The 68,266-nt window shown below is 43.3% G+C and overlaps 11 protein-coding genes across 11 annotated transcripts; 6 read left to right on the top strand and 5 right to left on the bottom strand.

The window, feature by feature from the left end:
• Window positions 1–971: 971 nt before the first annotated feature.
• NEUTE1DRAFT_119334 (uncharacterized protein) lies at window positions 972–3,413 on the bottom strand (the record flags this gene model as incomplete). The annotated part of the gene is made up of 3 exons (XM_009859098.1): window positions 972–1,310; window positions 1,418–2,716; window positions 2,777–3,413. 2 exons carry the CDS (start codon window positions 3,346–3,348, stop codon window positions 2,230–2,232), a joined length of 1,059 nt encoding a protein of 352 aa, XP_009857400.1.
• A 1,901-nt stretch (window positions 3,414–5,314) lies between these two features.
• On the bottom strand, window positions 5,315–8,326 carry NEUTE1DRAFT_127034 (uncharacterized protein; the record flags this gene model as incomplete). Its single annotated transcript, XM_009859097.1, has 3 exons — window positions 5,315–6,884; window positions 6,933–8,007; window positions 8,215–8,326. The coding sequence occupies 3 exons, from the start codon at window positions 8,324–8,326 to the stop codon at window positions 5,315–5,317; spliced, it is 2,757 nt and encodes a 918-aa protein (XP_009857399.1).
• Window positions 8,327–9,279: 953 nt separating this feature from the next.
• On the top strand, window positions 9,280–9,539 carry NEUTE1DRAFT_55081 (uncharacterized protein; the record flags this gene model as incomplete). Its single annotated transcript, XM_009859096.1, has 2 exons — window positions 9,280–9,427; window positions 9,478–9,539. 2 exons carry the CDS (start codon window positions 9,280–9,282, stop codon window positions 9,537–9,539), a joined length of 210 nt encoding a protein of 69 aa, XP_009857398.1.
• Window positions 9,540–10,828: 1,289 nt separating this feature from the next.
• On the top strand, window positions 10,829–13,927 carry NEUTE1DRAFT_74763 (uncharacterized protein; the record flags this gene model as incomplete). The annotated part of the gene is made up of 1 exon (XM_009859095.1): window positions 10,829–13,927. One exon carries the CDS (start codon window positions 10,910–10,912, stop codon window positions 13,841–13,843), a length of 2,934 nt encoding a protein of 977 aa, XP_009857397.1.
• A 714-nt stretch (window positions 13,928–14,641) lies between these two features.
• NEUTE1DRAFT_74759 (uncharacterized protein) lies at window positions 14,642–17,093 on the bottom strand (the record flags this gene model as incomplete). Its single annotated transcript, XM_009859094.1, has 1 exon — window positions 14,642–17,093. One exon carries the CDS (start codon window positions 17,013–17,015, stop codon window positions 14,859–14,861), a length of 2,157 nt encoding a protein of 718 aa, XP_009857396.1.
• Window positions 17,094–18,867: 1,774 nt separating this feature from the next.
• On the top strand, window positions 18,868–20,038 carry NEUTE1DRAFT_115587 (uncharacterized protein; the record flags this gene model as incomplete). Its single annotated transcript, XM_009859093.1, has 2 exons — window positions 18,868–19,029; window positions 19,088–20,038. 2 exons carry the CDS (start codon window positions 18,868–18,870, stop codon window positions 20,036–20,038), a joined length of 1,113 nt encoding a protein of 370 aa, XP_009857395.1.
• A 1,738-nt stretch (window positions 20,039–21,776) lies between these two features.
• NEUTE1DRAFT_106692 (uncharacterized protein) lies at window positions 21,777–22,661 on the top strand (the record flags this gene model as incomplete). The annotated part of the gene is made up of 3 exons (XM_009859092.1): window positions 21,777–22,065; window positions 22,135–22,256; window positions 22,572–22,661. The coding sequence occupies 3 exons, from the start codon at window positions 21,777–21,779 to the stop codon at window positions 22,659–22,661; spliced, it is 501 nt and encodes a 166-aa protein (XP_009857394.1).
• Window positions 22,662–24,402: 1,741 nt separating this feature from the next.
• On the bottom strand, window positions 24,403–25,606 carry NEUTE1DRAFT_51860 (uncharacterized protein; the record flags this gene model as incomplete). The annotated part of the gene is made up of 6 exons (XM_009857203.1): window positions 24,403–24,546; window positions 24,628–24,693; window positions 24,939–25,026; window positions 25,083–25,137; window positions 25,188–25,208; window positions 25,393–25,606. The coding sequence occupies 6 exons, from the start codon at window positions 25,604–25,606 to the stop codon at window positions 24,403–24,405; spliced, it is 588 nt and encodes a 195-aa protein (XP_009855505.1).
• A 26,101-nt stretch (window positions 25,607–51,707) lies between these two features.
• Window positions 51,708–53,994, top strand: NEUTE1DRAFT_151034 (uncharacterized protein; the record flags this gene model as incomplete). Its single annotated transcript, XM_009859091.1, has 3 exons — window positions 51,708–51,839; window positions 51,984–52,044; window positions 52,317–53,994. 3 exons carry the CDS (start codon window positions 51,708–51,710, stop codon window positions 53,909–53,911), a joined length of 1,788 nt encoding a protein of 595 aa, XP_009857393.1.
• Window positions 53,995–58,908: 4,914 nt separating this feature from the next.
• NEUTE1DRAFT_55287 (uncharacterized protein) lies at window positions 58,909–59,624 on the top strand (the record flags this gene model as incomplete). Its single annotated transcript, XM_009859090.1, has 3 exons — window positions 58,909–59,022; window positions 59,106–59,293; window positions 59,528–59,624. Coding segments are annotated over 3 exons (399 nt in total), but the record flags the coding sequence as incomplete, so codon positions are not given.
• Window positions 59,625–62,917: 3,293 nt separating this feature from the next.
• NEUTE1DRAFT_143563 (uncharacterized protein) lies at window positions 62,918–63,166 on the bottom strand (the record flags this gene model as incomplete). The annotated part of the gene is made up of 2 exons (XM_009859089.1): window positions 62,918–63,023; window positions 63,099–63,166. 2 exons carry the CDS (start codon window positions 63,164–63,166, stop codon window positions 62,918–62,920), a joined length of 174 nt encoding a protein of 57 aa, XP_009857391.1.
• Window positions 63,167–68,266: the final 5,100 nt, after the last annotated feature.

The following is a 68,266-nucleotide window of genomic DNA, read 5'->3' as shown; positions in this document are numbered from 1 at the left end:
CCCTAACCCTAACCCTAACCCTAACCCTAACCCTAACCCTAACCCTAACCCTAACCCTAACCCTAACCCTAACCCTAACCCTAACCCTAACCCTAACCCTAACCCTAACCCTAACCCTAACCCTAACCCTAACCCTAACCCTAACCCTAACCCTAACCCTCAGCTACTAATGATAAAAGTAAACTATTTAATTATAATTAACAAATAGAATTGATTAGAAAGAGTGATGTAGAGTTAAAAATCTAGGATAGTATTATTATAAATATAATTAGCCTTTCTATATTATACGGTTAAACTAACTTTTAAAAATTAAGAGGTACTAATATAGTAATTTAATTTTATAAAAAAGAAAAAAAGAATAAAAAGATTAGTCTCGGTAGGATTCGAACCTATAACCTTTAGGGATATTATTTAAAAGTAATTTACTAACTATATTTTTAAATATATTTAAAAAATAGTAGGCGGATAATTAAGAATAATATTCTAATACTTTAATTACTAAATTATAAACTTAGTATTTTAATTATTAAAAAGGGTACTATTAACTTTCTCTATTAAAGGAATAAGGGAGTAGGTAATATCTTTAAAGGTAATTACTAGAAAAGGAATAAGAAGGGTATAGAATTTATAAATAGCTTTAAAGACAATAGCCTCCTTAGATTCCAATTTAACTAGGGGGATATATTAAATAAAAGAGGTAATTAGAGTAGTTAGCCAGACCTTGCGTAAGCGGGCTACGCTAGTATTACTTCGATATTAGATTTTCTATGTGAGGGATTTACCCAACACAGAGCTTTACACAATATACAGTCGGCACCCTCTACTGAATTAATACCCCTGCTCGTACCCGTATTCTATATAAACCGACGTACCTTAGGTAACATGCCTAAAAAGAGCGCATTCAAAATTTGCAAGCAACGCCATCTCCATTTCACCTTTCGTCATCCACCTTGGTCCACTTTCATATTACTCAGCCCTACGAAGCTTTATAAAGCCCCCGACCTCCATCCATTAGCTTCGCCAAGTCCCAGTCCGAACAACGTAACGCATGTCTTCGCTCCTCGGTCGCATCTTCCGTTCCCTCAACACCCAGACCTCCAAAATGTCCACTGCCGCCTTCCCTTCCAGCCCCGTCACCGTCCCCGAGGGTGCCGAGAAGGCCACCGTCGCCGCCGGCTGCTTCTGGGGCGTTGAGCACCTCTACCGCAAGCACTTTGCCGACAAGGGTCTTTACGATGCGCGTGTCGGCTACATTGGCGGAGACGCCTCCAACCCCTCCTACAAGCAAGTTTGCTCTGGCAACACTGGCCGTAAGTCTTTTACCTCTCTGGCGACGCCTTCTGCAGCTCCTTTCGGGGATGCCGGTCTCCCTCGCTTTAAGCTTCTTCACTCGATTGTGTCGCTGACAAGCCCAAAGACGCCGAAGCTACCCTCCTGATCTACGATCCCACCCGTCTCTCCTACACCCAAATCCTCGAGTTCTTCTACAAGATGCACGACCCCACGACGCACAACCAGCAGGGGCCCGATCGCGGCGCGCAGTATCGCAGCGGTATCTTCTATCACAATGATGAACAAAAGAAGGTTGCCGAGGAGATCACCAAGAAAGCCAACGAACAGTGGTGGGGTGGCAAGATCGTCACTGAGATCCTCCCAGCCAAGGAGTGGTGGGATGCCGAGCAGTATCACCAGCTGTACTTGGTGAACAACCCCGATGGGTACGAGTGCCCCAGTCACTTCTTGCGCAAGTTCCCTGAGCTCACGTAGGCTCTTGGGTTTTGAGCAACTGTGCCGCCCCGAGCGCGCACCAAACCGAGTCCTGGGCGTACTAGCAAGAGTGCGCCCAGCATAATCTGGGGATGACATTCGGGCAGGATCCGGACGAGACATGATGGGATGGTAATTCAACACAGCGGGATCCCGGACAACATACACGGCATGGGCGGATTTAACATACTAGCGACAACATTGCATCAGACGGCGTTTGGGACGGCAGAGAGATGTTGGGTTTTGCCGTTTTTTTTTGTTGGGGAGTTATCTTGGGATATCTACATAAATTTACAAGTAGAATACAAACAACTGCCTGAACCGAATCAGACCAACAGCTCCTTCTTGCGTGACTCCGTCAACAACCGACACTGAGCAGAGTGCTGACCATAAACTTCAAAAGCAAACGATCTGGTATCTTGTTCAACGCTTTCTTGGTTCAACTCATCCTTCGAACACCTCTTACTTCCTGCGGTTCTGCTGCATCATGAGAATCTGCACCATGCGAACAAAGATGTTGAGGAAGTCAAGCTCAAGCGAGATGGACTCGTTGACGGGATCCTCCTTGATGACGCCAGCCTGGGCGAGACGAGCATGGTAGAGAACCCTCTGGACATCATAGAGGGTAAAGCCACCGAAGACAGCAAGACCACCATAGAGCCAGAGGTTCTCGGTGAAGGCAAGGGTGCGGACGGCAGTGGCGGGGAGAACCAGAGGAGCGAAACCAGAAACGGCGACAATGGCAGCACCGGCGAGAAGAGGACCGCCAATGTAGAGGTACTTCTCCTGCTTAGCGGTGGCACCGACAAACGAGATGGCGCCCATCATGGCGATGGTGTAGAGACCGGCGCGAGCGAGGAGAGCGGGAGGGGCCATGGCGAGGAGGGGAGCGACAAAGGCGGCCTGGGTAGCGTTGAAGACGGCCCAGCAGGCATACTTGGGGATGTAGCTGTGAAGAACGGGTCAGCGAATGCGACAACACAGACACACAGAAACGCGAAAGACGTACTTGTCAGGATCAATAGCGCGAGTGGCAAGCATGGAACCGAAAGAGAGAGCGAGACCACCGATAGCGACAACCCAAGGGTTGGTAACCATCAGACGATAAGTGAAGCCGGTCTGGAGCATCTGGTAGGCCGTCAGACCGATGATGCCGATGCCGAGTCCAGTGTGCATAAAGGTCTTGTTGAGGTAGGAGCGCTCGTAAGGGGGCATGCCGCCGTCCGCGCGAGTCTCCCGGTTGAACATGAACTGCAGAGTAACCCAGGTGCCGCCGACCATGGCGCCGCCGTACAGGAGCTTGCGCATCAACAGGCCACTGTCCGGCTGGGGCTGAGTATGAGACTGGTACTGGTAACCGCGGCGGGCGCCCTGGAGACGAGCGAGGAGGCTGTTGGTGGCGGGCTTCTGGGCGATGAGCAAGGGAGTCGTCGTCCTCGAGGTGAAGAAGTTGGTGGTCTTGGGCGCAGACTTGTGGAAGGCCCGGATGGCGGCGGCAGGACCGCTCGAGGCCTTTGCGAACTCGGGGATCCGCGAAGCCAGGCGCGCAGGCCCAGCGCGGATGGTGAGCGTAAACGACATGATCGTGGGTGCGACTCGATGCTAAAGAAACGTGGCTGTCGATATCGAGTTGTGCAATGTGTAGATGTCGCTTGTGGGAGTAGGTGTTTCGGTGGTTAGAAGCGGAACCGATGCAGATCTATATCGGCGCCGAGGAAAGGCAAACGATGGATGACGTTCCGTTGGAGGCAGTGCCTGTGTTTAGGTAATGTGCGTCACAGCACAGTGGTCAGTGCTGGAGGAGAAGCTTCGAGCAGCCCCGCGCGTTCGCTCCTTGTCGGATTTAGGCGCCGGCTGTTCGGCTTTTGGAGACCCTAACCCTGGTAGAAGGAATGGCCCTTCTTTACTCTGCACATACGGTACCTGCCTTTGACAAGCGAGTGACAAGTGACAACGTCGTCCTTGACATGGTTGGAATATGATGCGTCCTAGGTCGGCTCTTCCTCACGACATTTCTCGATGTGGTACCGTAAAATTGTTCTGTGTTGATGACAAACGGATACCAAGCACTCTCATGTTTTGCCCTGTGCTTCCCAAGGCCAAAGAGAACCGAAGCAAAGGATGCGTGCCGACGCAGCCAGAGCAAGGCGCAAGAGACGCTTGACGCAAGATGAACTTGATGCACTTGATTGCTTGCTGCTGGCTGGCAATAGGTTCATCCAGAAATATCTAGTTGTTATCCCCCATTCTGTCGCTCCCTTACAATGATAGTGTCAGCTTCAATCCTTCTGCTTCCCAGTCAGGCATAGCAGCACCGAAGAAGCCACGATATGGATTACCTACCTGACCCTTTGCTCCTCCTCATCGTCACTCCCCACATTCTCCTGATGGCGAGAGTGTACTATTCCTTCATGTCTTTCCAGTTGGACAGGAAATCTTTGAGATCGTTCTCTCCCCCACCAATCGTGGTAGGACAAAAGGGCGTCACCGATCCGATTATTTCCAGGGTCATCTTCGCCCACACGGCTTGGAAGTGGATAGAAGCAATTCAACGGGCGAGACCTGGTCTCATTCCCAGGCTTATCGCCACTTGCTTGTAAGCCAGGGCACTCACTGCTACAAAATCTGATGGCATTTACAACTGACTCGTCAACCAGAGTTTTGGTCTCGTTGTATGTTTCATTCTCAACACGAGGCTGGGAGCACCGATTTTATTAGGATCACCTACATGAATCTGGGTTCATGGGCATCAATCTTGCAGCCGGGGTCCATCAGAGTCTCCCTTGCCCTGATGCGTTAAGACGCTGCAACCAATCTGTGGTGCTCATGGGTCCGAAGCGTCCAACATGAATGGAGCGAGGAGTTGGTCGATTAGAAGAAGTCTATGAATTAAAAACCCCAAGAAGAAACCACCTTAAATACCCAATTCCAGCCCAGGTCACCAATATGCACCTTCCAACGTCGTCAATGACCAATGTACTATGGAACGCCTGCCTGCCCAGTCCCTCCTGCATTTCCATTCATACCTCTAGGTTCCGCATCAAGCCATGTCATCAAAACCATCCTCTGCAAAATCGTCCCCGGCTTCAGATCTGGTCTTTGTCCCCCCTCCCCTTCCACACTGATCCCCTTCAACAAAACCCCAACCAATCCAGCAATTGTGATCACCTCCATTACCATTACTATTAATAACCCCGCAAGGTCCCCCGGCCACGTCGTGCTTCCATAGCTACTAGCGCTCACTTGCAGCGTCCCAAGAAAGAGAGCCCATATTTCCATAGAAGCGGTTCCAATCGATAGCCATACCAACGTGTAGCGGCCGGACTTGAATGCGGTGATGATGATGATGAGGGGAGGTGTTGTATTATATTCCTCCCTGTTTCGGTCTGTAGACCTGGGTGTACCGTTTGCTGAGCTTGCCCCTGCACTTGAAGCCCCTGCGGCTGGAGCAGCCGATGAGCATATAGGCTTTCGGGGAAGAAAAGGGCACACAGCACGGAAATCGCGGTCAACGCATTCGTAGACAGACTTGGGTTCTGGTTAGCAACTAGAAGCTGGGAAGAAATGAAGTCAGACTTGCCTTAACTAGCACACCGATGACTAGATATAGTTCCGGTGGTAAAGGAATAGTATCATCCTGGCTCTTGATCGCCATGAGATGTCTGCACAATATCCAAAGCGTTACAGCGAAGACCAGGAGGACTGCCGAAATGAGACATGTGAGCGGAATTAGGTTCAACATGAATGGTTTTCGCTGAACGTGTATGTCCCACTTTTGGTTCAGGAAATCCTGTATCGATTTCAACAGAGGCTTGAATGGCTTGGACCGAGTCTGAGCGGGCTCGTGCGCGCACTCAAACTTCAAACGCAGTCCACCCCCTTGAAATTCCGTCCAGCACAAGTGATTTCGTGCCCACTCATCCAGTCCGTCAGGATCATCGACAAAGCCTTGAAGTGCCCTTGGGGAGAGCAACTGGCACATTGGCTGCGCATCGTCTGGAAAAGACGTAGCGCCCATCAACTCGCCTTCCTCGGTCAACTCCTTCAACCACTTCATCCCCCTCGGGTCGCCATACAACCCGGACCCCTCTGTGCTTGTTCCCCTTTGCCAAAAAATGGCCATCAGAGCAACGGCACACAACATATTCACCCTAAACATAACTTCGAGAGCCCTCGCAAACGATCCATCCATCACTGCCACCCTCACACCATATCCCACACCATCCGCATCGTTTGCAAAATCCACCAAGTCCCCATATGTTCCACCATGTCTCTTTTCCAGGGAAAATAGGGAGTTCTGAAGGTTAGGAATCACGGCAAACGCAATGATATACGCCGTGCTAGACAAAAAACAAGTCCACTGCCTGTACTTCACGGCCTGCCACAACCTTAACGGAACCCAGAAAGTGTGGTAATCCACATTCAACGTCCTGTCAGCTGTCTGCTTCATGTTGTTATTGAACAAGTGATAGTAAGGTTCAATACGCTCAACCTCCGCATCGCACTGCTGCCAGAGCAGGCCATAAAGCACAACGACGATGGTTGGGAGGTAGTTCCAGACGACGTATCCCTCCAGTTTCAAGCGGCTGGAGGTGCCGCGCATGTTTTTGAAATCCGTGCTTTCCGAGTCCCAGTAGGTGTAGAGTCCGAGACGAGGACGGGAGGCGATGGTGGGGTAATAGCCTGGAGGTGAAGGTTCGGATCCATTTGTGTGCATGATGCGGTGGCCGGGTTCGAAGGCGGGATTGATGGAGTGTTGGTAGAGGAGTTCGACGACGACGAGAAGAGAGAGGGATGAAAGAGCGAGAAAAAGGAGGTACGGGTTACGAGTGAAGAAAGGACGCCAGGTCATCGATGTGGTCCCGGAGACAACCTGCATGTAACCTTGTCTTTTGAACTGGAGGAGGGAGTAGAGGTACAGCGCCATGTATATAAAGAAGGGAATCACAATAAGTAGGGCCGATGTGATCTTTGCTGCTGCGAGATAGTTTTTGGTCCGAAATGGATTGGGCCGCGTATGGTTCGAAGGGCTGAAGATGAGCTTCAACTCAGAATGACTCCATCCGGAGAATGGACGCTGAATATCGGCTGGTGACTCGTCTCCAAACTGCCGTGCTCTGTGACAGTTAGCTCAAGGCTTGAGGAAAGGGAACGATAATACACACGGATTACCGGCAACCCTTCTCAGACTTGACCCCAGATGATAGGCGGCAAAGCGCGGGTTGTACCTGAACCAGGGCTCCACTGCAGGATATCTCTGGCCGTCAGTCAAGTCCTGCCATGCCTCCACCCACCCATCCCACCATCCGTTGGATACTGTAGTGAGGTCCAATACACCCATATTGGACCCGAATTGCCGTTCGCCGCCGCTGAACATCATAAACCGTTCGTGTGTGACCTGGCAGGTTGCTCCGAACCGTCCGTACGGACCGTTGTAGACCTCCACCCAGACGAATTGTGGTATCAACAAAACCCAGACGTTGTCACTGCCATTTCCATCAGGGCCAACCATGCCTCCCCACGCGTAGACAGCATGGACTGTCTCATCATACGACGGGACAGTTACCATGCAAAAGTCTGCACGTGCTTCAGGCCACACCCACCCTTTTGTCGTTGGATCTCCGTTTCCCGTAGTGGTTTCCTGCGAGTAGATCCTCTCAGACGCCAGATCGTAGACCGACACCTGGGTGAGTGGGTGATAACTGGGAACCGGGTGACAGTCCTCGCTTGTACACATAGATCCGCCCATGGCGATCAACACTCCCTTTTTCCCGTATGGGAGATAGACCAGTCCGCCACCGGTTCTTTGGACGCCGAACCCGCCCGGAACATCGTAATAGGAGAAGTTGTGGGTTTTCATGTCGAATTCGATGAGTTGTCGTTGGTAGATTCTGTCATGCATTCCAAAAGTGGTAGAGTTGTCTGCCCAACCGCCCATCCAGTATGCTTTTCTTGTTTCTGGAACGCTCACGCTTGCGCCGCGGGCCAGGCGGAAGGCTGGAGGATTTTGGACGGAGATTTTCTCCCAGGATCCAGTGCTCTCGGTGTATGACCATACCGTTTCTACCGCAGATGGAGCACTGGCGGAGGAGTTGGAGTACTGACCGCCGAAGAGGAAGAGTCGATCTGTGTTGTCGCTCCATAAAGCGCCCATAGCAACTTGGGGAACATCGTCGGGTACACTTTGGATGTGGAGGATCCTGTTCTCGTCAGACAGATTCACATATCGTAGGCCTTGGTCTGTTGAACAACCACGTTAGTTGAGCTCATTGTCATCGGATATGGGGTACAGGGGAAAGCAATCACATGGAAGCCATGTCGGCACGCCACCGGTGCAGTTATACAAAGCCAGTCCGCCGTAAAAGTATAACCTGTTCTTCAAGACTGCGCCTACGCCTTGGAGTCAGCAACAATATATCATCTGTTCTTTAGGCCAAAGAAGCTCACTCTGCTCAAATTTGCTCTTCACAAAACCATCGGGATTGCATTTTTGGGCTCTGGCTAGGCACAACGTCAATAGTTGATTCAGAAGCAACCACAACAGAGTTGTAATCTTCATGGTAAGAGAGCTTCACTCGACTGACCGTTAAGAGAACGCCGAGCAAGACATAAGTCTTGCGATGGGAAGGCATCTTATACACGAGGAAACTTGTGCACAGTCGTTCAGTTTCTGCCTATGATGATGTATGTTATGCTCTTTCGGGGATGATGAGCCGACAGATAAGGGTAAAGGACGGAAGCTTTGCGCACAGCTGGCCACCGGCAGCCTATACACTTGTCAGGCCAAGCCAAAAGTAGCGTCCTAAGAGACGATATGGGTGCTCCAGACCAATAATCATCAGTAGTTTGACCGAGTGAGATAACACCGCCGCCCCCCAACACAACGGTGTAATTTCCGCAACAAGAAAACAACAAATGCATTGGCCCTGCCAAGAAGAAGTATGTTTCAGGAATTCAGCCTTGTAAGGTTTGGGGATGCTGCAACCGAAATTCCGAAGATCGGGGTTGCGATGAACGTGGAAACACGGGATCAGAAATGCGGGGGCCTCCTATTACGGAAATATCGCCCGACGGGCATCTAATCCGGTGCTCGTCAGGGCTAGAAACGCCCAGTTTGACCCCGTACTGGCACATATGGTTGTTTGTTTTTGGAGATTGCCATATGATGCTCTTCGCGGAACGACGAAAACCATCCGCACGACAGCCATGGTTGGCTTGGATATCCAAGCTGGTGTCCGTTTTTGTTGTTGTTGTTGTTGTTGTTGTTGTTGTTGCTGTCAAGTTGTTTGCCCAGAAAATGACTGTGGGCGACTCGTACACGGTTCAGAAGCTAGAATTGTTCTAGAATAGTGATTCTGCAGGGCTGTAGCGGCAACCAGTCCGAGGTTATAGGGTGCTCTTCTTCAGGGTCTTCAGGGGTGTGTAGCCTGAACAGGGCAGCGCCATTTCTTTCTCGTCTCTCGCCATATCGGGTTATCCGGCGCGATAAGACTTGGTCGTTGAAAGGGTTGGATGACTAGAGGTTCTTATTGGGATGTCTCGAGGTCGAACGGCAGGCCAGCGAGCGAACCACAAGGGTGCTGCTGTCGCCTGTCGTGCGGTACTCCACGGCATGAAGTCATTGAGGTGGATATCGTGATGCTCCGGCGGAGGTACGCTGGTCGGCTAGCAATCTGCTTCCTGTACTTGTGGTTATAGCACAGCGGTGAGGAACGGGATCGATACCTATCGGCGGGAAGTCGGAAAGAAGACGGTGCTGCTGGTGTTCTTAATCGTCGTCGATGACAGTGGTAGGTAGCCTTCGATGTGGGGTGTGAAAACAACACAAAGCACAGCGCGCCACCCTTCGAGAAGGCCTGGTGTTCTGATGGTTCCAGTGGTTGTCAGCGAATCATTGCAGAGCCTGGAGTTGTTCGAGATACGTAGCTGTCCCTCATCATGTTAGCTTGAAACGAGGACAACAAAGGGGACCAACAGCTACACTACATCAGCGCGGTCAGCGTCTTACCTCGTCTCCTTCTGGAAACCAGCTTCAGTCTCATGCAGCTTGGTATCACCACTCTGAAACGTCCCTGCGATTTCTGCAATTGTTGCTGTTGTGAACGTCGGAATAAACGTCCGTCGGAGTCGCTGAAATGAACTGGACTGGACTGGTTACTGTACTAGATGCCGGCGGTTACTGAGCACCACGCACTGTAGAGGTATTGAGAAGTAAACCAAAACGGCCCGACCCCGCGCTGCCGAGCGGTTGCGGCCCGGGGGACGGGACTGGACAGTTCAGTTGCCAGGGCATCTCGGGCTTCCATCTGGACCTGCCGCGGGCGACAGGCGCAACAACCAAGACGGGACGAAAGAGTAATCCCGTCCTTTCAGTTCCCTCTGATGTTTTTTCTTTGCCTTCTTCGCCGTTATCTACCTCTTAACATATTCACTTCAAGAACCATTAGCTACCCCTACCTACTCCAGCTACAACCACCTCGGCACACGGTGGTGAGTGAGGTGTATCGATGGTAAACGGGCGCCATAGCTCCCACCCGACCTCCACTGACACTTGGGTTACGTCAAAGCGCCGGCCATTGCGATCGAAATAAGTAAGTAGGTATGTAGAGGTACCCCACAATTGTCCGCCATCGCTACTACAAGGGGCCCAAGTCCCGACCCCCGGCCGCGGCCACATCGCCAACCAGGTTCCCCACCACTGATGCTTTCCACTTGTGACCGGGCTCCCGCTCTTCGTCGTCGCACACGGACCGCTACCTACACGTCGTCACACACTCCTCGACAGCTACATCAACCTCTAGCAATACCTATTTCTGTGAGTAATGTGCGCAGCGATTGCACCCAGAGATGATTGCCATTGACCAAACCTCCTTTGCAGACCCCTACAGCCGACAGCTTCCATCGACCTGACGCAATGCTCCGCCACAGTTGAGCTGTCCCAACTGCCCTGATCCACCCCACGAAGCCGCCCGCAAACGGACTTTGGGCAAGCGATCTCGAAGCATTCCCTTAGCACACAACATACAAATCACGTTAACCCGCACCTGCCTGTGCCCGATAGCACTCTCGCGACTGGCATGATCGATCGTCTGTTGCGTCCGTAACCAAGCCGACGATATAACCTCCAAAGCGTCCGCCCAACATGCGCCGGAGTCGAACACCGCCTCCATCGCCCTACCGCGTTCTGGCGCACCATGGCGGACCCCAACCACCGCAAGACTCGGGTGCCCTCATCAGGTCCTTCAATGTCGAGACCAATCCCACTCGCCCGATTCGCCCCTCTCCTCTGACGGCCTCGACCATCCCGGACATGCCTCTCGACCTGGTGGACCGAATCCGATCGTTTCCCCTCTTCGTGTCCGCCCCAGAAGGCTTCCTCGTTGCGATTGGCACCCATCTCAAACCCCAGGTCCATGCCGCCCAAGACCACATCCTCACAGAAGGCGACGAAGCAAAAGCCATGTACTGGCTGGTCCGTGGCGTGGTCGCCGTCACGTCCCGCGACGGCGAAGCTGTCTATGCCGAACTCAAACCCGGCGCCTTCTTTGGCGAGATTGGTGTGCTCATGGACGTTCCACGAACTGCGACTATCATTGCGAGGACGAAATGCCTGCTGGTCGTTCTTAAGAAGGAGGACCTACACGCCGAACTGCCCAAGTATCCTGACATGGAAAAGGCTATTCGCCAGGAAGCACAGGAAAGGTTGACCATCTTGAAAAAGAAGCGGCAGGAAGGCAGGCAAATGGCCAATTCTTTGAGCAATAACCTAGCCCGAGAAGCAGTGCCTGGCGAAGTTAGTACCGGAGAGTCGGGCAGCATCAAGGAGGGCGCCGTGGTCAGAAGCAAGAAGCGCAAGTCGCCCAGTCCTGGTGTGATTGACGACCCGACCATTAGTGGTAGCGCCCTGGGAAGCGGTTACGTCAATGTGCGAAAGACGCTTAAAGAGCTTCCGCTGTTCTCGACGCTGCCTCCCGATATTCTGCACTTCCTGGGCCTAAGCGCACAGCCAAAGTCGTACTCGCCTTTTACCGACATTGTCCGTCAAGGCAGTCCTGGTAACGACATTTTCTTCATAGTTCGGGGTGAAGCCGAGGTCGTACACGAATCGGAAAAGACGTTCTCACGACCCCGTCTAAAACAAGGACAATACTTCGGTGAGGTGGCTAGCCTAGGCTTGTCCGAAGGGAGAACTGCCACGGTCCGGTCCATTACTGCAGTCGAATGTTTGATGATTGGAGGGGATGCGCTTGAAGAGCTCTGGAAGCGTTGTCCACCCGAGATTCGGTCCCAGGTGGAAGAGACGGCTCGGAGGCGCATCAAGGGAACGGATGAAGATGTGGAGATGGTGGATGCCCAGCCCGAAGTTACCTTCACCACACCTTCGAAGCCAACCTCGCCGGCTAAAGACAAGACACAACAGCCCACAGATCCCGATCCGTTCCTTAGCGTGGACATGGAGAACATTCGCAATCGCCGTAGGAACTCGATCGTCCCGCCAACTCCTCAAACCGATGCTTCTGCCATCGTTAACGGCATGAAGGCTATCACTCCCGAGAGCAGCCCGCTGCGACATTCGGTGGCAGACGGCTCCCCGATCCCGAGCAAGCGCGCGCGAACTTTACCTTGGAGACCATCCACGATCGAAGACGAAGCCAAGAAGCTTTCCCTGCCGGATGACATCCTGGTGTGCATCTTCCAACACATGGATCTCCTCGAGTTGATCAGACTACGAATTGTTTGCCGAGACTGGCGTCGCCTGCTCACCACCAGCCCGAACCTCTGCACCCATGTTGACCTCAGTCTGATCAACCGCAAGGTGACCGACTGGTCCCTTATTCACATCCTTGCCCCCTTCATTGGTCTGCGGCCTGTCGAGGTTGATATCAGCAACTGCTTCCACATCACTGACGAAGGGTTCCAAGCCCTGTGGAAACAATGCGGCAAGAACATCAAGGTCTGGAAGATGCGCAGTGTCTGGGACGTTTCCGCGTCGCAAATTCTCGAAATGTCCGAAAACGCCAAAAGTCTCGAGGAACTCGACTGGTCCAACTGCCGCAAAGTAGGCGACAACTTGCTCGCCAGGGTAGTTGGCTGGGTGGTCCCCGAGCCTCCCCCATCCCGGTCCTCTGAGAATGGCAAGGTGGTCATCGCCTCTTCCAACTCTCGTAGCCGTCGTTCAAAGCCTACCGCCAACGGCTCAGCCACCGCTCCCGCCCAGCCACCGCCCGGCACCGTCATAGGCTGCCCCAACCTGGCCCGCCTTAATCTCTCCTACTGCAAACACATCACCGACCGCTCCATGCACCACCTCGCGCTACATGCCTCCTCCCGTCTCCAATCTCTCTCCCTAACACGCTGCACAAGCATTACCGACCAAGGCTTCCAAACCTGGTCTCCGCATCGCTTTCCCAACCTCACGACCCTCTGCCTAGCAGATTGCACCTACCTCACCGACACCTCCATCATTGCCCTAGTGAACTCGTGCAAGTCCCTAACCCATCTCGATCTTTCCTTTTGCTGCGCCTTGTCCGATACCGCCACCGAGGTTATTGCGCTCGGTCTGCCGGGTCTGAGGGAACTACGGATGGCGTTCTGCGGCAGCGCTGTGTCCGACGCGAGTCTGGGCTGCGTAGCGCTGCATCTCAACGAGCTTCGTGGGCTGAGCGTGCGCGGGTGCGTGCGAGTGACGGGGGTGGGCGTGGAGAACGTCCTGGAGGGGTGTGGAAGACTGGAGTGGGTGGATGTTAGCCAGTGTAGGAACCTCGGGGGGTGGTTGGTTGGAGGAGGAGTGGGGAGGTGGGGATTTGATGAGCGCGTTGTAAAGAAAAAGGGTGGTGATGATGCTTTGAGGATGATGGAGAGCAAGGCACAAGGGGGTAAGATGGGAGCTGGAGGGGTGGGTGGTGGTGTGCAGAGACCGAGGGGAAACAACGGCGGACTGAGACAAAGTAGAGGTAAGGTGTTAGGACCGGGACCGGTGATGAGGCCAATTATCCCGCCGAAAGGAGTGACAAACCACCGGACGAGGAAGCCGATTCGATTCGTGGTTGAGAAGTGTGGTCTCGAGTTAAGGTGAGGTTGCACGAGAGTCCGAGGCTGAGCCAGGAATGACATAGAGGGATGACATGGAACTGGACATACATACATGGGCTGGTTAACTGCACACAATGTTTTAGTATTACACTGGGGCTTGTATAGGTTGGCTTCAGTTCCTCATAAGCACGGCAAAGTCGAGTTGTTTGCATCGACCGGCTGAACAGGATCAACAGGACTTGGCTTGGTGTTTCTGGCTTTGGACATTCGTTTTGTATATATTACCTAGAGGTACCTGGGATTCTGGATGGGGCAACGGAACCTATCTGCATACACATAAGGACGACAGAACATACGATATTGATACCCCGTCATTCCTACACTGGCCTCGTGGTATATATGTGATTTTGAGCGTGATCGTATCTAGGTAGTATGCGAAACTAGACCGTGACCGGCTCTGAGAATTTCTGTACTGGGTCTGTACCAGTAGTACCTATATAAGACTGCTGCCCATCTCATCTTCCCGTGGTCCGTTGGTGTAATGGCTGAACATTGCCTAACTTGGCGTATTGTTGTGCTGTCCGCGGCCGTACGATAGCGTGGAAGTTACTACCGATGCGAGTTAGGTATTAACCTTCTTTTTCGTTTTTCTGAACTGGTTGATTTGGCTTGATCCCCCAAAAGATCCAGGCCCTGCCCAGTTTCACAGACGGGGATTTGCTCGCGTAGAAACCATATGTAAGAGGCAAAAGTCTCTGGAGTGCTGCTTCTTGTACCGCCAAGGGTTGTCGCTATTTTGACGTTGTGGACATTGGAACCATTATGACAGACATTCAGGTACTCTGATAATATATGTTATTCGTTATGTCGTTCTATCATCTACAGATAACGCTTGTAGTCAAACATGCTCTCAAACGCCTACACCATGGAGATGCCTACCTGATAAAACAAATCCAACAACCCAGAATGGGAAAAAAAAAACCGCTGACTGCTAGAAACCAAGGCCAAAAGAGAACACAGACCCAGAAAGACAGGACGCCCGAGGGACAAAAGCCTGTTCACAGGAACATGTTCCTCCTATCCGCGTCCCTTACCCTACCTCCTGGCGCCGTGTAATCCACACCTGCGACACTACTAAGGTCCTTTTCGAACACAGACTGAATCTTAGTGACCTGCAGAAGCCTAGCCAGGTCGAGCTTTACACCCTCAAAGCTCGCCAGTGATTCAGCGGCCTTGACCGCATTCTTGATCTGCCGCCCATTCAAGTCGTGTTCCGCCAACCTCTCCAATCCCCGCTCATCAATGTCCACACCTCCGGGCACCATTCCGCAAAAATTCTTCCAGATTTGAAGCTTGGATTCGAAGCTCAGGTCCGTATACCTGATAGGTATGTGGATCCTGGACTTGAATGCTTCGTCGAAGGTGGTGACGCGGTTGGTGGTGAGAAAGAGGATACCGGTGTAGTACTCGAGGACACGCAAGAAGACCGAGACCATGGCGTTCCTGTGCAGATCATGCAGGGCACGCTGCTCGAGAAAAATGTCTGCCTCGTCAATGAGCAGAACGGCACGCCATGTGGCGGTCATGTCCATGATCTGGGTGAGTTGGGCGTCAAGCTCGGAGGAGACGCAACCGAGATCGCCCGATGAGACCATATACAAGGGGCGCTGAACGTACTCGGCTACGCATTCTGCCGTCAGTGTTTTGCCGACACCCGGAGGGCCGTGAAGCACGCAGACAAGGCCTTGGCCTTTGCCTTTGACAATGTCGTCAAACCCGGGCCGCTCACGGGTGTGGTTGGAGACAAGGGCTTGGACGGTCTTCTTGATGGTGGGGTCGAGGACGAGGCCGTCAAAGCACGAAGTGTTCCACTGGATGGGTTCCAGCTTGTCGACGAAGAACTCGAGGAACCGCTTGATGGTGAAGGAATATCCGCGAACGGTGGCGTTGGTGAGCATGGCTTGCTCGTCAGTCAGAGGCTCATATTCTTTGGTCTCTGATGTGAACTTGATGGAGGACAGTGAGGGGGCTTTGGGCCTTGAACTCGGCAACTTTTTAACAACAAACGAGTGGTCGGCCGCCAGCCGGTGGAAGGTGGCGCAGTCAATCATGACGCGCCCGTTGACGCCGAAGCGAGCGTAACCTTGCATCTCCTTTTTGATGACGGCGATGCCATTGTATTGAACGTAATGTTGGCCGAGATGCTTCTCCCACTTGCGTCCACGGGCTAGTAGGGTCTTTCGGATCCCGTCGGCGTCCTCGTGTAGATGAAGGGGGACGATGTCCAGTTCGCTAAGCTGGACAACGCCAGTGTACTTGCGGAAGGTCAGATGCGACTTGAGGGTTCCCACATTCTCGCCGTCGAAGTCAATGTAGCGACAGGAGAGGGTCATGCCGACAAGATTGGCGTGCTCATCGTACTCATCATAGTACCGGCGGACGCGATATGCGCGATCCTGATCCAAGATCTTGCAATGAACAATGGTGTCGGGTGGTAGGAGAGTCCAGGCGTTATCGTACGAGATGGCGCGAATCTCGCCGGATATGCACTTTTCGTAGGCAGCAATCTCGGACTCAAAGTGGTTGTTGATCCAGTCCATGAGGAGGTTGAAATGTTGAAGGGACTCCTGGTCGTCGGTAAAGCGCTTCACGCCCTCGGCTTGGAGTTCCTTGCGGTAGTGAAAGAGGGCATGGTAGGGAGCTTCGATCTGGACATCGTCGACATCGATGGGGTCGGAGGGATAGTCGCCAATGACGTCCCTGAGGAGCTGACGCAGAGGCTGGGGGTTAACGTAGAGGCGGGTGTTGTCATGTTCGCCGCGGTGGTCGTAGTGCTTGACGAGGCAAAAGGCATACAGACGCCACCAGTCCTTTTGTGCTGGCTTCTCGATCTCGGTCTTGCGCTCGGTGAAATAGTGCTCGTCCTTCTCGTCATATCTCCTATCAAGGTGCTTAAACTCGCACTTCATGGTCTGGTCCTCTGGGGGCTTGTCTTTGTCGTCTGTGGCCGAATCTTTTATGTCTGAGTCTGCCTTTTCGTCTGTTTGGCTAGTTTCGTCTTTTTTGTGCTCGGGCGCATCTTGGGGCTTGGTCTCGTCGTGGTCGTTGACCCCGTTCGTCTCGGTACACTTGCAGGTACATGTACACATGGCCTTGACGGGTTCTTGAACAGGAGCCCCATTGGGAACATCCTCAGTGACGGCAGCAGGAGCCATAATGTCTGATGTGTAGATGCTGTGATATGCCTGAAGGAGGCAAAAGAATGGTAGCTATGGTAGCACAAGAAGACAGGCAGAAGGTTTGCGACAGGATTCTGGGGGACAAGGAGCAAAGACAAGCAGAGGCATACTTCAACCTTTTATACTTTGCCCGACTTAGCTACCTCCACAAGCCCTACCTTCCTGCCATCCCATGTCTGACATCTCTATGCAGGGCGCCTGCGATGGCAACCACCAACGGCTGGCCTCATCCAAGGCAGTGACGGTGAGGAAAGAAGAGGTCAAAGTCGCTGACGATGCAGGCTGCCGTGGCTGGTTGTGTTCCCTCATTGATGCCCAGCGAATGGCGGCCGTCATCTTCTCCACACTTGACCAGGCAGACGGGCGACCTCTTGTTCGGCTTCCACTGATTGTTTCATTCTCTTTGGCTGTCCAAACGACCACCACCCATGGCGATGCTGGAAACTTGTGGGGCCGGGCGCGCGATGACTCGTTACCGATGTGGTGATTGTGACGATCTAACGGCAGGCAGAAGCGAGACATGCTGGACAAGGACGACTTAAGTGGGACTGAGGCTGAGTTTCTGTCTTGCAGCGATTGCGCCAATGGTGAGAAGGAAAAAAAGTAGTGAAAGGATGAAAGACGGGAGCAGGGGAGAAAAAGAGGAGGGAGCCTGGCTGCGCTGCCGATTCTCGGACCAATCCAGGGCAGGCGCCATGATCCTCCACTGCTGACGAAGGGCGGGGCGCAGGGGTCCCCGCAGCGCCATAACCTAGGCAGTGCCCTGTAGCTTTCAGAGCAACTCTCCTTGCCCTCTCCACTAGGGACCTCTCCGCTCAGCCCTATACCCCAGTGGAGAGGGAATGGATCCCACCTAATCGAGCCCCAGTTCCGTCAGTTGTAATGGCATTCCACTTCGGTTTTTCGTCAACAGCATCGTCAACCTCACAGGACACTCAATACGTTTCACCACGTTGGCTTTTCGAGCCCAATACTCCAGTCTTCACCATATCTTTTGCGATGTGGATTTCGTCAACGCATCTCTTGGCAGCGGCAAATGTGCTCGAGTTCTCATAGGGACGGGATGAACGAACGCCGTTCATCTCTCGACGAATTTCATCCGAGGCATCGATCCAATCTTGCTTGGTACATACGGTCCTTTGAAATGGACTGCGAAGTCAACAAGAAGCGAGTCTCTTGAGATAGCATTCTGAGATAGCATTCTTTCTGAAAGATATCTAGACCCCCGCGCCAACCCGAAATCTGATATGACAAGCGGAAGAGCAGATGCTGTCAAGCTGAAGCCGACATGTTCTTCGCTTTCTTGGCCGAATATGTCGTCCTCGCAAGGGACTGTTGCAAGCGCACTCTCTTCTTATTTTCCAACTGTCTCAGCTCATATGATGGCTTGAGGCCCGGTTTTCTCCTTGGTGCCCCGCAACTTATCGTTATCGTTCCCAAGTCCCGTCCGGGTTGACAGATGAAAACCTCGAAAGATGGAAAGAGCGCCCATAAGTGAAGACCCCGCCGCGCGTCGAGCAGGTCTCGAGGCTGTCCTGCGGACTGAGCCAAAAGGCCGCGGGAGCCCAGACGCGTTTGAGAAGGCGAATTTTCCTCCATCCCTTCTGGCTCGCCGAGAGAGAACTAGGAACCTTGCTCGTCCTGAACAGAACACGCCTCACCTACCGCCGTTCACGTCCCCGGATGCGCATTTGTTAGAGCAGCCCTGGCCTATCTGAATGTCCTTTTACTTACGCCCACTTAGTACTTTCTTTTCCAAGGTCCCAACCGATCTTGAATCCATTCAGTCTCCTTCTTCGTTCGGTGCCAGGAAGGACACGCCCACACGATGCCCCTCATCAAGACCGAACCAGGCGTGAGGATCAAGTCAGAGCACGAAGCTAGGTTCGACTTCTCCTCTATTCCACGCCCACCCGTTTCCTCGGTATATGTCAAACAAGAGGATTGCAAGTCCCCCTCTGTGCTTGTCAAACAGGAAGATCGCAAGCCCGTGAGTTCATCTTTCTGGCACCCACTTGCTCTCTGGCTAACGTAACGTGTCTACCTAGGACTTCTTTCTATCTCCCAACGATGGCCCGTCAAGGAGACATCGGAGATTCCGTCATGCCCGCAACTGCATGGTTCATAGGCTAAGATATGGCGAAACGATACGCGCCCACTACAATCACTCAGAGAGCACGGTGGTGTTTACTCTGAGTGATGGAGCAGCCTCTATCATTGACGACTTCCCGGAAGAGGGGCACCAAGCCGAGGAAATGATTTTCCAGCGTTTACAGAGGGCAAACTTCAACATCCAACCCATAGAGCCTTCGGGATTCCTATGCCGCGAGGTACAGCGCCAGCTATCTGTTTGTCAGTCCAGCCCACCAAAGGTCATTTCCACCGCAGTGCAACGGACATCTGGGAACAATCACGCGCCTGGAGCTATTGCAAAGCAAGAACAGACGAACTCAGAAAGCAAGTCTCTTGCTTCAACGGTACACGCGAAGCCTTCTCCTTTACCTGCATCGTTCTTCGGCAGACCTCAACCCGCTACCCATATCCCGCAGGTCACATTCAGTACCCCAGTACCTCAAAAGCCGTCCGAAAGCATCTTTGATATATCCCAGCCCAAAGATCAGTCCAACATTTTTTCTCATCCCATCCCGCCGAAACACAGATCTTCTCCGTCCCTCAACTTCTCATCCGACCTCACATCGGGCCTTGCGGTAGGCTGTGGTAATCAAAGTACGAGAAGCCCTCGCAGCATGTTCAGTCATTCTTTCTCGGCTACAGAGTCGCCTTTTTCAAGCAAGTCAGCCCTTTGGCCCACAGAATCCTTCAATGGCTTTTCTCTCTTCAATCCCACTGCTGGCCCGGATGTTTTCGCCTCCTCCCTTGCCGCCACTGTCAAGCCTTCATCGGAGGTAATCGTTATCGACTCCTCTCCCGAGTCATCACCGGCATATTCCCCCCAGACAAAGAAGCGCGCTGCGGAAAATCAGGCTCGCAGCGACTAGTCTACCTCTTTCAGTCAGATCCAGCTAGTTTCGCCTTTATGTCTATATTTCCCCGCTTGGTAACATGGATGGTCCTATTGATTACCCAACCTACCGAGGATCCTATTTTTAGGAGGCCAGTGCGTCGTCCTGGAAAGGAGAATTATATACCTCTGGTCAACTGTGCCAATGTTTGGCTCTTTCCCGCTCTGTTGGTGAAAGTGACAATTCCTTGGACGTTGTGATGATGGAGAAGCATATCGGAAGTCCAGTTTGTTGGGCTTCATCTACTGATGTCGTTTCTGATGTTGTTCATGTCGCTATGGATCATGTCTCGTAGTCTTGGTAGCGATTTATGTGGTTATTTTGTACGTTATGTCAAAGATTCTGGCCCTGCCGTCCTCATATTTACATGTGTAGTAATCGGAAACATGTGCTCTCATATGAGCAAACATTCATCTTGAGTTCGATTTTGTCTTTAGTACCTCTGCATATGACATTCCCCATAACAGTCCATATATGTTGTGCATTGTGTTGAACCTGCGTTGTTCTTCAAACAGAACAATACGGAAACAACATAGATGGCACTAGAGTTCAGCGGGTGTCGGTGCCCTATAAAGCTGTGGGTGCTACAGTAAAATTGACCCGTCGTAAGGCTGAAGAAGTGCAGGGATGCTTCCGCCCCACAAGACTTACAAGGCTGCACGGTGAAAATGGATAGTTCCGAGGGGCACTTGAGTTGATGCCGACGGATCCCAAACAAGATCGGTCAATGTTAACCATGAAATTCGCAGCTTTTTCGAGGCCTCCAAAATTGGGGTTGATATTTACGCTGTTCCTTCACGAAGTGTTCTTTAGAGCATCACCGCCGCTTTCGTTAGGTACCAGTCGGTCATGTCAAGACCTTACTTGCTCGTGACCTCACACAATATTTGACTGTCGACATCTTGCTTAGGAGGGCAGAGTACGAGCCTTCCGACAGGCTACATTAGCCACTTTGTGTTCTTTCTGAGTATTCTAAGTAACAGCGTCAGCAGTGGGTAGAAGCCCAAGTTTCCTGCTTTGGGGCATAATAACATCAAATCATCTAGCGTATTTGACATCAAGAGCTCCCACAATCGTTTGTCCATTGCATGGGAAGCAGTAGGTAATCAGCCTCTTCATTATGTTCCAAGGAGTTTGACATCTACCATGATCCCATTATCCTTCACATCCCATTTTTCCCTCTCCACGACACGGTAATTCCTTGGTACTGAAATCAAACACAACGTAGCGCCACTGGTTGCTATTCATATCCCTGTTCACAACTGCTCCAACCTTGGACGCGTGGTAATAGATGCGGCCTGGCTCGAGCGATGCCTGTAGAACAAGGTCGAAATGGCCAATAGAGGTATCTTCGTAACGATCCTCTGTTTGTAATTGAAATGCCTTGAGGTTACCTGGACGAACGTTGCTCCGGAACGACAAGCAAAGAAGGCAAGAGCAGCTATCTCTAGGACCGAACGCGTGGGTACTTGCCCTGTAACATCACTAGAGGTAAGTAGCCCAGGTACCTAAGTAGAGGTATTGACCCAAACACGTTTTCCGTCCTTCCCCCCTCTTCCCTTATCGCTATCAGCGGCTATTCAGCGCTCGTGGCTTCTGCCTGCTTCGTTGGCTTCTTGCTTCCAAATCACCATCACCATCCATTCGGTTATCATCACCATCCTAAATTCCACTTTGCAATAACTCAAACCCCAAGGAAGTACATCTTTGCACCATGAACACACCGCCAATCTCCTCCGAGGCAGCTATCATTGCCAGCATTGAAAGGCGCCGCTACAACATCATGTCGGCAATCCAAAGCTCATTCGGCCTCAGCAAAGACCGCGTTATATACATCATTACCAAGGTCATTATGCCCGAGACCTTTGATGCGTGTTGTAACTGGATCAGAGTCAAGAGAAGCTGCGGAGGCGGGTGCAAGTCCGAACTCACCATCGACCTTATCACCAACCCATTGACGATGTTCGACTGGTGGGTTAATTACAACCTCTGGGCGCATTTCTGTAAGTTTCACTCTTTGTGGCCCTGGGATTCCAGAAGCAGGGATTGGAATGCTTACAACTGTCGCCAAGTTTGCGAGTATATCCACCAGCCGCAGTTCGGAGAGCTTGAGAACATGGCACCTCAGTATCGAAGCTTTCTCGACACAAACGAGTTACGTACGCTGGAGGGTGAAAATGCCAAGGATAAAAAGGTACGAGTGGGTGTAAAGCAAGAAGAAAAGGATCAGGGTGAGGAAAGGTGACTGAATGGGGAAAATGAATATGATGTTGATCCTGGCCTGCCATAAATGGTGCTACCGATGGAAGGAGTGCTCTCGATTGCGTGATGAACAATAGCGCCCGGCTAGGAAATTGCAAAAAGAGTTGAGCATAGATTAGGATATAGAGATCGTGACATTGAGTCGGAGACGATTTTACTGTTCGTTGGGTCTTGCTGCATGTGGTAACTGGAGGGATGGCACCCAGGCGAGCACCAGGCTACCTAGGATGCTGAGATACTCGGCTAGGTAGGATGGGGTATCGAATTATCGTCGCCCGAGAAGCATGATTTATACGAGTCGGCAGTGGAGGATCGGATCTCATGTTCGGGACGGTAGCTGCTCGGATCGAAGGTATCAGCACCGACAGTTCGAGACAAGCAGCAAGTAGACATGGCGAAGCCGCGAAGGGGGGAAATAATCGAAGGATTGCCTTTGCAAGCGACAGATCATGCAGGTAGTAGTGGGTTTTGCAGGCATGGATGAATGGCAACTCCTAGGGAACGTGATGGACAATAGATGGTTCGTAGTTGCGATGCTGTCTGGTCGCGGTGAGGCCTAGAACTAGCTGACCGAGACGGGGGACACATGCAATGACGGAGGAAGACGAAACAAACAGAAAGCGAGAAAGCCCGATTGAAGAAAGTGTTTGCTTGTACAAGGCTCTATCCAGGCAGACAAAACACACGCGGGACGTGAAAGAGTTGCAGATGGGTGGCTGATGCAAGTGGTAGGGCGATGACCTGACCGGTGATCGTGGTTATTCCGATTCCTTTCGTCGGCTACCATGATGAGGAGCCCTTCATTATTTCTAGGTGGTTTCTCCCGTCAGCATCGCGCATGTGCAAGAGGCACGTCTGACTGGAAATACCTTACACTGACCAAGTGCGCGACAATGCAATTCCAATTCAGAACATCAGGTAGGGGGCCTGCCTTGGCTGGCAACTTAACGCAGGCAGTAAACGGGATGCAAACGCTGCGACAGACGCGGCCGCCATCAAGGTCCCGGCCTCCTTCCCGCCCCCGTCGTCCCTAAGAAAAGCGCGACCGACAACAAAATTTTGCCTACTACATCTACATACCTCTACCTACCGTAGGTAGGTACACAGCAGATTGACGTGAATGAGAGCCCATCTACGTATCGTCAATTGTACTGAGCTTCTGCTGCATAAGTGGCAGGGCCGCACCACAAATTCCCAATTTAATGTCAATCGCATAGAAGCTAGAACTTGGCCACTATGCCTAATTGCCGAATCATGACTGGAACGAGTGTCCAAGTACCTACCTCTACCCTCCCATTCGTTTCCAGTCACTTCTCCTCGGGCTATCACACCACTTTAAATCGGACAACAAGCTAACAAGACTCGTCTTTCACAGAAGAAACACCCAATGTCCTACCTTGCGACCTTTCAGATTTGATTCTTCCGACACTTCAGCATCGACAGCGACGCCACCCACGGCACTGAGCGCTCTACAAATCGCCATACTACCCCGACTCTACGAGATAACAAGGCTCCAACTGATCTAACAATCCTCGAAAGCAGGGGCCACAACACCACAAGTTCATATACCAGGCCGTTCCCCCAATACCATGCCAATGCCTCCAGCGCCACGAATCCACGCATTCGTCTCCATCGAAGCTATGGAGCCGTACACCTGCGCGACTCTTCATATCCCAATGCTGTTCACCAGACCCCTTGTCCCGTTTCGCTTGGCTGCTATGGGCCGATCTTCAGAGAGAGCTAGGGTACGGAAAGATGACGCCCAATGTCAAATCGAGCGGCAGCATAGCTGCTACATAAAGCGAAAAATCGGCCATTACTCACAATTCTTGAAATATCAAATGCAGTTGCTAAAAAGTCATTGGACAAACAGCAGAAACTGTCTCTCTCGTCTTCATAGTTACAAGCAAGTTGCAAGCAACCAAGACCAACTCTCAACCTCCGTTACGCCATTTTGTCCTCGCTCCATGTCTTTTTGACCCCTCTATATGTTGAATGACAGCGCAAAAATGCATCACCAGAAGAAGAAACGTTGTCTGAACCTACTATAGACTGCAGACACATGTGCAGTACGAGCCTCAGTCGTCTGTCAGATCAATCTCAACCTTGCCGTCTTCCAACCGGCGCTGTTTGTAGCGGGAAGCGAACAGAGCTGCGTCCATGGGCTCTCTCTTGATGCCACGGGCTTCGACGGCAAGTTCGGGCTTGATACGCTTGATACGCTGTCACAAAACATCCTGCAGTTAGCCCAGCTTGTTGTGCTTTGGGACAATAGATCTAGAGAAGACAAGAGAAATGCGTACCATGAACTCTTCCTCGACATCAATGACTTCTTTGGGTCGGGGTACAATGAACTCCCGAATAAGGCCCTCTAACATATCATGTTAGCAGTGGCTTTGATGCAAATGCCGTACCGAATTGCAGCATAATAGGTGAAACTCACCCATCGTGCGGTATCTAAACTCGAAGACCGCAAAGGGCCGGTGAAGCGGATCCGCGGAAGTAACAGCGTAAAACTTGGGCGCAGTGGCCGCTTCCGACTTGAACCTAAGTGTGAGTGAGTTGTTAACCAGCTGTTGTGACTTGTGGCCTTTTCAGGAAACTGAATACTCACGTGGCTCTGCTGTCTACTGCTTTCCCCTTTAGGGCCTTCTCTGCCACCTTTCCAACGGATGTTTTGGGCGGAGCTATAGAACCTCTTCCTGAAACCGGAGTCCCATCATAGACCAACTCGAGTTTAACAACGATTGTGCCATACCTGCTGGCTTCTTCAATCTGTTTCTTGATGTCCTTTTCTGAGACCGGTGCCTCCACTGCATGGTTTTACGTCAGCATCTGAGGCAGCCAAAAGCCTCAGACAAACGGAGATCAAAGTAGCGTGGTCCTACCAATGTCGAGTGAAGAGAAGCTGAAAGTTATCTTTTTCCATCCAGTCACGTTGTTGCCAACGCTGGCGGCGGAGAAAGTGTCGACTTGATTCCTTATGAGGTGCGGTCGAAGGGACCAATTGTCGATTATGACTGTCAAACTGATTTGCCGACGGAAATCTGGGAAGCCGAGCCCGGTACTGTCGATGGCGACTTCGAACTGCTCTCCTGGCTTTGACTCCACATAAGCCAACGCGTATGGATCTTCCTCACTAATCCTCGAGGACAACTTGTGGAACTTGTACTTCTTTGAGCCCGCCTTGACATCGTCTGGCGGCGCATCGTATTCCTTGGCAAGTTCACCATTAGCCTTAATGTCGACCTTGAGGCCCGGGAGGCAGCTCAAGAAAGCCATGTTCAGGCGACGATCTGCGTCTGGTTGAGGGACCAAATCGAGTTGTCGAAGTGAAGGAGTTAAGAGGGAAAACCAGAGAGTGGGGACGGTACCAAGTCGACAGGTTGCGGGAATTTCAATTCCTACCTCAACTTTGGTGTTTCGCAGGGCATCGTATGGGATCGTGGCGGACGCGTCACTGCACCCTCGGACGCACAAAAGAAGGTCACAATTGGAAAGAACATGCAGTTGATCGCGGCCGACTCACGAAAGCACGTGTCTCGTTTGCAGCCCCTCGCGCGCCAAGCACTGATGCAGTGCCCCCATTTCAGCCCACCTCCATGTCCCCCCCCCCCCCCCCTCGCGCCACAAAAAAAAAAATCCCCCCCAAAATGACGGACCCTTCTTGGGAATCGTCGCATGAAATCAAGGATTTCAATATCCGGGGCTGTCTGTTGCCGTGTCCATGAGTGAAAGCACCATCCATGGAACCAGATCAATCAGTCACCGAGGCAGAGAACAGCCCAAACTAGATAACAGTGTATTCCTTGCCTGCGTTGAATGATTTACAATCAGCACCCCATTCGATTAACATCCCATCGGTGATCCTAGGTACCCTGCACCACGTATTTAAAAACTGGGATTTAGTGGCCCTTGTCTACCTAGAGGTAGGATTCAAGGACTCTCCTGACACTTTAGTTCCACATATCCGGGCTTCATCGGGATCCACATCTCCGGTCTCGACCCGGGACTGGGACATTCCCGTCTGTTGTTCATTTACTCTCCCCGGCATAGAGTACTTTTCAACTCTACAAGATGAAGTGCTCGCAAATTAATATGAACGTTCAATAGGGGCAGGGACACATAATTCAATACCTGGACTAAAAAAATAAAGGGCTGCGAGATGGTTTGATCGTTTGAGGCATAATGCATCTCGTCTGTTAAAGAACTCGACTAAGGGCGTGTTCTATTCGCCTTTTTTGGGTCTTTTCACCAGGATTTTAGATACTTTGGGTGAAAAGGTCGCACAGACCAATTTTTACCAGGTTACAGCCTTGGCATTCAAGCAACTTAGTATTCTAGTAAAAATATAAGTGAAAATCGTATTCTATATACTTTTATAAAATCTGTGAGCGCATAGCAATAAATCTACTAATTAATAGCCCAAACAGCTACAAATACTTTTATAATCTAGAAGGCCGGTTAACGTATTAATTTGTATAATTATAACCCCCTTCAAATATTAGTTTGACTGTAATTATAAATTATCTATTAGTTGTAGTAAAAGACTAACAATTTCTAATGTCATTAAATTATATAAAACGGTTAATAAATATCAATCTATATACCTAATTTTGTTTATCTTTTTCTATAACCGTTAGTACTAATCTCTTAACCGCCCGCTATAGCTTCTTAAAATTTGATTATATATACCTCCTCCTCCAATACCTCCTAATTCTTTATACAATCGAATATTATTAATACTAATTAAGCTAAGCCCTCGTCTATTTAATCCTTTACTCCCCTTACCCCCCCTACCTTTAATAAGAAGGGTAAGGGTAAGGTTAGCGTTTTAAAAATTCGATAGACCCCAGTTTAAAAAAAGATTACCCTTAAAGTTCTTATTAAAATTATATTTAACGGTAGTATATTTGATACCGGACACCTGTACTATTATATATAGATTAGATAAGGCTATGGGGTGGCCGGTTACGTGGGACCAGCCCGCCCGGCCGACCGTGTAGGAAGGTTACTATAGTCGGGTCGTACTCGGCCGGCAGCCGTAGACCCAATTGAATAAGTCTACAATAAGATAAGGAAGCTTTATAAGGCGCGCCCTCTAGGCAAGCCATTAGCTTCTACTTCTTCCTTCTATATTATCTTTTACAATGCTTTTAAATATTATTATACTATTATTTATAGAGCACTGTGGTTACTTATATTAAATAGTAACTATAATTAAAAATTAATTAACTAGACTAAACCTTCCAATTAAAGCTTTTAATTAAGTAAACTAATTAATTTTTACCTTCTTAATTGTATAATCCTATATCGCTCGCACAATACCGATCCCGCAATTGCAAATAATAATAAATAATCCTTTATCTTTATATTTCTAAATCCCTTCCTATCCTTCTCTTATACCTTTCCTACACTTCCCCGTGATACTATACCAGCTCACTCGCATCGGCTCGCATCGACTAGAATATTTAATATTGTACTACCCTGATTTAAATACTTATAGGCCTTAATACGAAGAGTAACCCTGTTTATTAATTATTTAACTCTTAAATATATATTTTTCCTCCCTATCTATACTTCTACTAAGTACTTTCTTTACTATTAATACCATTATTCGTTAATAATCATAATTAAGTAAATTATAAATTAAATAATAACCTTTATACTATAGCCGATTATAGCCTAGTTAATAATCTACTTAATAGTTTACTAATATATGATGACTTATTTTAATAAGATAATTATTTTAATAACTTACTACGATAGGAAGATTACTTTATTTACAACTTTAATAACCTAATTAATTACAATAGTACTATTATTAGGTAAGCAAATTACCCCTTAGTTTATAGTAGACTACCTTTTACCTGGCTAATCTAACTACCTCCCAGCCTAGTAGCGTAGTCTAATAAAGCCAAATAATTAAATTTAATTAGTTCTAAATACGATTCTCCTAAATTATTTTAATAGCCGACGAATTTACTACTACCTCCGCCGCCCTTTCTACTACCCAAACTTCTATTTTTACCCCCGAAGCTACAATTACTTTCTATAGTATTACTAACTAAGATAGTTCCTATAATATTACTAATTAAAATAATCTTTACAATATTAAACAACTTACTAATTATAGACGGTTTCTTAATAAGGCCAGCTTTTATTCTTATAACTCCTAATAACCTAACTAAGCCAGTAGTAGAGGAGGTTCCTAAAAAGGAACCTACTTCCCTTTCTAAATTTATAAATATTATTAATTTTATAAAAAATATATTTGAAAGTACTAAGCCTGAAATTATACTTCCTAAAGTTAGCCTTAATAAAGGAGATAGTACCTTATATATTAAATATTATCTAATTAAAAACTGCCCCTTAACCTGCTATAATTGTAATTTTAAAATTATAGGTTGTAATAATCTTTATAATTACATTTAAAAAAATATAGAAGTATTCGAGGAGTTAAAGTACGAAATAAAAGAATTTATATTAAATTTAGAGCGCCCTAATACCCCTAAGCGTCTCGGAGTTAACGTTAGAATATTATAATATCTAATTAATAAAATAGCCTTTACTAATAATTAATAAGGTTGTAATTTCGCCGCCTTATTAGACCAGGTTATTATTGCAAATTATAACGTTAAAGGATTAACTAACTTTATAAATAAATATTTTTAAAACCATTCGGCTAGCTAATAATAATATACAAACTAAGGTTAATATTATTAATAGTAAAATTATTATAGTAGGTACTAAAGTATTACAAATTAATTCTAACCTTAATACTATAAGTAGGAAATTTACTATAATATAAGCAGATCTTACTACGCTTAGAGCTATAATTAAGTAATTTAATGAATTAAATAAACGTATTAAAGATTAGCTTTTATCCGTTATTAAAATACTTAATACTACCCCTCGTACCCCCCTCCCTAGCGTATACTTAGAGTTTATTACGGACGAAGAGTTACATCCCCCAAAAATAAGGCTAGTTTAAAAGGTTTTAAAGCGGGTAATTACCTAATACTATACTTCTATTATTAGAAAACCCTCCTCTAATAGTCCTTTGCCTCAATTTATTAAATTACCCTCCAGTTTAGTATTAGCTAAAGATTAGCGTCAACGCTCAATATCTAAAAGTCCTCTAATTAATAATACTAATTTTAAATTTACTTTTTTTATTAATAACCTTAGTACGTATAAGGCTACGCCTCTTAAGCCTACGGTTGAAGATAAATAAGATACTTTAAAGCCTTCGTTAACTAATTTAATTATTATTTATACTACACCTTCCTAATATATTTTTACTTAATTATAGGGATCAGGATTTACTCTAACCTTATTAAAACCCTACCGGTCTTCCGTACCTACCCCTAATACTAATAAAATAATTATATCAATTTACATTACTAACGTAATTTTTGAAAAATCTAAGAAAAACTTTGAATAAGTAGTTAAGGATATAGAGGCAATAAAAAAGGATATTAGCGTTTAAATTATTGTATTGTAAATTATATTTATATTCCGATTAAATAAAGCCTTTAAACCCTCGGTTACTATAAGAAACCCTAGTAATAATAATCCTAACGATAGTAATAATAATAATACACTTTCTTTAATACCCCCCCGAGGAGGCTTTCTGCTTAGTAGAAGAGGTTTTCCGCCCAGTAAAAGAGATTTCCTACTTAGTAGAAGAGGTTTCCCACCTAGTAAAAGAGGTTTCCCGCCTAGTGGAAGAGGTTTCCCGCCTAATAATAAATCCGACGCTAAATTATATAAAGGATACCCTCGAGACTACTTTAAAATTAAAAAAGAAGAAGTCAATTATTTTAACCCTTATTATTCTAATTCTAATAATTTTAGTATAGTATAAAATAGTAAAGATATTATTTACATTGATATAATTATATTTATAGACCGAATCCTATTTATAATAGAAGACTTCCTTACTTCTAGGACTAAAGTAAAAGGCTAGCTAGTTCGTCTTTTTCCCTAATTACTATATGGAGTAGTATTCTTATAGTAGTATAATTAGTTTAAGCCCGATTAGTATTATGCAATATAAAGCGAGGGTCTTAAAGGGCTATATAATGATTTAATTATTCACTTTAAATTAAATTCTATAACCGCTACTCGCAAATTTAATTAGGGAATTATTATTCTAAAAAATGTTACTACAAATGAAAACGCAATTTTAATATACATTATAAAGAAACTATATCTAATTCGTATAATAAGTATACTTTCCTAAATAGAAGATAATTAAGATAGTATTATAATGTACATTTAGAGTAATATAGATACTCGTATTAAGATTCTATTACGCCCTCCCTATAAAATAGGTTTTTTAATTAATTATATAGTAGAGATTAATAATACTAAAGAGCTTCTCGTATCTATAACTAAAAATAAATACCCTGATGACCAACCTAAATCTATTTATACCGCTACAAATTCTATTAACCGTACTAATAATAATTTAATATATAATAATCCCTATTGGGACCGATACTATAATTATAATTCTAGAGCTACCCGTCGCGATCTACGTTATAATAACTATAATTACTATAACGACCGATATACCGACCGCTATAATAATCGCTATACTAACTGCCAAAAAGACTACTATATTGACCGTTGTAACAACTGCTATAATAACCATTAAAATACCTATTATAATAATAGGACTAAAGGAGGTAAAGATACTAAGTAAAGCGATTACGCTTATTATATTAAGGATACTAAGGAGTAAAAGGATAGCCCTAATAAAGGTTCTAGTTAGGAGGATACTACGTTCGTAGGAGGCTTAAATTCGAATTTAAATTTAAATAAAACACTACTAATATTTACTATATATATAATAGAGAATTAATTTATTAGCAGTACTTTAAGGAGTTTAATTCTGCAATGTCGAAGAAGTGTTATATAAAGTAATATTTACCCTATAAAGTAATAGAGTGCAAAGCTATCTAATTACTTTTAAGAATCCTAAGTATTAGAAGAACCTATAATTAATATTATTTAGTTTGTCTGTTACGAAATATTATTTTTAAATATATTAAAAAATATAAATATATTTTAATAGATACCTATAAGGAGCAAGAAAAAGTATTAAACGTTATATATTATACCGGTAGCCCTATAGATTATAAAGTTAAGGAATTAAAAGCCTGCCCTAATAAGGACTTAATTAGCAACCCCCTCTCAAATTATACTTATTTGCGTATTAAAGTAAGAATAGCCCTAGAGAACGAAGACTTCGAAGCATACTTTAATCTAGGAGTAAAATATAATATTATCAACCGGAAAGTTTTATTCGGCCTCTAATATTCAATATTAATAAATTACTCTATAGTAATTAGAGGAGTAGGTAATAAATTAATTAAGCAAAAAGAATAGACAATTTTTGCAATATATTTTCCTAGCGTTAATTAGTATAGTAAGGATACTTTATTTAAAATAGAAGTTAGCGCTTGGGTAATAGATAACTTTAGGCCTAATATTTTTTTTACTAATTTATTTCTCTACCTGCAATAAATTAGTATTAATTACGAAACCGAATTAGTTCGGTTGCTTAAAAACGGTTTTGTAATAACTTTTTTAATAATTAAATAATTAAATAAATACGTTAGGAAAGTTACTATTAGTAAAAAGATCTTGCTATTACTAGGCGAGTAAATTATAATTCTAATTTACTATAAACCCTTACTAAAGGACTACTCGTTTATTTTTACCTTATAATATATAGTAATTCCCTATATAATTGTAGATGCTAAATCCCCCCAATTGATTCCTATTAAAAATACCTTTTAAATAGCTATTAATATTCCGAAAAACTTCTATATTAAATTAATTAACGAATACGAAGATAGTAGGTTCTTCAATACCTTATAAGCTAGTTTTAATATAGTTTCAATCGTTGAATAAATATTAGTAGTCTTAGAAGGTAACCCGGATACTATACCCGCGTAGGTAACAAAATAAATTACTGAAAATATTCTTCTACTATTTAATACTAAAATACTCTTATTCGAGAAATCAAAGTCAAAAAATGAAGATTTAATAATTAACGTGCTAAAACTTCTAAGCGTTTTTAAGAAATATTTAATATTAGGTATTTGTATAGAAGACGCGCCGGAAATTATTATTAAGGAAGGCGTATATATCTATACGGCCGACCTACGCCTAATTAAAGTATTAAAAAAAATTGTAGTAGCTTTTCCTAATTTATAGAAAGAAGGAGGAATTATCAATATACTCTTAGAAGATATAATAAAAGTCCTACTCGTAGAAGGATGGTAGAAGTAAAAGGTAGTAATAAGGATATATTTACTAAGTAAAAAAGATTAAGCTATTATTAACGAAATATTTAATACCTTATATAAATAAGGCAAAATAGAATATATCCTACGCGCTATACCTTCTATTTACTCTATATTTGTAATTTAGTGATTAATAAAACTCGGGCTAAAAGGGTGACCGATTATTAATTTAAGAGCGTTAAATAGTATTATAGTACCTAATAATTACCTACTACTACTATAGGGCGAGATAATCGCTTTTATCCGGGGGAAGTTATTTATAATGGTAATTAATACTATATTCTTTTTCTATTAATTCGGCGTTTAATAGAAATACTATAATAGGTTTACCTTAATTATATACTAAGGGTTGGAATAGCCTATAATAGCCTAAATAGGTTTCAAAAACACCCCGGTATACGTTTAGTAATTTATAATTATATTTCTAAAAGACTATAAAATATACTATAGAATATATATTAACGATATTATCATTACTTCTAATATAGCCGACGAATATATCGCCCACCTTATTATAATTTTCGACATTTTTACAAATAAGAATATTATACTCTTACCTAAAAAGTCCTACTTAGGATACTCAAGCGTGGAGCTTTTTGGGTTCCGGGTAGATTCATTGGGTTTATTAATTACAATAGAGAGAATTATTACAATATATAATCTAGCCTTTCTAAATTAATTAAAGGTACTTAAATAGTATATCGGTAGTGTAAATTTCTTTTACTACCTAATATTATACTACGCCTAATTTATTGAATTACTCTAGGGTAGAAAAATTACACTATTGGCTAAGGGTAGAAAAGCTAGAAAAACGGATAATTATAGCAAAAGAGTAGCCTATTATATGAAAATAAAATTTGAACCTACTAAGTAGGAGTTAGTAGTATTTAAAGCGCTCCAAAACACTATTTGTAATAACCTGACTATATTTACTTATTTTAACCTAGATTAATAAAACTTTCTCTAAATTGATAGTTCCCTTGAAAGGGGATTCGGCGTTATAATATTTTACTTTAAAATGGATTATAATTAGGTCTCTAATTCTAGTATTCCCTTAAATTAGGTTTTACTTATTATATTTCTAAGTAAAGTACTAACCTTAGCTAAAATTAAATATAGGCTATCGGAACTAAAGGTTATATACCTAATTTAGACTATAAAGTAACTATGTACTTAAATTTATTCCTATAATAAAATAATTATTATCCTAATTAACTATTCTATAATAAAAGGAATTGTTAAATAAATTACTTTATAAACCTCCTTAATAAATAGAGTAAACCAACAATTAAATAATATATTAATTTACCTATTCTAATACAATATTAAAATTTATTATTTACCTAAGAAATTTAACTTTCTATTAAACGCTTTGAGCTACTTAAAAGCAAAGAACGATAATAGTAACCCTAAAGGCGAAGCAATCTTAAATAATATTTAGTACGCGAACGAGCACGGAGAGCGTTACGATTAAAAAATCTTCTATATTCATACCGAAGTGTAAATAGATAAAGCAACGTATAAGCGTTTTATCGAAGGCTATTAGTCCAATATAAAATTTTCAACTATTATTAATAATTTAAAGGATTATACTACTAAAGATGGTAGTATTTTTCGCCGGCCCGGATATCTATTCTTTATAGATAAGTATAGTTTAATTTATAATTAATAGAATAATAGATTTAAAAATTGGTATATACCCTTCAACTATATAAAAGAAATATTCGAAATAGTATACAATAAAAAGTATTACTTTGGTAGAAATTGAATAATATACGATTTAAAAGCTTTTTCTTTCCTTAATAAAATATAATTAGTTAAAAAATATATTTAAGAATACCTAGCTTACAACCTTAATTAAATTAATAGAAGCGCGCTAATGGGCCATTATTGATCAATTTAACCTAAGAATATATTACCAATATAAATTATTACTATCGACTTTATTATTAGGCTCCTAAAAGTATTATCTATATGCACCCTATAGTACTTAGAAGGCAATAATACATTTGACTATATAGTATTTATAACTAATAAATCTTCTAAACGATCCCTACTTATCCCTAGGTACTTAATATATATAATAAAAGACTAAGAAAAAGTTCTCATTCGTATACTATTACTTTATAATTAAAGAATACTAATTACTATTATTTTCGACCGAGACTGCAAATTTACTTTAATACTCTAAAGAAGTATATAAAAGACTATAAATATTAAACTATTAATAATTACCGTATACTACCCTTAAGAGAATAGATTGATAGAATATAAAAATTAATCTGTCGAAATAGCATTATATTTCTATATCTTCTATTACTTAGAGAGAATATAGTTCAATATAGTTATTTACTTATAATAGAACCATAATAGCGCTTATATTAAAACTATTAAAATTAGCCCTTACAAATACTTTTTTAATTACAAATTAGTAGCCCCCCTCAATTTAATCGCTGACAAAACAACTACCAAGAAAGCATAGGACTACAAAATTCTTCACGATTACATCCAAGAAAACGCCCGTTTCGCTATAGACTTTACTATTACTAATACTAAATATTACTATGATACTAATTATTAATAGATTAAATTAGACGCTGGCGATAAAGTATTCTTCAAATTGTATAAAGGCTACTATTTACTAGAGCAATTTTCGAGAAAACTATTATAGTAGCGAGTAGGATCTTTTAAGATTATTCGTAAAGTAGGTAAATTTGTATATAAATTAGACCTCCCTAAAAAAATAAAAATCCACCCAATTATCTCTATTATATACTTAAAGCCTACTCCTAAGGGCAACGATCCCTTCAACCGAACCGCCCTACTGCCCGGTCTAATCGAAGACTTACAAAATTCGAATAATAATAACGGCACCAACTACGAATTCAAAGTCCTCCTAGATTATAAGCTTAAAAGTAATAGTACCTAAGAATATTATATTAAATAGCTCGGCTACGGATATTAATACAACCGTTAGAAGATTGAAGAGGAGCTATATAATACGAAGGAACTAATTAAGTAATTTTAGGTACAAAAGGGAGAATATAGTAGGTAGGAATATTATATTAAATACGTTACCTATAGTTAATTAAAAAAGTAAGGGTATTCTTCGTAAGGATACTAGGGATTTATTTATAAGCCGGGATTTAATACCGGATATTTGTATTATTATATATAAATTAAATAAGGCTATAGGGTAGCTGGTTACGTAGGACTAGCCTGCCCGGCCGACCGTATAGGAAGGTTGTTGCAGCTGGGTTGTACCCGGCCGGTAGCCGTAGACCCAATTAAATAAGTCTACGATAAGATAAAGAAGCCTTATAAGGCGCGCCCTCTAGGCAAGCCGTTAGCTTCTACTTCTTCCTTCTACATTATCTTTTACAACGCTTTCAAATATCATTATACTATTATTTGCAGAGCACTCCGGTTACTCGTATTAATATTATAGAATAATTTTAAAGAAGGTACGTATTGATTTATTGTATATCAGTTTATTATAAAAGGTACTATCTTTATTATTATATAAGTTTATAATAAGTATAAGGCCCTTAAAGTAAAGTAGTAGTTCTAGAACTTTATTTATTTATAGTTGGAGTTCGGTCGCAATAATAATATAGGCGCAATTATAGTACCATTGGACGTTTAGGATAATTTGATTACTATTAATTTTATTAAAAGTATTAATATAGGTAAAGATTTACTAATAAAATAATATTTAATAGGAATACCTTAAGATTTTATAATTTAGGTACGCTATCCTTCCTTACCTCGAACTTATAGAGTACGTCTTCGAAAGTATATATAGTACTACTAATCTAAATACGGTTACCCTATTTGAATTGCTAATTAACCCCATCTTATTCGAAAATAACGATAATAATAAGGAAATTATTATACAAGTCGAAGATAAGGATAATAATAATAATAACAATGATAAAGATTCTTTACTAGTTCTCTACTATACCTGCGGTATTTAAAAGAGATTATTAGCCTCCTCTAATATTAACCCGAAAAAAAAGAAGAGGATAAACTATAATAAGACTATCTTTAAGGGTATACTAGCGGTTACTACGGCTATTATAGTAGACGGGGGTTCGAAGTAGCTTACGACCGCGATAGGGATTTTTAATAAGGATTAGGACGGTTGTATATCTAAGGATATTGCTAAAGAAGTTTAAAGAAGGTAGAAGGAGTCTAAGAGAAAGGTTGAATGCTTCTATAGATTAAAATTAGAGAGAATAAGGTGATACTTTGATAAAATTGAGAAGGAGTTAAAAGGGAATTAATAATAAGAATAATAGTAAAATTTATAAAATTTATATTCTTTGTAAATGCTTTATAATCTACTATATTTCTAACGGGTATTTATTATATTAAATTGTATTAAATTCCTAATTAGTAAAACTAACATATAGGAGTATTCACTAACCCTATACTCTTTTTTTCTTACAATCTTTACCGTAATATAGAAAATCTTAAATTAATTTAAATTATTATACAAAAAGAATATTAAATTCGCCCAAATAAACTGTAAATGCTAGTAATTTTGTATTATTCTTAATAAGTGTCTTAAAATAGAAGTATTAATAAATAAAATAGTAATTTCTAGTACGGATCAGCTAGCGGGAGTTAATACTTTAGTATAATATATCCGATATTAATACCCTCCTTAAATTCGATTTTAATAAAATATTTAATTTTTAAATTGTTTGTGTATTTTAAATAATAATTATTAAAATAATCTATTTTTAATAGATTCTCTCCTCTATTTAATTTTCTCCCTTTTATAATCCCCTCCCCCTCGGTTCTCTCGAAATACGCGCAATAATTTCACTATATTTACTTTATAATTCTCTCGTAATATTTATATATTAAACTATTCTTCCCGCTTCGTATCTCCTTCTTACTAAAATTGGCCTATAGTATTTCCTCTTCCTTATCCTCGTCCGGCGCGTCCGCCCCCTTCTCCTCGAAGTAAATAAATACTTTATCTTCGTTATTAAAATCGATGTTACTATATTCTAGTATAAAGTTTAAAACCGTTACATAAATATAAATAATAAGAATCTACGTTTTAATAGGAAAGACTGGTTTAGAGGTAAGGATTCTAAAAGCTAATTTCAATTTGCTAATTACCTCTCAATAATAATTCTAATCTAATTGTATTTTAAATTATATAATTTTTTATATATTACCGGTCTAATACTACCCTTCTTTAATTCTTACAAATAATATTATACACTATAGTACAATACAAATAGTTTATAAGAACAATTATACTTACTATTGGCTAAGTAAAAGTAGTTCGTTAGAATTAAGAAGCCGCACGCTAGCGAAGCACCAAAGACTTGACCGTCGTATATAGAACCCTTATACCCTAGTAGGGCAAATACAATACGGCCGTTAAAGTTGTATATAAATATAATACTTATTAAGAGCCTACCCTTATAGGTTCGCCAAATAGGTTACTCGTTATTACCTACCCTTATAGAGAAATAAGAACTATCGAAAATACTTAATACTCTATTAAAGTAGGGATATAACTTTAAATTTATTTTAATTTTTACTAGGGTATATAGAAGAGGGAATTTAATCTTCGATTAAATAAATATAATGCAAGCCTTCAATACCTAGTAAAAAGCCTTATTTATATAGAGAATCAAGGTAAATATAAATTACTAAACTTTAATAGGGCTTTAAAACTAATTTATATATAGTAATAGTACCTTGCCTAATAACCTATCTCGAAAATCGACAAATAGTACCTTATAATATTATTAATAAGAAGATTATAACCTTCTCGTTTACCTACAGCCTCCTTCCCTATTACGAACTTAAGCAACTACGCGGGCCAACTAGACTGTTAGGATGTAATAGCCCTGCCTATAATAAGATAGTGTAACTTTAGATTAGGAATAGGAATAGGGGAGTAGCCGAAGGGCGTTTACGAGCAATAGGCGCTTACGGTGAGTAGGTATTTACAATAAGTAGGCACTTACAGTGAATAGGTGCTTACAGTAAGTAGGCACTTACGGTAAATAGGTATTTATAGTAAATAGGCGCTTATAGTAAGTAAGTGCTTATAGTAAATAAACGCTTATAGTAAGTAGAATACTATTGTAAATAGATACTTAGGATTAATAAATCCGGTATAGATTTAAAGGTATAAAGGGACGACTAGAGAATTCAAATTGTTAAATAGTTCGATAGTAGTTAATATAAATAGATTATTATTATTAAGATTAATATTACGTATATATACTTATTATAAACCTTTTACCTTTACCGAATAGTATTAATAGTTTTTATACCTTTAACTATCTTATTTAGGTAAATTAAACCGCCGTTCGTTATATATTAATTACTCCTTTTAACCTATTTCAAATAGTAACTAAAGGTATCTCTTCGTTTTACTATATCTACCGCTAGAAATAATAACGATAATACGTCGGGTAAACCTTTAAATTTTACTACCTTTTAGTAGTAGTTTAAAGCTATATAGGAATGTATTCTCTAGTTTAAAGTTTAATTTAAAGCCAAACCCAATACCCCCGAAGCGAAGGTAGGAAAGGGAATTACCCTTATCGATAGACCTAGGATTAAATTATCTGTACCTAAATAGTTCGATAATTAATAGGCCGCCCTTACGGGATTTTTAATTTAAATATATACCTACTTCTACTTCTATAAAAATCGGTTTACTTTTAAATTTAAGAAGGTAATTTATACGGGTATTCGATTTGTAGATAAAGTTTTTACTTAGTACGAACCTATCCTTAGGGACTATTATAAGAATAGAAATTAGGCTTCGGATTTTACTAAGAAAATTTTAGGTTCTTATAAAGAATATACTTAAGCCCTCTCTCGAATTTTTAAAAAAAGAATAAAATTTATAAAGCTTAAGAATGCTTAATTTATTTTCAATAGATTAAATCTACTTTAATTTATACTATACTTTTTAAATAGAACGTCTTCTATAGTAATATTAATAACGACGGGCTAATATAGTTATACTATAATAATTTTAAGAAAAAAATTAAGAACGAATTCTATAAGGAGGACCGTCCCGAGATTATTAACGTTTATATTAATAAAATTATTTATATTAATAATCGACTATTCTAGTAGGAGTAGGAGAAGAAAGGAAAAGTAACTACCTTCGTTTCTCTCAAATTTAATACTAATACTAAGAAGAAAAGGATATAGGGAACCTACTTCTCCGGAATTATTTATACTAAACTTATAGAAATTAATACAGCCTAAATTAATTAAAATAAACGGGACCTTTTAAAGGTTAAATATTTTAATTATAGTAAAATTAAATATATAAAGAAAAATTATTATACGCCTAAGTAATTAAATTAAAAGAAAGTAGAAATTACTATAGTAGAAGGAATTAGGGTAATTGAAATTACTAGCGCTAAATATAATTAAAACAATTTAAAAAGTACTATAAGTAGAATTATAAATTTTAATTAGGAAGTATAATAGGAAACTAATAATAAATATAAGTAAAAAGGATTTAATAAGGAAGATCCCAATAAGGAGGAGGTATAAAATATACTTTAAGTATAATAATACTACGCTCCAATATAGGAAGAAATTAATTACCTTCCTAGTACCGATTGGATTCTCCTTACAATTATATACGTAATAAATATTATTCTACTCTTAATCCCGCCCCTAATAATTATAGTTAAAGAATTTAATATTTACAAATTTATTAATTTATACTAATATAATTACTTTAATTACTTCATTAAAGGATATTAGATAGAGCTACTATAACTCTACTTAAATAAGAGTAGGAAGAATGAATTGTAGAAGGACTTCTAGAGAAAACGAGCGATTATTATTAAAAGGAGGCTATAAATTACCTAGGAATAGACTCCGGAATTATTTAAAGTATACTAACCGGTTTTAAAAAATACTATATAAATATACTTCCTTTATTACGCTTACTACCGAATACTATAATTCTAATATATTATTAATAATTACTATAAATATTACGGGAAAAAATAGGATAATTAATTCTAGTTTATTAAAAGGTTAAACCGGTAGGGGTAATTTAGGCTGGTTATATATACTTTTAATTAAAGTAACCTATAAACCGCCCTTATTATAGATGAATAATTTATATTTAATTTATATCCCTTTATATAAGTAAGTAATTAATTAGTACCTAGGAGATTCGTTATACGCCTCTATAATAACTATACCTATTTAATATAGGGAGAAGTAAATCCCTAATAATAGTAATACTTAATATTTAATTACCCTATTTATATAAAGTAAAAGGCTTAGGATATTAAAAGGGAATTTAATAATTATTTTTATAGTATTAGAATAATTAAGTACAAAGATAAAGAGGAAGTTGTATATATAGTATAATTATAGGAATATAATTTATTAGACGAATTTAAATTTGAAGAAAAGGACGTTCTTAGTAATTATTATTAGGAATTAGGAAATGGCTTAGGGCCTTTGTCACGTCACGTAGATCTCGAGTGCTGGGACACGAATAATCAGACGAATATAATAAATAATTAAAGATAAAGAAGAAGAAGAAGCTAACTACATCGGATAGAAGGAGTAACAGCCTTATATACTTGAGATAGAAGGACTAAATATACACGTAATCCAACATATTTAGCAGCGCCATAACATCACCCCCCCCTTCAAAGAAGATTTAGCCCTAGAGTTAAAGAGAAGTAAAGATTGAAATGATAGGACCCGACAATTTGGATAGGTATACCTAATATTATAAGAAGTAACGCGATTTAGAATATATGAAAGAAAAGGATAAGATAGAATTTCAGTATCTGGTACGGCTATTATACGCTATACGCTCTAATTTGCGCTTAAAATCAGGCTTAGAATCAATTAAATAATTATATCCGAACTTATAATTAGAATCCTCTTTATCGTCGTTATTATTATTATTGTCTAATTCTATATTATTAAATAAAAAACCTTTAACTATATATAGTTACGCCCGAGAGCAAGACGGTCCGGTTAGCTTTAAAATTAAAATAGTAGCTATTAATTTCTTAACTACTTAGATAGTATCGATCTCTATAGTATCTTTATCTTTAGATTTATAGATAGAATTTACAATTTCTTTGAGTTTTTATATATAATCTACGTAAGTAACCGGAACTGGGCGGAAAAATTGAGCACGTTTGCGAATATCCTTATTAAGAGCTTAGCGGATAAGAGAAATTTTTACTAGTTTAGTCCAAAGGTTAGCTTTTACCTTATAGAGAAGCCTTTTAAATTTAGCTATAAATAGACTAAAGCCTTTATTACCTTAACGGAGTGCGTAGAGAGTATTTTCGGCTTACTAAACTTTATAAGGATTATTATAGATATAATTCAATTAATTGAACAAATTTTAAGGATTGAAAACCTAAAGTTCCAAAATTTATTAAACTTAGGGTATTACTAAGGTTTAAATCTTTCTATTAAACCGGAAGAAGAAATACTAGAATTGGGCTTTAATATTACCTATAGTATCTCCATTAATCTTAAATTTCGCTTAAATAAAAGGGAGTTAAATTTCGAAGGTATAAGTAGCGCTATTAAATTTCTTAATATTAGGAAGTTCAACTTTAGGTTTTAAGCTAAACTTTAGAAGCGCTTAAACTAGAGCGGTATTATTATTAAATACCTTATTTAAAATAATAATATTCTTCCTAAATATAGAAAAGGCTTTCTCGTATTTATTTATACAATTAACTTACTTCTAAAAATAATCGGCTAAAAATTCAAAGCTCAAAATAGAGGGTTATAGCTACTCTTCGACTATAATTATAAATAGCAACGATAATTACTCTAATAATCCGAGAAATACCGTAAATAATAGAGAAAGTAAAGTAATAGGGAACGAAAAAAAAGGAAGTATTTAACCTAATTATTATTAATATTACTAAAGTAGGTCTATAGTCGTTGGTATTAATTTTAAGATAGGGGATACTAAACGAAATACAACTTAATATAGCGGGAATTTAATATATATTTCAGGAAGATACTAGATAACGGGAATCTATACTACAACGCCGGCAATCTAATAATAAGCTATTAAATTTAGTATTTGCCTATTAAAGAGTAGAAAAATAAGGGGAATAATAGAATTTAAATTAGGCTATCAAAACTAGGAAAGAAGAAAAATAGACTAAATTACATTAGATCGCAGCTAAAGTCCCGAATAGAAAGGTCGCTATTATACTATATTTTTAACTTTAAACCAACCGTTTAATTAGTAATAAATCCAATATTATTTAATCCAATTTAGAGGGCCATAGCTCCAATAAAGAAATATAATAATCTATTATCCTAAGAGAGTTCGGTTCTAGCGATACGCGCCTAATTTTCGAGTACAATTGTAGATATCGAAACAATCCGATATTCCAAAATCCGCAGCGGTTGGAATAAAAGGGAATTTAATATAATACAACCCGTAGGAAGGATCTTTAATTAAATATCACGTTACGTAGATCTCGAGTGCTGGGATACAAATAATTAGACGAATATAATAAATAATTAAAAATGAAGAAGAAGAAGAAGCTAACTACATCGGATGGAAGGAGTAATAGCCTTATATACTTGAGATGGAAGGACTGAACATGCACGTGATCCAGCATGTCTGGCAGCGCCATGACAGCCTTTAGGGAGGCCCGGCGAAAATTAAATCCCTATATAAAACGGATTATCCAATAATATAGCCGTCGGAAAAATAAAATCCGAAACCCTATAATATCTATAGAAATTACTACTATAGAAGAAGGGAAAGAGGATTAGCAATTTAAAATTATAGCCTATTAAAAAAATTATTAGGCTTTTATATTAGTAGATTCCGGAGCCTAATTGAACTTTATTTTACTAAAGTTCGTTACTTAATTAAGGATTCCTTAAAAAAGGAAAAAGGTTCCCTTTATAGTAAAAAGACCTTTCGAAATATAAATTGTAAAATAGGAAATATTACTACTCTCTATTATAATAGAAGGTAAAATAATCGAAGTTAATTTTAATATCATTAAAATAGGACTATTTAAGGATATAATCTTAGGGTACTTATAATATATTATATACAACCTAGATATTAGTTGGAAGGAAGGTAGCCGCTTACGTTTTAAAATATATTTAATTATCAATAGGAAAATTAGAGTACGGAAAGAAGCGAACTATAAAAGCGTTATTCCTATAACCCTACTGCAAATAATATAAGAAATTATAATTTATACTATTAATAAAAGTAGTAAAATTATAGAAGAAGGGTTAGTAACGTTAGTAAAAGTATTAATAATTAATATTAGGTATAAATTTAACTATTATTAAAACTAATAAACGGAAAAATTAAAGACGGTAATTCTAATAGAATCGTAAAGATACCCGACTTTTATTAATAAGTATTTTAAAAGATTACTATTATAAGGATTATAGGACTATAAAATTAAATTTAAAGAAGAAGTTAAATTCAAATTCTTTAAAGTATATTATACTAGTAAGAAATAAAATACGGAATTAAAGAAGTACTTAAACAAAATCTAAAACGAAAATATATTTAGGAATTTATATTGCTAGTAGGGTACCTTATCCTCTTCGTACTAAAAAAGGACGAAAAATTATATTTTTACATTAATTATAAATAATTAAACTAAGAAATTATGAAAAATAATTATCCCCTACCCTTAATTTTATATATCTGAAGTTAATTAGGAGGAATATAATATTTTATACGCTTTAATTTACCCGTTACCTATACCTATATTCGAATTAAAGAAGAAAACGAATAGAAAATAGTATTTTATATACCCTACGGACATTATAAATATTTTATTATACCCTTCGGGTTAATTAATATACTTATAATATTCTAATCTATTATCGATTATATAATTCGACCTTACTTTAATAAACTCGCTATTTACTATCTAAATAATATTCTTATTTATTCCAAGACTCTTATAAAGTATAAAAGATATATAAAAAAAATATTAAACGTACTATATAAATATAAATTCTCTATTAATATAGAGAAAAGCGAATTCTATATAAAGGAAACTATATTTTCTAGATACCTAATTTTAAAGAATAAAATTAGGATAGAATTAAGTAAAGTAGAAGCCGTACGAAATTAATTTATATTTAAGAATATAATTAAAGTCCGCGGATTTTTAAAATTTATTAATTTTTACTATATATTTATATAAGACTATAGGAAGATCGTTAAGTTATTGTACGAATTTACTAGGAAAGAGGCTATTTTTATATAAAAAAAGGAGAAAGAAAAGGCTTTTAGGGCTATTTATAACGTAATTACTATAGACTCTATATTGAAACTTCTTAATTTAAATAAACTTTTTAAATTTAAAACAAATATATTAAACTATACTATTAGAGGATAATTAAAATAACGTAATAAGTATAAGAAACTATACCCTATAGCTTTCTTCTCTAAAAAATTGGAAGGACCCTATTATAATTATTCTATCTATAATAAAGAACTCTTAACTATTATTAAAGCGTTTTAAAAATAAAGGCTATACTTTAATAGAATTATATATAAAGTATAAATCTATATTAACTATAATAATCTTCAATACTTTACAACTACAAAGGTACTTAATAACTATTAAATACGTTAGGCCGAATTTTTATTGAAATTCAATTTTAAAATTAATTATAAAAAGGGATTAGAGAACGCCCGAATAAACGCTTTAAACCGTCGGGCAAATTATATAAAAAATATAATAAAAGCTTTTATATTATTATTTTAGGAATAATTAAATAGAATATTTACCTACCCTTTATAGGAATAGGTAAAATGTTATACTATTTACTAAATTAAATTATAGGACTATAGTTATTAAACTACTATTATAACCCCCGAAGAGTAATAGAAATAGAAGGATAATTTAAAAGAAGGAATTATCCTTTAGAATAATAAGTTATAGTACTATAATAAAGCCTACATTTAGTCCGAGTAGTACGAAACGCTTATTATAGGAATATATATATTTAAAATAGGAGGATATATAAATATTGTAAAAACTATAGTACAAATATAGTAATACTATAATTTTCTAAGAATAAAAACCGAAGTAATTCGAATATTATAGGCTTATAAGTACTATAGCAAAATTAGGGTTATAAGATATAAACTATATAAATTCCTCGAACCCTTAGAAATTACAAAAAGGCTATAGAGTTTAATAATTATAAATTTTATTACTAAGTTACTACCGTCTATAAATATTATAATAGGAGTTATTTATAATAGTATTCTAGTAATAATAAATAAATTAATTAAATAGAACTACTTCTTACTATATAAGGAAATATAATTAATAGAGCAATTTGTAAATATAATCTATTAGAATATTATTTAAGTATATAATTAGCCGAAGGCATAAATTACAAATAGAGATACTAAATTCGTATCTAAATTTTAATAAATATTAATAACTAAACTCGGTACTAAGAATAAAATATTAATAGTATATTACCTATAGACGGACGGACAAATAGAAAGGATTAACTAAATTATAGAATAATATTTAAAGAATTATATTAATTTTAAATAAAGCAATTAGGTAGAACTATTATTAGTAGTACAATTGGTATATAATACCTCCCCTACGGAAATTACTAAGGTTTTACCTTTCTTTATAAATTATAGGTATAAATTAGAATTCTTAGAAGGACTAAATACGAACGTCCCTAGGGCTTCAATTAAGGCCGAAAAACTATATATATTATATAAAAGACTCAAGGAAAAACTAGAATTTGTTCGATAAAAAATAAGCCAGTATTTCAATTTAAAAAGGCTCGAGGGATTTCGCTTTAAAGAAGGGGATAAAGTTCTTTTATCGACTAAAAACCTTAGGATATAGAGACCCAGCAAGAAATTTAATAACCGACGAGTAGGACCCTTCAAAATTAAGAAGAAAATCTCTAATATAGTATATTAATTAGATATTCCTAATATTATAAAATTAAGATTATACTCATTCTATATTGTACTATTGGAGCTAGCACTTAAAAACGTACGAGTTAATACGTAAACTAGTATTAAGAATAAAGAGGAGGAATAGGATATAGAATAAATTTTAAATTCGTAAATAGTAGATGGGAAGTTGGAATACCTTATTAAGTAGGAAGGGTTCGGCCCGGAAAATAATACTTAGGAGCCCGTTAAGAATTTAAATTGCTCTAAAAAATTAGAGGAATTCTATTAAAGGAACCCGGATTAGCTAAAGCGGAAGAATTATCTAATTAGAAAGAAGGGAAAGTCGTTATATTTAATAAAGTTTAATCTATAGGTATAAAATTAATAGAAATAGACGCTTCCGGTAGGTATTCTTTAAATAGAGGCTTAGGCTCCCTCTTAGTAGCCCTATTAGTATTGTCCTATTTCTCTAACTCTGCGAAAGTAGTTAAAAACATCTCTCGCCCCTTAATTGTTAAATTTTCCTTTTTTCTCTTTAATTAAACTAAGCGTAGTATTTACTTATTAATTAAAGGCTCGAATATTTCAATCTTTAACTACCTCTTTAAATTCCGATACTATATTCGTTACTAAAAGGTTAACCAATTGCTAAAATCCTACCGTATAGTGAATAAAACCTATACTCTATATTATAATTAATATTCTTACAAAGGTAAATATAATATATATATTTACTATACTTAGCTTCGCTAGCCAACTTCTCATAAATAAACTTATAATTAGTATAGCGTTTATAGGGTATAACTATAGAACTAAAAAAATTAATAGAAGTTAGTAATACCCGCCGGCGAAATAACGAATTAAATATAGGTTTAGAAATACGGCCGGTTATTACGTAGGAATAAAAGGATAAAGGAATTTACTATATTTAGGTTAGGGGAAGGGGAAATATAGAGAATAAGAATAAGTAAGAAATAATAGAGGACTAATAAGCTGTTAAGGACGTTAATTAAGGAGGAGGGGTATTATATTACGAATTTAAGTAATTACGCGGGCTAATTAAACTATCGGGATATAATAGCTCCGCCTATAATAAAATAGTATAACTTTAGACTAGGAATAGGAATAAGAGAGTAGCCAAAGGGCGTTTACAAATAATAGGCGCTTATAGTAAGTAAGTACTTATAGTAAATAGGCGCTTACGGTGAATAGGTATTTATAATAAGTAGGCGCTTATAGTAAGTAGGTGCTTATAGTAAGTAGACGTTTATAGTAAGTAGGATACTATTGTAAGTAGACACTTAGGATTAATAAGTCCGGTATAAATTTAAAGGTATAAAAGGACGATTGGAGAACTTAGATTATTAAATAGTTCGATAGTAGTCAATACAAATAGATTATTATCACCGAGACTAGTATTACGCACGCATACTTGTTATAAACCTTTTGGCTTCACCGAACAGTACTAATAGTCTTTATACCTTCAGCTATCTCACTTAAGCAAATTAGACCACTGTTCGTTACATACCCCTGTATAGCTTAGCGTTATATTAAAGTTATATACTTAAAATAAATACTATATTTATTTATATATAGATGAGTAACTATAATTGACCTTAATACCCAAATAAGAGGTCTTTAATAATAAAAACTCCCTTTAAAGAATTAGGGTTTATAACGAGCTAGGGACCCAACCGTATTACTATAATAATAGTTAAAAATAATATAATATATATACGCACTTTACACTTGCGCGCCGTGATCGCAGCGGTTCCAATGGATATACGCTACATTTAAAGGGTATTAAGGAGGGTAATATATAGTATTTATAGTATATATAGTATTAAAATTATACTATATATTAGAGGTAGCAAGTTTGGGTACTAAAATTTACAAAAATCTACCCGGTTGCAACTTGCAAAATACTAATTTTTCTACTTACCTAGTAAAAAAGTAGTTTTACACTCTAGTTGTTATAGGGCTAGAGCCTAAGATTGAAGACTCGGCTTCGCTAAGTCTACCAAGCTAGAATTAGCTGTATCGATAAGGATGCGCGCCTTCTAGTTAGTTGGATCCATATGTTTGCCTAGCCTGTGCGGTCTTAGCGCCCTGTACAAAACCTTCTCCAAACTATACCCTTCTACTACAGTCTTCCCTTTTACTCTCTTTATTAGATATAGCATTTCAACCTTATACGACTATTCGTTGTACAATACTCTAATAGACCCATTATATTATATTTAACCCTCTTTTTAAGTTAATACTATTATTAACCTCTTTTAAGTACGCCTAAAAAGTCTTTTCTATTTATAATAATAATACTAACCGCCTTCCCCGCGATCCCTTAGTCCTAAAATCCCTAAGAACGTTTATAGTAATTTACAGCCGCTTTCTAAATATTACTAACCGAAGTTATCTTAAGGCCCACCGCCGCGCCGAAGTAGGTACTTTTCTAATTCGAAAAATTCTTAAGGAATAAGGAAGAGTTCGAAACCTAGATTTTAAGCGTGCAAACTAAACTCTATATGGATGGAATCGCTATTAGCGATATAAAAGCGCAATTTTATTACTTGCTCGGTTACTTGTCGCCCGCTGTTAAGAAGCTACTCGTTGCTTTTGCCGCCTACGGCCTATAATTGCCGTCTAAACTGTTCTCAAAATTTAAATTTACTTACAGTAATTTTGATATTACGAAGCGCACTAGCTAAGAGCTTTACTAACTTCGTTAGAAGTTAAGCGAATTTATAATAATTTTCTTCGCCCACTTTAAGGAAGTATTTTATTACGTTTGCATTAATTCTCAGTTAAAAGTAGCTAAAGTTAATGAATTAACAGCCTTTTTAAATAATAATTAGAAGTAACGGCTCTTAAAAAGAATTAATGTACTTAAGTAGTATTTATTACTATTTAAATACTTTTACTACTTTGATAGTAATACTTTTCTCGCCTCTTCGAGGCACCCGGTTGAGGATAACAGTAATTTAATAGATACTTCTATTAATACTTTAGTAACAATACTCAAAATATTACCGTTTTAGAAGTAAAAGAATAAATGGAAGAAAAAGGGTAAATATACTAACTATAGTAGTAGATCGTACTAGTTCAAGAAGTACCCTCGGATTTTAAAGATAAATACAGTCCAGTTGTAACCTAGTAGGGGCTTAAATAGCTATAATAGTAATACCGAAGGGGGAAAAGACTTGGACTGAATAAAAATAAGGAAATTAACCCTAATAATACTGGGGGTGAAGGAGCGCTACTACATTCAAAAGGCGGAACTTTTAAAAGTTTATTAAGTATACCGTCTACTAGCTAAATTAATAATGAAATTATTATATAATACCTTTTACTATTTAATTATATTTATAGTATTTACTATAGAATGCAACCGTTAGAAGGCAATAGACATAATATTTCGTAGGTACAAAATTATTAAGGCTACCTCTAGCGAGAGGCGTAGCGAGTCTATTTAATAGCAGCCCCTATTAGTAAAAGAAGTAGAGTAATACAAAGTACTAGGTAACAATTATAATTTCTAACCGTTTGCCGGCGTGTATAGATTTATAGCTCTATAAAAGAGGACTCCCGGATAGGTATAATTTAAATCCCTAATTCAATTTTAGTGCCCTAGCCGGAGCGTAGCTCTATAAGGGTAGTATTGCTACTAATTTGGGTAATGGGTGAGTAGTCGTACAATGTTTGTTTGGGGGTTTAAATAGGGAGATCTTTCTTTTCTAGTATTATTACTTATACCTATTTAGTTGGGCGTTTAGTTAGGAGTAGTTATAGGGGATTTTGGTCATTTTTTGTATATTTAGTAGAGCTTTTTCTAGTGCGGTGGACCGGGCTCCCTAAGGGGGAGCAGGGGGGTAATATTATGGGGCTAGAGCCCAGGATTAAAGATTCGGCTTCGCCAAGTCTACCAAGCCGGAATTGGCCGTATTAATAAGGATACGCGCCTTCTAATTGGTTGGATCTATATATTTACCTGGCCCGTACGGTCTTGGCGCCCTGCACAAAACCTTCTCCAGACTGCACCCTTCTGGTGCAGTCTTCTCTTTTGCTCTCTTTGTCAAATATAGCATTTCAACCTTATACGACTGCTCGCTGTGCAATACTCTGGCAGACCCGTTACACTAGTTAGTTAGAATGTCAAAAAGCGGAGATTTTCTTTTTACCGGGTTGCAAAGACGTGCACGGACGGTGTAACCCGGTGAAAAGATACAAAGTTGTCCATGCCACTCGGGGAACACGATTTTCACCGGGTCTTTTCACCCGGTGAAAACGCTAAAAAACGACGAATGGAACACGCCCTAACAGATTCAGCGTGGCATTGAGGGCGGCGAACGTTAGTGGCAGGATAACCGATTCTCACTTTCACTCTGTGTCCATGTCAACATTGGATATATGGATGGTAACTAAAATAGCAGACTCTCGAACTTTTCATCTATAGGCGAAGCCCACAGGGTTCAAGCGCCTGTAGAGCTGTTGGCCGTCCATGGGCGGGTTTGTTGTTGGCTTTGTACACCTCGGTGAGAAGACGGTGAAGAACACTGCTGCCTGCGTGCAAGAACCCACTGTGCACGGACCTTCAACGTTCCGTCCTTCCTGTTCTTGACCCCCATCACACCACAATCGCGAAACGGATCAAAAAGCGGAAGGAGCGGGAGCCTCCAACACACCGGACTCCCGCTCGTTCCGCTGACGGCGCTGTTGCGAAGTTCTCCACTGGGGCCGGGAGGTTCTTCAGATTTTGTGACGACAGTTTCAGTCGCAGCTTGGACCTAGTAAACTAGTACTCAATTGCTGCCACTTGGAGGCCAAACCAACACCACGGCGACGAGAGGCTCAAGATCTCGACCTCACGACTAATCTCACCCTTTCACGACAATAAGGACAGTGTGGCACATAAACTCGCTACATCTGCGCTTTTCATTGTGCACAGTGGCACAGACGACCCAAGTTCCGGTACTGCATCGTCTGGTCAGCCGACACCCGCGAACTTGAGGCTCTTCGCGAGTCCGGCCCAATCTTCCCCAGAGGTGAGCTCCCATTCAATCTACCAGGCATCTTTTGTCCCTGGGTACTGGCGGCCTCCGATTAAAACATGCCAGCTCAAACAGCCTTCTCCGCACACCAAGTGGTACCATTGACACTCTGCAATACTTCGCTCGCCTCATTTCCTATACAAGAGGCTCTTCGGAGCCCCAAGGACAAGCAAGGAGCTCCCACATGGATGGTATGACTGTGGCAATGTCACACAGCGTACGAGAAAAACTCCAGATCAAAAGGCTGGCCCCTAACGGATGGTCTAGGCCCCCTTCATGGCCGGATTCGTCATGGCCGGGTTCACTTTGGCTAACGAAGCTGCCTCCACAGACAGACCAACACTGCGCCTAGTCATCACAACATTCCCCTAAGACGCGCCGCAGCTGTTGTCAAGTGTATCGGAAGGGACCGAAGCCACCGCGTATCTCGCCGCCTTTACGCTAAGAGGCTCAACCCGCTCTCGAGCTTATTGCCGTGTTACAGCCAAGAACTGGTACAGCCGCTTCTCGTTCCACAGCATCAGGCAAGCTGTCTTAGCATAACCTTCGCAGCCTTATCAAGCCATCCAACGCTTCTATTCCTCTGACCTTGGCATATCTTTGCTATCCGATGTTCTCCCGTTCCCGTCTAACTCACGCTTCGCCCAGCACCCGAACACTTTGAACAGCTTTGACCATCTCTGCCCGCATTTCGAACCCGATCTTTGGCCAGCTGTCCAATATGTCAAAGTCTCCGCCATGGAGGCCGCTTCCGGTCACGGCCCCAGGTATACCCAATCTTTTGGTTGCCACCAACTTCACGGCCCAGTCATACAAGGTACACCTGACCGACCTTGCCAACGTCTGGGTGGAGAACATGGACAGAAGACCCATTATGGGAAGAGCATCAGCTGAGGACACCAGTATCGACCCAACAGACGGCAATGAGAACTTGCAGAGGTTATTGGATTGGATTCGAACTGCCTTCGACATTGACGATCCAGGGCATAGCAACACGTCTCTGACTCTCGGCAAAGGCAAAGACGATTCGATTGAGGTTCAAATTACCTGCATTCTACCCGAGCCCTTCAAGCCTTTGAAGTGGCCACTGTATTTAAAAAAGTGCTCTGCCTCTACGCTTGCGACGGAACTTGTGTTGCCACTGATCCAATCGCACGAAGCTCGAGCACAAGAGATCAACCATCTCATCGCCACCATTCGCGACAAGGACGCCGTTATCAACAGACTTGTAGACAAGCTGGAGGCCAACGGTATAGGGCTCGAGCACATCTTCAACAAACTGCCAGGCAAGCGCAAAGTTGGCAGGAAGGAAGCAGAAGGCAAGATCAAGGGCCTCGCGACCTTTGTCGAAGCAGACTTCAGAAACGATGGAGTACAAGGAACCACTAGATCAACGGACGTCCCTACGCTCCTTGACACCGTCTTCCGCGAAACCGGACTCAAGCACAACCCTGAAATGGAGTTTGAAGCATCAGCCATACTAGACACCTGGTGGACTGAACTCGGCAGAGGGAGAAAGCTTGTCCTCGCTGAAAGGTCAAAGAGGGAAATACAGACGCCACCACTGCCAGAATCACCAGCGAAGGAAGAGAATAATGATGACTTCCAAGTGCAAGCCACGCCGCCTGGCTTCAAATCAGCGAGCAAGAGACGTGGTACCGCCACTCGTCAGACAGTCATTGACGATGATGATACCACATCGGACGGCGAGGACGAAGATATGCAGATGACCCAGAGCCCACGTCCTCTTCTTACGAAGGCCTCGCCGGAGAGCACGCCGGCTCACAGACTGGGCACCCTTGGCGGCCGGAAGCGATCGCCCAGCCGCTCACCGTCGTCAGCAATACCCGAGGAAGACGATGGTCTGACCTCAGAAACAGCTTCAGAAGCAGAGGAAGACGCGTCGTCCCCTCCTCCTTCCTCGTCCAAGCCTGCGCCTAGAAAAGGAGGACTTGGTCGTATAGGGGGTATGGGTGGTAAAGCAAAGCAGAAAGAGTCTGAGCAAGAGCCTCAACCTGAACACAAACGATCGCCATCTTCGCCCCCTGCTTCTCAGCCGAAGAGACACAAGCTGGGAATGATTGGAAAAGCGCCGTCTCCAGAAGACAGCAGGATCATTAGTCGGGGTAGAAGTAAGAGCCCTAGCGCGGCCCCCAAGCCACGGGAAACGTCAGAGGAGCGAGCAGATCGGAAGCGAACCGAGCTGCAGAAGGAGCTGGAGAGGAAAGCCACGGGGCCGGCCAAAAAGAAACGCAGGTTCTGATGATGACAGAGAAGACACCCGCACTCGTCTTCCCTCTTCTCTTCAGCGTGATTGTCACCGCTGCGAGCAAAACTTTCCAAAACAACCATTCCTTGACTACCTAACTTAGCGGGCGCAACTGACAGGATCGCTTTTTCACGTATGCGTACGTAAAGTCGCGTAGGTAGACGCTCGGTTTTTCTGCCGGCCGTGGGATGCTGGCGCTGCTGCATTTGAAGACACGCTTGTCACACAGGGAAGATCAATCCGCTGGAGGATCTCGGATACGATACATTTGGAACAATACCTACCATAACCCCTTCTTTCATGATTCTGGGTGATGACATGTCATTTCCGCCCGGCATCTTGCAGACTTGTGAGACTGACCTTCTCCGTCTCTTACCGTCGAGTCTCGGGTGGCTGTGATCCATTGAGTTATCGATACCAAGCCATATTTTCTTGCCGATAGCGCTACCGCGCCTAGCTACAGAGTTGTTAGAACTCCGGATGAGCCAAAGAACCCTTCCGTGGCACCGGCTCAAAGATATGGAACTCCTCGGCACCAGTCAATACCGACCACACAACGAAATCCCCCCCAGCATACTCTGTCACACACCACATGCTCCTTCCCGCCCAAGCGTCCCAGTGTGGCTCCTGTCAATCCCGCGGAGTCGACAGCATCAATGTACCATGCATTTTCAATTCTTCTTTGCATCCCGTGGATCTTCTGTGACAGGTGACAGAAAAAAATGCTGTGGTACCGACATGGGTCTGGAGGTGAACCGAGCGCGAGAAGACCGGAGAGTTTCTCTGAAAAGTGGGAGTAATGGACTACGTTGTCCATGGCGTTGTTGGCGCCGTTCGGGACGTAGAGGTAGGTTACGTTCATGACGCGGTGTCTTTGGCACTTGGAAGTATGCCCTGACAATGAGAGACCGTTCCATTGTAACGGCCGGGAAGGAGAAGAAGCTGGTGATACGGCATGGACGTGAGCAGAGAGCGGCATATCGGCAGCTGCGCTGGCTTCCAGGGTGTATGGAGGGTCCCACGGTAGTGTGCGGTATCATTCACGAGCTACGGGCGCAACCCGGTCATCCAGACCGCCCGTACTGGCCTTGTTGAGCCGCAACGAATGGGTCGGTCAGACAAGCCATGAGCACTCGGGTATAATATCTCCGTCTGTCACAGTTCTATGATGGAGGCAAATACGAAGATCGATGTGTTTCAGGATGATTCACGAGCTATCACATGCACAATGCTCCAGTCGTTGTTGTTGCACTCGTGGAAGGGTTTCTCCGCCATCAGTCACTCAGTGTGTATTTCGAGCAGCCGTGTTTTCGGATAAGGCTGTGGGTTGGGGACATGACTGATAGCCTTGCGCAACCTCGACCCTGTGAGTCTTTGAGATCAAGCTTAAAGTCTTGGTTGTGGCAAGTGCCAAGACGAAGATGGAAGTTAGACACATTGCCCTATGCTTGTCCATTAAGACCACCTGGTCTCCCCCAAGGGCAGTGCAATGAAAACTATCGTGCAGGACTTGTACCGTGGATGTTGATAACCAGCTAGAGGGAGACTGACACCTCCCCTTCATCATTATTGGACTTGTGTTTCCGCTGCCTAGGTATTGAGCTGAGTAAGGCGCCATATCCGGCAATACTTGGTATCGACGATGGGCGTGTTCTTGGCTGGGCATCCTTGGTAATAACTTCAGGCTCCTCTCATCAACAACAATGTCTAGCTGACTACAGATACTACGATTTACTCCGCAGAAGTTCACCCCACCGACGTCTCTTTCGGAGACGTACTTATTGCCGACGATATGCTTCAGTGATACGTCTACGCTAAAGGAGATATCACAACTTGATTTTGATCGCCCTTTCGATAGCGTATCAGATATGGCATGATCAGCAGAGAACCCGAATTCCCCAAGGCTGGCTGGTTATGATTGAGTCTTTTTGCTGGGTTGAAGGGTGCCGACGTGGGTTATCACTTCTTGTCCGCCATTTCGGGTAGAGACGTGATGCCTGGGAAGGAGGATGCGAATCAGAGCTTGACAGATCACCAGTTGTCCCTTACCATGCATAATCTAGACGGCATGTACGCAATGTTCGTAGCGTCGAGGTGGTGAAGAAGCAGGCTCGTAGTCCAAGGGTAAAGTGGTAACAAAATGTCGCTTGCCATAGAGTTCCAAATGCGGAATTTGAAAATTCACGCTTTGCTTCTTCTTTTGCGTAGGTACCTCTAGTGGATATCACTGCCTTCACCGGCTTCGTTTTCACCTTTTTCAGGTTATCAAGGATCACCGAAGGACCCTTACGCTAGAGGTATTGATGTTACACCCCACCTTGACGCCACCATCACTTAGTCATCCGTCAGACTCAATCAGCCTACACGAAGAAGAAGGGTTTTACAGACAAGAAAAGCGCGATCATGGACTGACGATGGTTGACGGACGGGAACGATGCATGCATGATGCTAGTGCACCGGCTTCCACCCGTATGCATACCTAGGTAGGTAGGTAGGCTTTTGTTCGGTTTTCGTTTTGCGGTCAGGTTTTTCGGCCTTTACCTACCTCTAAACAGCATCTTTACGATTTGTTCCTTACCTACATCCCTCAGGTAGGTAGGTAGACAATAGATGCGTGTAGCAATGCAAACCCCAAGTTGACTAGGATCTGAGCATTATGAGAGCACTGGCTAGGTGTCTTCATCAAGAATAGGTAGGTACACTTGGCTAAATCGTTTGACAGGTACGTGTAGTGACTGTGATGCTCTGCGCTGACTTCCCCTCAGTCTGAGATAAATACCTACCTCTAGGTAGTGACAGATGATGTACATGCCGGCCCGCTACAGAAGACCTAGCAGAACGAACGGGCATTAGCAACCGGATTGGTTGGAGTGTTCTGGAGTATCAGTGTGTAGAAGGCCGGCTCTCTAGTTGTACTTGACGCTAGAGGTACATTTTCGTGGGAAACCAGTTTACGCCATGATATTGAACCCCGGGTGTGTGTTAATACCTACCTATCTTAGCGAAGATGGGATGAACAACGCTTACGTTGAAACAACCTATTTCAATTATCTCCCTCTTCGCTGTTGTTTACAGGACGGGGAGAAAGGAACAGAAGTGGAGAGCATTACTGTAGTGTACAGAAGTCTTCTAGTGTAGGACCCAAATACCTGGTTTCATCAATTGACATGACACGCCCACAATTTCGATCAAGCGGGAGACCCCGATTAGATCGATAAGCACCAGATGTATTGGATGTGATGGCAATGAACCAGTTTCCAAAAACCTGGTCGGAGCAATGAGCGTTTAGCGCACATCCCTCGTTTGACGAGAGTTACATAGAGGCGAGAGCTCCCTTGTTCTTCTTTGCCTTTTTGCGCCTTTGCTTTCCTTTCATTGGCTGGTTTCGTTGATTGAAAGGAAACTGTTGGCGGGCTGACCTCCCTGCCTAATAGAACCCACTTAGTGAATGGTAACTTACTATCACCTACAGCTACATATAGGTAGTTACATTAGACAGGTGACATGACAGGCAGGAGGACTAGTGGCCCGAAATGGGTAAAAGGCAGCTAAAGGACTATTAGTTTCTGCGCTTCGGTGTGGTGAAGGGTACCTCTAGCGATGGTGGAGGTAATGGATAGGACAGAACAGGGAATAACCTTTTTTTTTTTCTTTCTGAGAAGGGGGGGGGTGGAGGATCGTGATATCCCTTCGGTATGGGAGGGCTCAAAGAGCTGAATGGAGACGCGATGCAACTTCCCATGGGCTGATCTTTTGGCGCCATGGTGTGCGTTATGAGGATTGCCCGCCGAATCTCAAATATTTCGACCCAAACCATATCCTGTGATGTCAGTTGTAGTGATGATGGTTGCAGTGAACCGAATTGCGAGGATCTTTAGAGCCAAACGGGCCAAATGACATAGCAACCTGTGCAGCGGATGGATGGTGAAATATCGATAGGTTGTTTATGTTTGACACCAACCAAAGATAAGAAGAAAACCTAAGGATGAAAGAGACGAGGAAAGAACGAGACGAACCTATCATCAGGCGGTGCCATAGGGATCCCACAGATGTCAAAAGGCAGTTGAGTGAGGGTTCACTTGGTCTTGGGTGGATGATCAAATCATGAGAACTCTTGGGTCTATTCAACCATTACTTGGGCAGGCACTTAATTGGGGTGTAGAGGTTCATGGAGAATGGGATTGCAGAATGGGAGGAACCGCGCTGACCGAGACAGACAATCTTTCCCGGACTCGGAGTTGGGCTGAGACAAGACGGTCAATGGTTCAACGATGGCGTGCCGGTGGTATTGACTTGGTGATGTCTTACGTGTCGTCTGGTGAAGACGGGAACCGGGGCCTCGGGAATGGACAGCTGACCTTGCTGAGCGCGGGACGGCGGACCGGCCGAGGACTGTCGCCGTCGCGGTTTTGCTGGCAGTGAGTATGGCGGGGATGTTGACGACCTGAGTGAGTGGCCTTCCATCTCCAAAGCACCGGGTCCTTCACCGGCTTCAATCTGTTAGCGGACAGGGCAGCGGCATCAGTCAGTTTTTTTTTGAGCATGTCTGTCTGACAGCTACTGGCCGAACAGATGCCCAACCCAGCGCGTGGCAAGGGTAATGTGTCACATTATCGATGTTGTGGAAGAAGAAGCAAAGTTGAAGTTGACGACAAAGGTCGAAAGGAAGGGATGGGCAATGCACTAACAATATTACAGGGCATAACAGGGCAAAAAGCGCTAGAACACCGACATGAACACCTACGGACACTAGTGGTACACTAAAAGGTAAGTGGGTCAAATGCGACAGTGGGCGCCCGGGAACTTGGGCCCCTCCCTGCTATTCCGCTTAGTAACGAGGCAGCCGTCCACTGTCAACCTACCTCGAGTCGACTCGACAACGCGGAGCCGACACCAATTCGTGGACGAGGTCGGTCCTATGTGTGTTATACCCTCGAGACTAATGGCATGCGCCGTCGCTACCGACAGTCGCTAGGTACCTACCTTACCGAAGTCTCCTTCAGCGCGACATCACCCAAGGATGTCGTCGTCGTCCACTCCGCAGACTGTCATTGGGCAATCTGCCAAGGTACCCAGTGCACAGCTACGGTCAAGACAAGGGAGGGGTGTGTCCTTAAGGCCGCTAAGTACCGAGTACTTACTACTTGTCCCTCTTGTTCCTCCAACTAACGTCTACTGATGTCTACAGGTGTGGGCAACAGGGACAACTCGCTACCCTCCTCACGAACGCTCCTCTTGTCGGCCCAAGCCGCCGGTTCACGGTAGAGGATGGACGACAGAGACAGCGAGACATAAGCCGTGTTTCACCACCTGCGAGGCTGCTTCTCCTGCTGCTCCACGGGTAGCCGTCCCAGCCAGGCAAAAGCAGTGGAAATGGTTCGTGTTTCGGAAGGCGAACGAACATGTTTTGACTTCGGAGACTGGACCATCGGGGAGGTCATCGGGTGAGGGACACACAATCCAACAAACTGACAGCGTCTCAGCGCGTCAGATTGGAGATTTGGGATCTACCCGAGATCTCCATCAGCCGATCTTCTTGGTACATATGTGCTGGCTTCAGGGCAAAAAGCACGTCTAGCTAGCGAAGACGCAGTGCTACACCATCCGGAGGCCGTATTGGCCGCGAACCACCACCAACGCCCAAGATGCACTGCTAAGCCGGTCAGTCCCCAAGCCACAACTGCCTATCTGGAGGGAACGAGACTAAACGAAACATGGGATCGGAAGAGTAAGAGCCAGAAATACACAAGATACCTGCTTTCAGTATCAACGTCTCGACCTGGAGGACAGTGTATTACTATCCGCGCAACAAACCGACGTCGTCAACTGAATCAATAAATGTCCACATATGATTGGCTGGCGGTAGTCGGTCACTGCGTTGCACCGTTGGGTGGCCCTTTTGCCTTCCCCCACGTTTACATTGACGTTAAGCCGTCATTAAACAGACCAATCTCGGACGGAATAGCGAGTCACCTGCACAAGAAAAGAAAAGAAAAACATGTATACTTTCTTGAATACCTCCAAGGTATCTTCTCCCTTCGCGGCATCACTGCGATAACTTACAGCTATCACAGACAGTGTAGGGCCAAAATTCGTGTGTTGGACGGAAGAGCTCTGCCGTGAAGTCACTGGCGAGGATGGCTTTAGCTCAGCCTCCCCCGCATCTTGTGCTCTCAAGGGGTGGCTGTCACTGGTCTCGTTGGCAGTTCAGCGCTGCCCAGGGACTGGAGAGAGCATGGCCCACTGCCATTGGCACCACGGTTCCCAGTCCCGGGATACACTTGGTTTGGTGGACAGCAGGGCAAGACTTGACGCTAAGTAAGGTACGGATGAAGGTGCAGTCACCGGTTTCCTTTTCGAAAATTGCCAGTCTCGATAAGGACTCGACGAACATGCCAATGACAGTCGGACAACCGGACCCGGCACAACCTCCGATCAGTTTCTTAGGCGGATGATGGGCGATACACGATCTTATGGAGGTGTAGTCGGATCGTAACTCAACAAGTTCGATGTATTGGCCATTTCCGGTTCTGTTTCTGGCCCTGCGTTTGGGGGCAGTTCATTTTCTACTACCTAATTTCTTCCACCATCAATCGGGCTTTGGGTACCTCTACCTATTTCCGGTTGTGTCGCAGGCCTTGAAGTCCAGTCGAGACTGATATCCCACGCCCCAACAAATTTCCACCGTCTCTTTCACAGTTCGGTTCTTGCTTCAAACATACGTCACCGGGATCCCTTGACTTGTCCCCAGGTCTGACAGGCAATAAGGGCAAGTCTGACAGCTGGACTGTGCTATCCCTGCCGGGCCTTGCGCTACACTAGTGTACGTACACCTCTCCGTCCAAGTCCTTATCATTGCCCAAGGAGCGCTAGCGTTCGGCATGTCTCAATTGGATCTTTCAAGATCCAGATCACTGTGGGGCATGGTATGATGGCACGATTTCCACTATTGACGACAAATCTATCGACGGCAAGCCCACGCCTCTGGAGCCTCTCAAGACGTAAGACCAGTCATTCCAGATCAACCAGCGAGCCCAATGTTCTATATACTACAAATGGCTTGCCAAGAATATGAAGACACAAGATAGAAAAGCTGAAGACTGGGGGAGGGCACACGCCACAGTCCAAACCCCACGCACAAGTGACTCGGGAGAAACGGAAACAGAAAACTAAAGCGCAACAAACAGGCACTGTCGCCTGGTCAAGGACCATAGTCACTAGTGGCCGCCTTATCGACGGCCGTTAAGTAGGCGCAAGTATTGCTAAGCCTTGGCAGTGTCGGCACCACTGCTTACCTACTTTCAGTCCAACCTCACTACCAACATAGCACCTCGCTACGACTTGTCCATTCCAGACTTGTCCTTCCAAATCCCCACCCCTCTCGCTTGTCCTTGCTCTCTTTCGTTTCCTGATCTACCCACTCTCCCTCCACTCTCCACAATGCCCAAGGGCCGACCCGACAGTTTGGAAACCAATCTGCATGCGTGAATCAGCGTCAGATACACATGGCGATTGGCTTATTTCTGCCACGCGAGCTCCCCTTTGTCCCATTTTCCTCTCCTGCCAGCCAATGGGAGGCAGGCCTCGAAACTTGACCTGCAAGGCTGAGTGGTACTTTGTGTTCGGTGTTCACATCAAGGGAGAAGGCGAAGACGCCATGTGATCCTCTCAACATGCATCCACAGGCACCGCACATGGCTTGGAGAATACGGTGGTCTCCCGCCAGGTGCACTGCACCATTGTGGAATGTTCTTTAGGGTTCTTGATGGCGTCAAGTATTGAACCTGTCTCGTCGTCGCCTGCCTATACGACGTCTGAGAAAAGTGCTTCTCATGCGAGACGCTCCCTCTTGGCTTATACTAGCATGATCATCACTATTTTCGTTCCTCGTCGTCGTCATACCATCCTAGCCCTCTTGAAAACACATGGCTGTAGTCTTGGCCGTTTCGAGATAGCCGAACACTGCTTGGCCAGTCAGGTACATTCAGCTGCATGGAACACTCTAAACGCAGGTCCACCAGGGACAGAATGCACGTCAGGTTTCTATTCTTGGTCATCGCGCTATGCCCCACGAATTCTTCACGTATCGTGTCTCATGCTTTGCTGGTGATGCAGTTGTGTTGCACTCCTCGGGAACACGTGGTCTTGTTTACGTTTGAACGTTGATAGCACACCACTTCACAACAACTCGGAAGAGTGCACTCCAGCTCTCGCATCTGCCCTACATCTCAGTCGCTTCTTTGCGCACAAAGACCCAGCCCAATAACAGCATATCCAGTGGACTGAATGTAGAGGTACGTAGGTAGCTAGCACGATGGCGCGTCAAACAAGCCGTCATCAAGGTGCTCATTCATCCACCTGCGAACTGAACAAAGCTCGGTTCCAAACTGTCGGAAGAGTGCCGGATCAAATGTTTCCCTCTTCTTGACGCAGATGCAAAATCTGTGTTTCACGGATTCACCAATGGGACCTCGGACCTTAGTGGGCTTGCATGACAGAACCTCAATGGAGTTATGGCGTTTTTCGTGATCAGTGTTGCTCGCCATCCTGCGTTGATCCAAAAATGACAGGGACAAGGATGCCTCTAAGTTGAGATCAACGCAGAGACAGTACACAATGGTGGCCCGTACCTGTGAACGAAAGGAAAACATGTCAGCACCGCGTCGTACACACCAGACACCACTCCACACCATTTCTTCAAACTTCGGGACGTTGTTATCGACCAGGTCCTATTTCTGTCTTGTTCCTGACAGTTTTGTCCGTTCGAGTATCTCTCAGCCATTCCATACACTGTCATATACTCCTATTCCTTAGAGAAGTCAGCAGCTAGCAAGCCCCATTTCTAACCCCATCTGAGGTACACTCATGTTAGAGTGGTTAATACCAAGCAAGGAATCAGGGGTCAGAGGCTTCAGTGGCTTGCATCTCCCCATTACAATACGAACTGCAAGGAGACGGATATAGGAAATAGGGTACCAGTTGTGCGTAAGGGTTGTAATTCTACGGCGCAAGCGGCGTGAAGGCGGATAGGTTGGCGGCAAAGTGCGCTTGTTGGACGACATTGCCGTGGCCAACGAGACGCGGGCAAAACTTGCCACGCCAGGCTCTGCAATGACATTCCATGTTACGTAGAACCTGAAACGGGTGCTGGAACACGGCAAAACGCAAAAAAAATGCGAACCTCTCGTCAACGGTTTTGGTGATCACATGAGATCGGCGGTAGGGTTGCCATGCTTCGTGTCGAGACATGTTTGCCAGTGGCTGGAAGTGCGGTCCAGATTTTCCGAAATACCTAGGTATTGTTGCCATCGTCATTGTTATTACTGCATTTCTTGTTGAAGCTTTAGTGTACAGCTGGTGATGGTCTTTACACCTAGGTACATGGAATTATGGTGGAGAGCCTGATACTGACGGCGGGAGGCCTGTCATCTCGATGCCAATCAACGTACGTGGCTCTTGAGATGACATGAAGTCAGAGAATGCAGGACGATGGCATGTATCACACTGACCCATACGAAGGTTCAAGAGATACTGTCGATATTGTATAGAACCTGAAACTTGACTGATGTACGGTGACGAGAGAAATATCGCCTTTTCAAAGGCGGGATCTCCGTGGGGAGAACTGAAGTCAGAGGTCGGCAGATCGGCAAAAGAAAAGAGATGGAAGGACCAGACCTTTGGAAAACTTCAAATTCCAGAACAAACGATTATTGTTTTTCACCGAATGACGTCCCATCGCCTTCAAATTACGGGGGCTTCAACGTTCAATGGTTCAATATCTTGGTGGCCAACAGGCCATTCCGTTCTTTTGGTGCCAGAGACGGAAGCAAGGAAGCATCTCCAACCAGACTGAAAATTGGCCAAAAGATGGGAAATGCATCGAGATCCGTAATCTCCATGTCAATTATCCACTCTTCAGAACTGCTGGCTGGCACTTCGGCTGAGACGGAAATAGCGAAGGATTCTCGGCGTGCCATGACATCTACCGGGCTAACGAAGATAATATTTCCTGTTCTAGACACTTTATGGAACCACATACGGTAACGAAACCACAAGAGGGGTTTCGCACCATTCCTCAACGGTGGTGTAAGCATGTCTTGTGGGCGTGGCTGGCGGCACGTGAAGACGAAAAGGGATAAACGTCAATTCCCGTACTTCGAGCAGAACGGTGCGTATTGTCGCCAGGTAATCGACAAGGCTGCGACTTGGCGCTTGCGTCACAGTGTTGAGGCGATAGATGAGTGAGGATGGGACATGTTCAACGCACCGTTTTGCAAGTGTTGGTGGTCAAGCCACGGTGATAACGACGAATCTCGCGCTTTTCCTGGTGTTCCGAGTTCTGCACCCCCCTCTTGGATTTCTCGACCCCCTTTTTTGACAGGCATTAGTGGCAGGCCTTGGCAGAGAGGAGGTATGTATACAGTAGCACACTCGCTCAGCTCTCACATTTGCTTTTCTTTTTTTCACCAGTAAAAATCGTGGCGTCCAGTGATGTTCGAATTCGTTCGCAGGCTGCGAGCCACAATCGAGATTTAGACGTGTGATGGTCACACATGTACCTCTAGTGGAGATGTGGAAGATGGGTGGACGCGCGTAAGGGGCGCCTTTCCGGGTTCTTCTATTCCTTTCTGTCTCGGGCCGTTGAAGATGGAAGGAAAAGAAGAGGAAGAAGAAAGATAGTGACATGTTGAGGGAAGAAAAATATAAGCCACTTGATCGAAGGAATTTGTTACCTTCATGAGAAGAAGAAAATGTCAAGAACATGAACGGTACCTGAATAGGTAACGGGACGTTGCTGACGTGCGGTTGGTACGGGGAAAGAAAGCAGATCCAATACGGCCCGGTACCGAGACGTTGCGTTCTCGGCACGGTCTTGTATGTCTGAAAAGGAGGTGAGAACTTCCACTTGAAAGGATCAGCCGGCATCAGTGCAACCCGCTAACCCCAGCTGTTCGCTATCTCGAGGCTACTTTATGAACGCCCCTGGTGTCAATCATCGCCCAAAACAGAGCAAAAGCTGGTACTGATCCTCACTGTCACCCACAGGACGTTTCATTAAGAAGTGAGCACCGGATATTGCCCTGGTACAGCGCTTGCGCGCTTATTGCACGGCTACATTAGGCGGAGCATGTATGCGGTGTGGTGTTGCTTGGGAATGGAGGTCACCACTGCCCGTCTTGAGGGCACGTCCAGTCCTAGGGCTAGAGGTCAATTTCTCCAGGGGCAGTCACCCCCAAAGCCTTCGGACTTGCCTACCTACATTACGCTCCGTGCCCAGGCTGTGCTAGGAGAAGTAGGGACTGGCGCCTCTAGAGGTAGTACATGCTGCCATTGAAGCTGCCACTCTCATCAACACTCCTTCTTCGGGTTTGCCCAGACTGCCATCAAACAGCACAAGGAGTTCCGCGACATGGCGCGAACCGTGTTCCTCCTTCCATCAACCTCGCTTTAATTGCAAGGCTACATCCGCCAGCGCGCACCTGAAGATGCAGCTTTTCACAAGACCAGAGGAAAAGCTTGAATCCTTACTACTTCAACGACCTTTACCCACAAGGTTTGGACACCGTCGGTAGATGGTAGACTACCGAAGCACCGTCAATTCCAGTCCTCGAGGTCATCGCCTCCTTGTCCACATCTTCAATCCTCAATCACTAGTAGGTAGACCTCACCTCATTCCCACGATACCCATCAGCCCCCTCATTCAGTGTAGCCCTCCTACACATCCACTGCAAAACCCGCAACATGAACCAACCCCACCCCCGAGAATGGCAAAATCGTCCGATTTTCTGGAAGGGCTGCAACTGAAAATAGATTAGTGCTCATTGGCGCGATCTCAATCGAGATTGGTGGGCATCGCTTATCTGTGTGCTGAGGCGTTCATCGCTACGTGTGCATGCTTCGTGCCTTTGTCTGGAGGTTTGCGTACAGGCAGGGGCAGGTAAAGTTCCGTTGTAGCCAGGTTCTAGACTGGCTGGAGTCAAGTGTGGTGAGCAACTCTGCCTGCCACGACATGCCTCCCACCTGCAAGGGCAAGAACATGAAGATGACTTTTCGGCATTGGACGTTTGTACGACATTGACTACCTCTAGCTGATACGCATTACCTGACTGACAGAAACAGAAGATGTGGGTGGTGTGGAGGTGTGACGAGTCTCCAGGAAATGGATTGAAACCACCTCAGGCATCTTGGTTGGGGGAATGCAAATGCATGACTGACATCCCCTCCATCGTAACCGCAAGCGATAGATTGCCGCAAAAGGCCCCTGATGATTTGAGATTCAATTGTTGTTGGACCTCATCAGGTACGTCCGAATATGTGGCTGAAATGCCCCGTCTGGTGGGTGTACAACCGTGGTGTAACCACACACACGTCCACGCCGTTGCTAGTCTGTGCCGGGGCATGGTTCTCGTGGCCTGGCAGGCCTTTTTCACGGCCCCTGTGTAAGAAGGGCTTGAGAAGGGCTTGTAAAAGCTTGAGGGCTTCAGAAGATAGCGAATAGATGTTGCGCTTCTCTTTTGAGAATGATGATTGCTATTGGGCATCGAAACGGCAGTCAGACGGATGACCACTGAGAAGGACCAAAAAGGGGAGACTAGTGATGCGGGATTGTCTCAATGTGTTCGATTTCTTCGAAACTTCGAACGGGGCTGAAGTTGGTGGTGACGGGCACGGGAGGATGGGAGATGCGCGGCATCACGAACTGCGCTACCTTCTACATAAACGCGTACCAAAAATAGTAACCAGACGCGGTTGGTAGACGCACCTCCAGAACAATGGTGAGGCTGGCACTGAGGCTGTGGGAGCCATTTGCTGGAGATATCACGAATATCACGATCGTTGGTGGTGAAAACTTGCGGTCGCCAGAGGTTTGCGTAGCAGTCTGGTACTGTCGGCCTTGAGGACACAGAGAAAGAAGTACCTACCTGGGTACCTCTAGTGAACGCAGAAATTTGTGAGAATATTCACAAAGACGGTGAGTTGTGCATCAAAGTTCTGCGCATTCATTAAGCAGTCCTGGAGAGCGGTATATTGACGGATGTGAACAGTAGGTGCGGATGCGTGCACCATTGGTGAGGAATCACACCGCAAGCAACTATGACGATGATTTTTACATCTTATCCGAAGCCTCCCTGTTGATTAGCGAGGGTAGGTAAACAAGTGAAGGAGAGGATATTGATGAAATGAAGCAAAGTTTCGACAGTTGACTGGGACAGGAAGAAATCCATTTCCCTTCTCGGCCCGGCCGTTTCGGTTCTTTACTTTCTTCTTTCGTCTCTCCTTCCTTTCTGGGCATTGCACGGTTTTAAAGAACGTGGGAGTGAACCCCTGGCCGGAGCGTACGTCTCGCACATATGTGTGGAACATTACATGTATGCAACGGTGAAATGTCTCAGTGACGTACCTCTCTCTGTCTTGCTGTCTCTTCACCAACGCAGGGTAAGCAGTGAAAGCGATTGCGGCGTGGTGTCATGTGGCAGTAGGTAGAGGTAGGTAGAGTTAAGGTAGGGGCAGTCCACGGGGTCTGTACATGTATGTTGGGGTAGTGAACCCGTGCAAATGCTGCGCACATCGTCATCACAATCATCTCCAGCAACTTCCATCAACTTAGATCACTTTCCCTGCGACTGATTCTGCACTTTGAGATATCACTTCCCACCTATCAGCAGTCTCTATTGCCAACGAAAAAAAATGTTGGCTCCGAATCCTACATGAACGCACTTTTCTTCCCCTACGCCACATGTATCTCAAATCGAGAACAGCCAGCCACTGGATGAAAAGGGAAGTCTTCGAGATCAGTCGCACATCAGCCAGAGCGCTTGAGGCGTCTCCTTGAGCGCCACAGCGCACTAGTCACATACAAATTGCTCTTTTCGGGGACTCACAGCACTTTTAGCCCTGAGGGGCAGCAAAACTTTGAAGAAATCGTATGTTTTGGGGGTAGATGGCCTGTTTTTGAGACAGGCACTTTCCTCTTTTGGATGCAGTCTGAGCTTTTCTACGTCTGTCACTTGTTATCTGAGATTAAGTTGTGTTGGGTATCTCTAGGTAGGAAAGGCGATAAGCAATGACGTGATAGACCCAACCCGGCCTGGGGAAAGAACTGGAGATTAGTCTAAAGGCTTGGCTATCACTGACACGGGCTCGAGAATAGGCAAGACGGCGCCCACTGTCTCAATCGCAAGAACCCTCAGGGGTACCCACAGTCAGAACGTCAGTCAACCTCGAGCATTATCATCCGCGATGGAAGACCGTCGCTTCCCCAGATTTAACCAGTAACCGTTACGTTGGAGGCCGTAGAAAGGAACCAAATAGAAGGGGGGGGGGGGGGGGGGGGGGGCAAAAAAAAAA

The sequence above is a fragment of the Neurospora tetrasperma genome, assembly GCF_000213175.1.
Source record: "Neurospora tetrasperma FGSC 2508 unplaced genomic scaffold NEUTE1scaffold_81, whole genome shotgun sequence".
Lineage (NCBI taxonomy): Eukaryota > Fungi > Ascomycota > Sordariomycetes > Sordariales > Sordariaceae > Neurospora > Neurospora tetrasperma.
This window is presented reverse-complemented; position numbering and strand designations above follow the sequence as displayed.